This window comes from Solanum dulcamara, chromosome 2 (genome assembly GCF_947179165.1).
Source record: "Solanum dulcamara chromosome 2, daSolDulc1.2, whole genome shotgun sequence".
NCBI classification, from domain to species: domain Eukaryota; kingdom Viridiplantae; phylum Streptophyta; class Magnoliopsida; order Solanales; family Solanaceae; genus Solanum; species Solanum dulcamara.
Window position 1 is genome coordinate 76,411,256 of NC_077238.1, and position 72,089 is coordinate 76,483,344.

A 72,089-nucleotide genomic window follows, 5' to 3' on the forward strand; every position below is an offset into this window, starting at 1 on the left:
CGAGGCTGAGGCTTCCGACCCAGTTATCACAAGTATTGTCCTATTTTGCCATCGACCTGCATCTGTATTATTTGATCCAGGGTCTACATTCTCCTAGGTGTCTGCCTATTTTGCATCTAACTGTTATTTGACATGTGATCGTATGTCCGTGCCTGTTTATGTTTCTATACCCGTGGGTGAACCCTTAGTGGTGGATCGAGTATATCAATCATGTCTTGTTTCCTTGGCCGGGTATGATACTTGGGCAGATATAATTATTTTGGGGATGGTAGATTTTGATGTGATATTAGGTATGAATTGGCTTTCTCCCCATCGTGCTATTCTCGATTGTTATGCTAAAACTGTTACCTTAGAGATACCTGGTGCACCGCTGATTGAGTGGAAGGGTACTAGTAGCTCCTATCCTAGTAAGGTTATCTCATATATTCGTGCTCAGAGGTTGATTGATAGAGGGTGTATGTCTTATTTGGCCTTTATTTGGGATACCAGTATTGAGTCACCTCCTATAGAGACCGTTCTAGTGGTTAAGGAGTTTTCTGATGTATTCCCTACTGATCTTCCTGGTATTCCTCTGGAAAGGGACATTGATTTTGCTATTGACTTAGAGCCTGGCACTAAACCCATTTCTATTCCTACATATCGCATGGCTCCAGTTAAGTTGAAGGAGTTGAAAAATCAGTTGCAAGACTTGTTGAGTAAGGGGTTTATTCGCCCTAGTGTGTCGCCTTGGGTGCACCAGTTCTGTTTGTAAAGAAGAAAGATGGGACTATGAGGATGTGTATCGATTACAGGTAATTAAATAAGGTAACTATTAAAATAAGTATCATCTTCCCCGTATTGATGATTTATTTGATCAGCTACAAGAAGCGACATTGTTTTCCAAAATAGACTTGAGGTCCGGTTATCATCAGTTGAAGATTAGGGCGTTAGATATCCCTACGACAGCTTTTTGGATTCGTTATGGTCACTACGAGTTTTTGGTGATGTCATTTGGGTTGATGAATGCCCCCGCAGCATTCATGGAGTTGATGAATCGAGTGTTTCACCCGTACTTAGATTCTTTTGTGATAGTATTCATTGATTACATCTTGGTGTATTCCAAAACTGAGGTAGATCATGTCTGCCATTTGAGGTTGGTACTTCAAAAGTTGAGAGAATAAAAGTTGTATGCAAAGTTCTCCAAGTGTGAATTTTGTCTTGATTCTGTTACATTTTTAGGACACGTGGTGTCCAAAGAGGGGATTAGAGTGGATCCAACTAAGATTGAGACAGTTAGAGGTTGGAAAAGGCCTACTTCTCCTATTGAGATTTGTAGTTTTGTGGGGTTAGCCAGTTATTACAAACGGTTCGTACGGGGCTTCTCCACTATTGCATCTCCACTGACTAGATTGACTCAGAAGGCCATGGATTTTCATTGGTCCGACGAGTGTGAAGCGAGCTTCCAAAAGCTCAAGACTTTATTGACTTTGGCTTCTATATTGACGCTACCCGAGGAAGGTATGGGATTTACTGTATACTATGATGCTTCGGGTGTTGGTTTAGGCAGTGTGTTGATGCAGAAGGGGAGAGTGGTTACCTATGCCTTGAGAAAGTTGAAGGCCCATGAGAAAAACTATCCTACTCATGATTTGGAGTTAGCGGCTGTGGTTTTCGAGCTTAAGTTATGGCGTCATTACCTATACAGTGTGCATTGCGAGGTCTTCACCGATCATATGAGTCTTCAGTATATATTCAGTCAGAGAGATCTGAACTTGAGGCAACGTAGATGGCTTGAGTTGCTGAAGGACTATGACATGACTATTTTGTATCACCCAGGAAAAGCCAATGTGGTGGCAGATGCCTTGAGTAGGAAGTCCTTTAGTATGGGGAGTCTTGCCACGATCCGTGTTGAGGAGCGACCATACGCTAGAGATGTTCAAAAGTTGGCTAATAACCTTGTCCGGTTGTAGATTTCAGAGGATGGTGGTGTTCTTGCCTTTGTGGAGGCCCGTTCTGCCTTGGTTGAGCAGATTCGGGAGAGACAGTTTGAGGATGAGAAGTTATGTATCATCCAAGACAAGGTATTAAGAGGTGAAACTAAAGAGACGGTACTTGATTCGAAAGGCGTATTGAAGATTGGCGGCAAAATTTGTGTGCCTAAGGTGGGTGACCTAACTAGACTTATTCTGGAAGAGGTTCATTCTTCAAGGTATTCCATCCATCCGGGAGCAAGCCAAGATGTATCATGATCTGGGCCAATACTATTGGTGGTGAGGAATGAAGAAGGACATCGCAGAGTTCGTGTACAAATGTTTGACTTGCCAGCAGGTAAAGTGTGAGCACCAGCAGCCTGGGGTGTGAATCAGAGGATGCCTATTCCCACTTGGAAGTGGGAAATGATCACCATGGACTTTGTTGTGGGTTTACCTCCCACTGTTGGTGGCTACGACTCTATATGGGTAGTGGTTGACAGACAAACCGAGTCTGCCCATTTTATTCCAGTTAAGGTAAGGTACATAGCGGATAAACTAGCCCAATTATATATTAGTCAGATCATTCGGCTTCATGGTGTCCCGGTATCCATCATTTCAGATCGAGGTTCAGTATTCACTTCACACTTTTGGCAGGCATTACAACATGGTTTGGGCACTAGACTTGATATAAGTACTGCTTTTCACCCACAGACCGATGGTCAGTCCGAGCGGACAATCCAAGTGTTGGAGGACATGCTCCGAGCTTGTGCTATTGATTTTGGTGCTAGATGGGATCAGCACTTGCCCCTGGCAGAGTTTGCCTACAACAACAGTTATCACTCTAGTATCCAGATGGCTCCATTTGAGGCTTTGTATGGTAGGCGGTGTCGATTCCCTATTGGATAGTTTGACATAGCTGAGATGGACTCCTTAGACACAGACTTGCTTAGAGATGCTATGGAGCAGTTTCATAGGATTCAGGGTAAACTCTTGACAGCTCAGAGTAGGCAGAAGAGTTATGCAGATCGGAGAGTTCGACCATTGGAGTTCATGGTGGGTGATCACGTTTGGCTTCGAGTGTCACCCATGAAGGGTGTGATGCGGTTTGGGAGGAAGGTCAAGCTCAGCCCTCGATTTATTGGCCCATTTGAGATTTTGGCGTGAGTTGGAGAGGTGGCTTATAGATTGGCCTTATCACCTAGCTTATCGACTGTGCATAACGTGTTCCATGTTTCCATGCTCCAGAAGTATGTTCAGGATGAGTCTCATGTGTTATCACTCGATTCAGTGGAGTTAGGTCCAGACCTGACATTTGAGGAGGAGCCTATAGCCATTCTAGATAGACAAGTTCGTAAGCTTAGAACCAAGGAGATAGCTTCAGTGAAGGTACAATGGAAGTACCATTCAGTCGGAGAAGCGACTTGGGAAACAGAGGCTGATATGCGCGCTAGATATCCCCAGCTTTTCGAAGCTTCAGGTACTTTCTTCTACTTTATGTTCGAGGACGAACATGATTTTTAGTGGTGGATAATGTAACGACCCGTTAGGTAATTCCAAAAATGAGCCCTTCCTTTTCCATAAAAGACCCTTTTCGTATATTTGAATAGAGAATTTTGGACTATTCGGTAACTTCGGTTAATTAGTTGAGGAATAATTTTAGAGAATTAATTTAACTGATGGCCTAAAGTGTTAATTTATTTGTGTTAATTTATTTAATATCATATACCACTTTTCTTATATTTATTAAAATTGGTTTGTAGAATTTATAAATTTTAATACATAATTAGTTTGGAAAAGGGAAAAAAATAGATTATATATATATATATATATATATATATATAGGAAATCTGATGGCATAATGCCATCAGATGTAAACAACGGCGGCAGAAAGCCTAAACAAGAAAATGAACCAGAAACAGGAAAAACAAATATACGGAGGAAGAAAGAAAAGAAAGGGAAAAAAAGAAAAATAAAGGAGAAGAGAAAAATAGAGATTTTCATTCTAAAGCGTCGAGGTAATCATTCTCATCCTTTTCATTAAATTTTCATGTGATTATGAACATATTTTTAGGGTATATCGGTGGAGAAACAATGTTGAAATAAGAAAATATGACCCTAGGGTTCTTCATATAAAATCTTGATTTGAGGGTCGAATAACGATCTGTTTTAGCTGAAATTTGACATGTGAATTTATTTTATCATGAGTGAACATAATCGAAAAGAAAATTTTAGATTTGACTTCAATGACATGGAATGAGTTAGTTCCCGAATTTTGATATATTAAAATAGATAATTAAATATTAGGTATATTAGATTTTATGAATTCCATTAAATTTATGATATTGGGCAAATAAGAACCTAACACTAGGCTTAAAATTTGAAAATATGAGAGTTGACATGTTATTTGACGTCAACATTAAGAACTTGATTATAGATTTGGGTAGGTTTTGGGTCTAGGCTAGACATATAATAATATGGGTATTGTTAGTTTCGAAACCTTATTGTGGTTATTTATTTGAATAGATTACATTGATTTGGAGACCCAACGAAAAGAGAAGACTCAAGTACCGAAGTAATTGCTTGATAGTGCATCTTCTATAACAATCTTTTTCCCCTTAGGCAGAAATATAGTAGCTCTTTCAGAGCCTTCAATAATTTTTGAATTATCAGAAATTGTAGTAACATTTACGTTTCTTCTAAGCAAGTTAGAAAAATATTTCTCGTCTTTAAAAATGACATGATTTATTTCACTATCAATTACACAAATATTTTAATGATTGATCATTGATCCAAATAAAATTTGAGGCATATCCATATTTTTCTTCAAAGAAAAATAAAGTAAATATTATAATTAATACAGGGCTCACAAATTTTATTTATTTACATGAATTAGAAATATCATTTAGTACACACAAATAAAAAAAATATTTAAATATTATTAAGCTTATCAATATTCATATTGTCTTCTGGAAAATTAAAAAAATCAGCTACATACAGATGCATAGGCTTAATATTATCTCCAGAGATAAACTTTATCTCTGGATTATTTTCTGTCTTTTTCAAGGATGCCTGATATAGTTGAACCAAACATTTTGTTAACCGGCAAGTTCGCGACCAGTGCCTCATACCTCCACATCTATGACATATACTGTCTGAATTTTTCTTTGATAAAGTTTCTGGCTTTTCACTCTTTCTTTTTGTACTGCTGATCATTTCTCGGTGCCAGCCAAGTATCATGATTATAATTTTTTCTTCGACCATGACCACGACCACGACTGGTCCATGACCTCTTTCTTGTTGGTTATAATTTGTCTAATTTACTTCAGGGAGTGGCAAAGAACCAACGGGCCAACTATCATAATTTTTCATTAATAGTTCATTGTGACCTTTAGCAATCAGAAGGTGAGAAAATAATTCAGAATATTTCGTAAATCCCTTTTTATGATATTGCTGCTGCAGGAGCATATTTGCGGGTGAGAATGTGGAGTGTGTTTTTTTAAGTTTATCTTGCTCATTGATTTCTTCTCCACATAAATTTAACTGAGCTATAATTCTAAACAAGGCTTATATTTTTAAAATTCATTAATCTCATATTTAGCCAATCATGACGTGCTTGTGGAAGGATGACCAACTTCAGGTGGTCATATCTTTCTTTTGGATTCTTCTACAATTTAAGGGGATCATTTAATGTAAGATACTGTAATTTTAATCTCTCTTCAAGATGGTGGCGAAGAAATATCATGGGTTTGGCACGGTCTTGACTAGATGTCGTATTGTCATCTTTGATGGTGTCTGTCAGACCCATTGATTGTAGATGTATTTCGGCATCTAGTGCCCATGATGAGTAGCATTTTCCTGATATTTCAAGAGCAACAAATTCAAGTTTAGAAATATTAGATATTTTAAGAAAATAAAATTCTTACCCTTTTTGTTACCTTGTTAAAAATATAGCTCAAAGTGATGGAGGCTCATGCTGATAACGCGTTATAAAATAAACTAACTGGATAAAATAAGAAGGAGAAAGTAAGGAAAAAGAACAGAAGAGAGAAAATAGTGTATTTATGTTTTGTATGTCTCTGCGTTTTCGTTGCCAAAGTTGGCATTATATAGGTGAGAAAAGGTAGGCAAATTGCCAAGAAAAGGTGGGCAATTTGCCCAATTGGATATCCACTTGCGTAATATTTTTTTCCTTATCATATCCCACACCCTACCCTCGCCCCCAATCTTACTCCATCCCCAAAAAAATTTAAAAGTGGGTGGGTAGTGAGGTGTGGAGTTGCGTACTTGGGTGGTGGGGTGGGGTAATAAAAAAAATTAATTTAGGAGAAAAAACATTCTTCTTTTCTCTTTAATTATTAAATTCTTATCATTTAATTATTTAAATATTTTTCAAAGTATTTATTTTATTATACATATTTGTGTATGCCACATCAGCAGAAACCTCCACATATATGCTTAGGTGGATGTCATGTGGCATAAGAGGGGTGTTTTTAAATTACTTAATCAAGTAGATGGTTGTTTTTAATACTGTAAATAATTGAAGGATTAAAATAATAATTCACGTCAAATTTAGGGGTGAATTTTAAATACTAGTGGTTAAAAAATATGATTATATGAAGGAGCAATTGGCACATTTTAGATTGATCTTGATCATCAGATTGGACCAAATGTGCGAGATTACCAAAACATATAGGAGTAGGAGTTATTTTTGGAAATAAAAAACTTATTAGGAGCTAAATCGTTCAATTAAGAAATGGAGCCGGAAATCTATTATTCTTTAGAGTCAAAAATCATTTGAGTATTCCTTTTAAATGAAAAATTATTATAAATTAAATAACTTGACATTTTAGATTGATCTTGATCATCAGATTGGACCAAATGTGCGAGATTACCAAAACATATAGGAGTAGGAGTTATTTTTGGAAATAAAAAACTTATTAGGAGCTAAATCGTTCAATTAAGAAATGGAGCCGGAAATCTATTATTCTTTAGAGTTAAAAATCATTTGAGTATTCCTTTTAAATGAAAAATTATTATAAATTAAATAACTTGACATTTTAGATTGATCTTGATCATCAGATTGGACCAAATGTGCGAGATTACCAAAACATATAGGAGTAGGAGTTATTTTTGGAAATAAAAAACTTATTAGGAGCTAAATCGTTCAATTAAGAAATGGAGCCGGAAATCTATTATTCTTTAGAGTCAAAAATCATTTGAGTATTCCTTTTAAATGAAAAATTATTATAAATTAAATAACTTGACAATTTTATAAAGGAAAAAGAACAAGAGAATATGTATATGGAAAGTGTTAATAGAGAGAGTAGTAATATAGAGAGAGTAATAGCAATTCTTTCTTTTATGTGTTTTGTGTGTTTTTACATTGAAGTTTAAGGCTATATTTATAGTCATATTTACAAGTGGAGGAAAATATTAGTGGGCATTTTACCCACTTAAAAAGTAAATGGATTATCCACTATTTTAAGTGGACAACCATTTTACTTGGTTGATAATACTCCACCTTGGATGTCCACGAGAAATGTGCCTCGTTAAAACCTTATTAGGAAAAACCCAGTGGGAAAAAGCCTAATGAAGGAAAAAGAGTACACATATCTGACAATACGCCTTGAGTGCTGCCTCATTAAAAACCTTATCAGGAAAACCCAGTGGGACAAAACCTTGACTAAGGAAAAAAGAGTACAGCGCGTATTTTGCTCCCCCTGATTAAAATATCACTTAATATCTCGAAGACGACGCATTCCAATTTTGTATCTCATTTTCTCAAAGGTTGAAGTTGGCAATGCTTTGGTGAACATATCCGCCAAATTGTCACTTGAACGAATTTGTTGGACATCTATTTCACCCTTCTTTTGAAGATCATGAGTGAAAAAGAATTTTGGTGAAATATGTTTTGTTCTGTCTCCTTTGATGTATCCTCCCTTCAGTTGAGCTATACATGCAGCATTGTCTTCATACAATATTGTTGGAGCGTCTTTTGTCAAAGAAAGACCACATGTTTCTTGAATGTGTTCAGTTATTGATCTTAACCAAACACATTCTCGACTTGCTTCATGAATGACTATTATCTCTGCATGATTTGAGGAAGTGGCAACCATAGTTTGCTTTGTTGAACGCCATAATATAGCTGTATCACCACATGTAAATAAATAGCCTGTTTGCGATCGACCTTTATGGGGATCAGATAAATATCCCGCATCTGCATAACCGATCAATTGTGACATGGAATCATTTGAGTAAAACAATCCCATATCAATGGTACCTCGAAGGTATCTGAATATATGCTTAATTCCATTCCAGTGTCTGCGTGTTGGCGAAGAACTAAATCTTGCTAACAAGTTTACTGAGAAAGCTATATCTGGTCTAGAATTGTTGGCAAGATACATTAATGCACCAATTGCACTAAGGTATGGTATTTCAGCACCAATAAGTTCTTCATCATTTTCATAAGGCCGAAACGGATCTGTATCAATATCAAGAGATCTCACAACAATTGGAGTACTTAATGGGTGTGCTTTATCCATATAAAATCTCTTTAAAATATTTTCAGTATATGTTGACTGATGGACAAATATCCCATTTGTAAAATGTTCAATTTGTAGACCAAGACAAAATTTTGTCTTTCCAAGGTCTTTCATTTCAAACTCCTTTTTCAGGCATTTTACTGCCTTTGAAAGTTCTTCTGGAGTTCCAATAATATTTAAATCATCAATATATACTGCTATTATGACAAATTCAGATCCAGACCTTCTCATAAAGACACAAGGGCAAATTGGATTATTTTTATATCCTTCTTTTAGCAAATATTCGCTAATACGATTGTACCACATTCGCCCTGATTGTTTCAACCCGTACAAGGATTTTTGAAGTTTTATTGAGCAATTTTCTCGAGAATCCTTGTATGCTTCAGGCACTTTGAACCCTTCGGGAATTTTCATAAAAATGTCATGGTCCAATGAGCCATATAAATAGGCAGTGACCACGTTCATTAACTGCATTTCAAGCTTTTCATGAACTGCCAAATTCATTAGATACCTGAAAGTAATTGCATCCACCACAGGGGAATATGTTTCCATATAGTCAATGCCAGGTCTTTGCGAAAAACCTTGGGCTACAAGTCGTGCTTTATATCTTACGACTTCACCCTTTTCATTTCGTTTACGCACAAAAACCCATTTGTGCCCTACTGGCTTGACACCTTCAGGTGTTCGAACTATTGATCCGAAAACTTCACGTTTTTCAAGTGAAGTTAACTCTGCTTGAATTGCATCCTTCCATCTTGGCCAATTATTTCTCTGTCTGCATTCATCGACAGATTTTGGTTCAAGATCCTTATCTTGTTGCATTATTTCAATGGCAACATTATAAGCAAAAATATTATCGACCACAATATTATTTCGGTTCCACCGTTTTCCTGTCGAGACATAACTTATTGAGATTTCTTCATTCTCATTATTTTCAGGTACTTGGACCTCCTCGGTGGTATCACCATTTATTGTGTCTCTGGGCTCTTCTTGAGCACTCGCCTCCAAATTATGATCTTCTTGATCATTTATTCCTTTCCTTTTCCGAGGATTTTTATCTTTGGAACCAAATGGTCTTCCACGTTTTAAGCGTGGTCTAGACTCATTTGCCTTAACAAGTTGTCCTACCGGGACATCAACTCGAACTTGAGCATTAGCAGCTGGGATATGCGATTTAGTAACCCGTGGAAGGTTAGTAAATGCATCCGACAGTTGATTTGCAATATTCTGCAAATAAATCATCTTTTGAACTTCTTGCTCACATTGATTTGTTCGAGGATCTAAATGAGATAGTGACAATAAATTCCAATCTATCTCATTTTTCATCTGCTTATGTTCTCCCCCTAATGTTGGGTATACTGATTCATCAAAATGACAATCAGCGAATCTTGCCGTAAATAAATCTCCAGTCATAGGTTCCAGATACTTTATAATAGAAAGAGATTCATACCCAACATATATTCCCAACCTTCTTTGGGGACCCATCTTTGTGCGATGCGGTGGAGCAATTGGGACATATACCGCACACCCAAATATTCTAAGATGGGATATATTTGGCTCCCTTCCAAACGCCAACTGTAATGGGGAAAATTCATGATAATTTGTTGGCCTTACGCGCACAAGTGCTGCTGCATGCAAAATAGCATGCCCCCATACTGAAATAGGAAGTTTTGTCCTCATTAGCAATGGTCTAGCTATCCATTGGAGGCGTTTAATCAATGATTCCGCTAGATCATTTTGTGTATGTACATGAGCAACCGGATGCTCAACTTTTATTCCAATCGACATACAATAATCATTAAATGATTGAGATGTGAATTCACCAGCATTATCAAGACGAATTGTCTTTATTGCATAATCTGGAAATTGTGCTCTTAACCTTATAATTTGAGCTAACAATCTCGCAAAAGCCATGTTGCGAGTTGATAATAAGCACACATGTGACCATCTTGTAGATGCATCTATCAAGACCATATAATATTTAAATGGTCCACATGAAGGGTGAATTGGCCCACATATATCACCTTGTATACGTTCCAGAAACGCAGGGGATTCAATCCCAACCTTAGTTGCTGATGGTTTGATAATCAGTTTTCCTTGGGAACAAGCAACACAAAAGAATTCCTTAGATTAAAGAATTTTCTGATTCTTCAAAGTGTGTCCATGTGAATTCTCAATAATTCTGCGCATCATATTATAACCGGGATGGCCCAACCGGTCATGCCAAATGACAAAATCATTAGAATCAGTAAACCTTTTGTTTACAATGGCATGTGATTCAACAGTACCAATATTTGTATGGTACAACCCAGAAGAAAGTGCAGGTAATTTTTCGTGCACAATTTTCTTCTCCATATTTATTGTAGTAATATAAAGGTATTCAACATTTCCTTCATTTGCAGTCTCAATATGATAGCCATTTTGGCGAATAACCTTGAAACTTAACAAGTTTCTTTGAGACTTACTACAATATAATGCATTATCAATTACCAATATCGTTCCTTCAGGTAGTAATAAGACTGCTTTTCCAGAGCCTTCAATTAATTTTGTACTATCAGATATTGTATTGACATAGGCCTTTTTCATAATTAAATGACAAAAATATTTCTTTTCTTTTAATATCGTATGAGTTGTGGCACTATCCAAAATGCACATATCTCCATTATTCATCTTGAATCCAATTGAACACTGATAAATTTATTTATCTTCATAAAATAAAAATGCATTGTAAGAAATAAAATAAGTAACAATTTATCTTCATAAAATAAAAATGCTAATTTAGAATTTAAAAAATTATATGATTCAATTATGATGAATGTTACAATAATTTAGTTTATGGAATTATATACTTATTAACCTTAAATAAATATTATACACAAGTATTAAAAACAAATATAAAATATTATAAAACATTAATATAATATTATTCATCATGTATAGATAATTTGTTTATTGACAAAAATAATACAATCATTATACATTATTAATGTCTAAAATATTAACAAGAATAAACAGTTAGTATAATGACATTAAATAAAGCGAATATTATTTTTAGTAACAATATGATATTAAGATTAAATAATAGCACACTAATAGTAATTAATTATAATATTATAAAATAGCACAATATAATAAACAATATACAATTATCATAAAAATGTGACCTTGATTATTATTATTTTTTTTTCTTCAAATACATAAACATAAAAACACAATAATTCGAAATACATGATAACATATTGAAAAACATGAAATTAAACATCAATTAAGATCCTTAAAAAAATCTTCAACCTCCAAATGAGTAATATCATTGAGGTCATTAAAATCATCATCCCTTAAGGCCAGATTTGTTTCAATATTATCATTATTCAAAGGCCTTGCCTCAACATTATTTTCGAACGCCAAGTGTGACTCTATCCGAGCATTAGAAGAAGAGGCACCACCTCTATTTGCCTTTCTTTTAAAAGAATTTTGATAAAGTCTTACAAAATGCTCAGGCGTCCGACATTCATTTTTCCAGTGGCCTTTCATGCCACAACGATGACAATTACTTTTTGAAGGGCCATTTTGAGAACTGATATTGTTCTCCCTTTTATATTGACCACCACCACGACGATTATTATATCGTCCTCTATCATTGCCACGCCCACGCACATTATTGTGACCTTGATATTTATTATGTCTTCTTTCAGACTGGCCATGTGCTTTTACCATATTTGCCTCCGGTAACGGAGCAGTTCCAGTGGGACGGGCTTCATGATTTTTCATTAAAAGGGCATTATGTTGTTCAGCCACCAGAAGGCATGATATCAATTCAGAGTATTTTTTAAAACCCTTTTCACGGTATTGCTGCTGTAATATTACATTAGAGGCATGAAAAGTAGTTAGTGTCTTTTCTAACATGTCCTCATCATTTATATTTTCCCCACATAATTTTAATTGGGAAGTTATTCTAAATACAGCAGAATTATACTCAATTACGGTTTTAAAATCTTGAAACCGTAAGTGCATCCACTCATAACGAGCCCTTGGCAATACCATTGCCCTGAGGTGGTCATACCTCCCTTTTAAGTCTTTCCACAATTCAAGTGGATATTTCACTGTCAAGTATTCCATTTTTAGGCTTTCATCTAGATGATGACGAAGGAAAATCATAGCCTTTGCTTTATCCTGACTTGATGTTATATTTCCTTCAATTATAGCATCACCAAGACCCTTAGCGGTAAGGTGAATTTCAGCATCAAGTACCCATGACAAATAATTTTTACCAGAAATATCAAGTGCCACAAATTCCAATTTTGACAAGTTTGACATGATGAAAATTAATTTGAAAGTAACAAAGATAACTTAAAAATTAAATTTCTTTAGTAGATATACCTGATATAGAAGTTAATTTTCTGAAAAATTAGAGCTTCGTGCTGATAACGTATTATAAATTAACTAACTTGACAATTTTATAAAGGAAGAAGAACAAGAGAATATGTATATGGAAAGTGTTAATAGAGAGAGTAGTAATATAGAGAGAGTAATAGCAATTCTTTCTTTTATGTGTTTTGTGTGTTTTTACATTGAAGTTTAAGGCTATATTTATAGCCATATTTACAAGTGGAGGAAAATATTAGTGGGCATTTTACCCACTTAAAAAGTAAATGGATTATCCACTATTTTAAGTGGACAACCATTTTACTTGATTGATAATAAAAATGCATTTATTATGTAGTGTCACCATCTTTTCAATTAAAAAAATATATCTCGTCTATTACTTAAAATTAAATGAATAGATTTTGATTGGGAGAGAGGAGAAATCGTGAATCATGTTCTCTGGCTGTTGAGTAAAAAAATAATAAAGAAGAATAAGTCTCAATAATAAAACTAAAATTAACTTCTTCAATTTTGGAATTTCTAGGAAATATCAATAACAACAATGTATTTAGTGTAATTTATAAGTGGAATCTGCAGAAGATTAAGGCTAGGCGTAAAATATCGACAATCAAATTATCAAACTGAATTGAAAATTTTGGTAATTTGGTATTCGGTAATTTGATATTCAATAATTTAATATGATATTTGAGAGAAAAATTTTAGAATTATGATATTCGAATTTCAATTTAATACGAGATATTAATACTATTTGATATTAGATATATCCCGAATATCAAATTATTTACTTAATAAAAATTATATATTCACAGACCCATCAGTACACAAGTTGAAAAAGAAAATTAAGGACTAAACATAAAACAACCCAATATGTATCCAAAGGCGTTAAAAAGAAATGGTCATTTGATTTTCCTCTTTTCATAATTGGCTTCTGATCAATGAACAAATTGATAAAATATTGATAATGTTGCAGTAGGTAGTATTTTCTAGTTACTACTAACTACTACATAGCATTACATTTGATCACAAAACATTAGAATCTGAAAAGATTTGACACATATGCTTTAATAACAATTTGTCTTCGTTGTTCATTTGTGTTTAGGGAACATTGATTTCTAACTTTTTTGGGGCATAAATGCTTTCTAGTTGTGTCAATTTGTTTTTCTTGATATTTTCGCTAATGATCTTTTATTATATTGTGCCTTCATATTAAAAGATAGAAATAATTGAAGCAACGTATTAATTTTATAATACAATAGTCTCCAACTTCAATACGGATATCACCAAATACCATATCGATCGAATCGAAATTTGATTTACTGATTATTGAATTATTGAACAGAAATTTAGAACTTCGATATTTGGTATCTAGTATTAACTACCAATTATAGAATTTAAAATTTAAAAATTTCAAACCAAATATCAAACGCCCACCTCTAAAAAAGATAAAATATACGCGGACTTTACCTCTATCTAGAATATACGCAGACTTTATCTCTATCTTTTAACATAGAAAAAATATTTCTAATAGACTTTCAACTAAAAATAAAGTGACTTCCCTGATGGTGCCCTATCTTCACTTGTTTCTTCTAATACCAAAACTCTTTGGGGTCGTTTGGTTTGAATACAAGTTATGATGAGATAAGTTATGAGATTATTTCTTATTGAGTGTTTGGTTTGTTGTATTCAAAATAATATGTATTGCATAAATTTTAAGAATAGATTGTTTGTTTACAAAAATACCCTTCACTTTATTTTTATTTTATATTTTCTTTGCAAGCTTTAGTTATTCAATATTCATTCTTAAAATAAAACATTCATCTTCTTTACCTTAAATATTTTTATGTATGCATTTCCATGATATCCATATGTATTTAAAAATAAAAAAAAAATCTCATTTAATTTAAAAATATAATTTTTCTTTTAAGTTTGTTAAAGTAAAAAATGATTTATGAGAAATTAAAATATAAATAAACATAAGAATTATTCAAATAAATTTATAAATAAAAATTATATTATATAGTGTAATTTTTTAATTAGAAAAAATGTGAAGAATTATCATAAAAATAAGGAGTGAATGTTGTTATATATGGTATTAAAAATAATGTAATTATATATGAATGTGAAAAGTAAAGTATAAAAAATATTTAAAGGGATATATTTGTCATTTACCTATTTTATCCCGGCATAAGTTATAGCGGGATTAGTATACCACCCAAGAGGAGGGATAACTTATCTCGGTACTATTTATTAATTTCGGGATAAATTATCTTAGAGTTGCCAACCAAACAGGAATTTAAGTGCCACTATAATTTAATTCCGATATCCTTCGCATCAAACGACTCCTTTAGATATAATCAGGACAGATTTAGAGATTCACCTACGGATTTATGTGAACTCTTTGATATAAAATTAGGGGTGGTTTTAGAGATCCACTTATGAATTTATGGGAATTTAATGGTTTTTATTTTTGTTTTAAATATATCTTGAGAAATTCACAAAATATTTAATTATAGAATTAGTTATTCGTTATAGTATTAACTTAAGATTACTATAAATAATTTTAAATTTTAAATTCACATTTGATTTTGATATGACAGTACACAATATGATATACAAATAATTGTCCAAGTTGTAGACTTTAATTTTGAATTTTTGTACTACATCCAGGAATATAAATTTTTATAATTTCCTCTTGCACAAAACTTCCATCTGACTTGATTATTTTAATATTGATGATGAAAAGATGGCCTAGTTAATTTATAAATTACTCATCACACATGATTGCAATCCACTATATTAATACCAAGGTTCTCCATACATATACTTCTTCTACTACTACCTATAAGCCCATCAAGAAAAGAAAATAATTTCATTTTGAACTAAGATTTAGAATCAGTCCCAAATGTCCAAAAAAATTACTTATGCAGATCCATTTTACAATCAAATTCTTTCTCAAAAATCCAACCCTTCATATTCAAGAAGATCATATGTTCATTTAAAGAAGATCAATAAGCCTCTCAATTTCCTCAATTACAATGCAAAAATTGGAACATTCATGTAAGTTTTAATTTTCTTCAATCCTTTTTTTTGTTTTACAAATTTTCCAAGAAAACTATTAACTAATTATGTATACATATTATTATTTTTCCTTATAGTGTTAGGTGCAACTCAGCCAACAGTACTGGATCAGAAGCTTCACCTTCTGGAAAATCTCCATTTTTTGGATGGTAATAATATCTTATTTTCATTCTTTTTTATTTTTGCCAAAAATAAGCTAAATAGTCATTTGCCCATCTACTAAAATAAAAAATAACTGGTGGATGTATGATTTATGTATATAATTCATGTATAATATGTGTATCACAGTGCATTATCTATGATACTGATTTAAAAAATAAATAATAAATCTGATCGGTTATTTGCATAAAGATTAAAAAAAAACTACAAAAATTTATGTACTAAGTTAATTAGTTTTCTGAGATATCATGTTTTGAAGTAATTGTTATATACAGGAAAAAATGGTTGTTGGGATTTCTTCTACCTATATTACTACCTGCATTCAAAAACAAAGTCAGCCCATTACAACTACTCAAAAGTAAGTAAAATTAACTCTTCTTTGAAGTATGATGAAATCCTATATACAATTATCATAATGTTTATATGATGAATTAGCTTATATACGTCGCTAGTAAAGAAATTTTACACTATCATGTCACCAAAAAATATTTATAAATAATTTAGTCTTTTTTTTAATATGAAATTTATAATTTTAAAAATAAGACAAGAACCCCCTTTGATGGATAATAACACTGTATATATAAGGTTAAAAATAATTTTATATATATATAATAGATGTTACGTTGAATTCTCTTGACTTCATGTGTATATTTCATAGTTTGAATCCCTTAGTAAAATGCATGACTCAGCCACACCAACTACAACAGATAAAGAGATATGATGGTTCAAAGTTTTATTTTGAATTGGTGATGCGTATGACTTAAACTCACAAAAGATATTTTTATTTTTTGGATTTTATTTCCAAAGGTAATGTGGATAAAGCAGTAGAAACAGTGGAAACTATGACAGAGATAGTGGAAGAGGTGGCTGAGGAAGTAGAAAAGATAGCTGAAGAGGTTGAAAAGAAACTTCCTGGGGATTCAAAGCTAAAAGAAAGTCTTGATTCAATAGAAAATTTAGCTCAAGGGGCTGTTAAATATGCCAACCAAGCTCAAGATCTCATTCACAAGGTTAGTATTGAGGTGTACTTCATATTATGAATTTTTATAATAATTAAATTCACATTTAAATATTTAATGAATTTCTTTATATATATAAATAACTGATTTTCATGAACCCATACATTGTTCTCTAGATCCTCAGTCCTTATCCTTTTTTTTCTCTTTAGAATTTTTGCATTGAGACGGATTTAAATGGATCGATATGCATAATGATAGATCACTTTTTTATAATCAAGAAATTTATTTGAGGCTAATCCTTAGGATCAGTCGCAATCTTTGAAATTTGAGGGTAATGAATTCGCCCCACTATTTTTTTTCCACTCAAATACCAAGCTTAATTCGTATGGTGCAAAGATCGAATTGGTATCCTAAGTCACAAATCCTTAATTCAACTTTTACCACTTGAAATAAACCTTGAGGATAGTGAAAATTCATGTAGCTAAGACTTGTTTGAAATTGAAGCATAATAATTTTGTTATAGTTCTTTTTAATGTTTGTTATCTTTCATCTGTTTTGAATTTCCCATCCAGTGTTCGATACTTGTATTGAGGCTCAACCAAATTTGAATTTGTGCATTGTAAGGCTCATTTTTGAAAGCGGAACTCCCTACCATCCCACCACAACTCATGTGTTGTTGATCTTCAACATTCATTGTCAATATGAAGAGAAACAATTAACATTTGTACTTTAAACTCAAGATCTATAATTAACGTTAATTGATAATCTGGTTAAGCTAATAATTAGATTGTAATCACAAATTAAATAACATTGATATATAAATTAATTTTTATAATGTCAATGTAATTTTTATTTTTTTGGTACTTTTGCAGATTGAGGAGGTAGAAAAAGAGATATTGGAGGACACACAAAAACAAAGTAACACTACAAATCAGGCTGAAAGGGTCAGCCAAGAGTTAAGCTCAAAAAATTAGTCATTATTATATGCCAACAGAATTAGTCATTATTTATATTTCATCTGTGTATTTTTAATATTCTGTCATTTTAATTTGTAGTTTATCTACATCAATTATGTTTATGCAATGTAAACATATATAAATTCAATAAACCAACATATATAGAAAAGCATGTACTATGGCAATGTACAAAACTTTGGAGTTTTTTTCTCTAAATCATTAGATATCCGCAATTCACTGAACTAAGTCAAATTCACGCTAAATAGACTCATTAAGGGGTAAAATGGTCCTTGTAAAAAAAGTTTTTCCTTCTCAAAGCTTCAACCCAAATTAATAATTATTAGAACTTAGAGAATAATCCAAGGTACTTCGTAAATAAAATTCTTCTATCCTTTAATAGGGATCTCAATTTTGAATTCTAAAAAATAGAAAAAATCTTAATAAAAAGCATTTCTTCTTTAGTTCACTTTATGCCGTGGAAATTTAGATTAACGAAGCTCCAAAATAGATAATCATATAACGGGAAAAGAAACAAATGTAAATGTTAATTAATTAGTACTACATGTATATCAAATTAAATATTGAGATAAGTGTCAAAAACACACTTAAACTATCTCATTTTTTTGAGTTTCATACCTAAACTATTGGAAGTGTGAGTTTTATACTTAAACTATCATTTATTAGTTTGAGAAATACACCTCAGTGGTGTGTGCAGTGGTGTATGTAATGCACTCTCTCTACTCTCTCTATTGTTTGCAAAAACCTTGTCACATGTCATTCCACAAGAATAAAATATTTCATCTTGACAAAAATTAAATAAATTATTAATATTAATTAAAAGTTAAAACTGAATTATTTTTATCCCTAAAAAAGAAATTATTTTTTAAAAAAGAAATTATATTTTAAAAATAAAATTTAAAATATATTTCTCACCCACTCCACCACCTCCCTTTTCCCCAGGCAATTTCCGTCCTTTTATTTTTTAAAATTTATTATATAAAATATTTTTAAAAAAATTCATACTTTACCATTCCTTGCTAAAAAATGTTATTATTTTTTTTAAAATAAAATAAAATTATACCCACCCATCTAATCCTCCACTTTTAATTTATTTTTATTTTTTACATTTTTCTCGTTATGAGTAAGATATGTACATATATTTTTAGGAAAATATTTTTTTCTACTTGCGTACCAAATATAACATAAATAAAAATTATATTTTAAGAAAAGTCTTTCGGCAAGTAAAAATTATTTTCCTAAAATCATATGTATATATCTAACAAAAAATGAGAAAAAAAAATTTAGTAAAAATTATTTTCCTAAAAAAGTTGGGAGGGGGGTTATGGTGAGAGAAAGTGGTGGAGAGGGATAAGAAAAATATTTTATATTTTATTTTATAATTTTTTTTGGAGGGGAGAGAGATAATATTTAATGTTTAATTTTAACTTTTAGTAATTTCTTTAATTTTTGTCAAGTTGAAATATTTTGTCCATGTAGAGTGTGATGTGACAAAAAAATTTAAATAAAAAAGAGAGTGTGTAGTACACACACCATGATGAGAGTAGAATAAAAGATAGATGTGTGTTTGTCAAACTCACACTCCCAATACCTAAACTATTGGGAGTGTGAGTTTCATACATAAACTATCACTTCTTAGTTTGAGAAACATACCTCAGTGATGTGTGTAATATACTCTCTCTAATCTCTCTATTTTTTGAATTTGTTTTGCCACATGGCTAAAATATTCTATATTGACAATAAATAAATAAACTATTAATATTAGCCAAAAGTTAAAACTAAAGTATTTCTATCCCCAAAAAAAGAAATTACTTTTTAAAAAACAAAATTATTTTTTAAAAATAGTCATTTTTCTCACTCATGTGTATATATCTAACACAAAATGAGAAAAAAATTGGAAGCGGAAGATTAGGTGTGGCGTGCAAGAAGTCAAAAGGGAACAGTAAAAAGAAGAAGAAAAAAAGCGTATGCAGCAACTTTTGACAAAAATCTTGCCAAAAGTTGGAACCTTTTGACAGAAATAAAAGCTGGCAACACATTTTCTGAAATACAAAGCGCGTAAAAGAAATTTTACGCATTTTGTTTCTCCTATAAATAGAGGGTCTAATGCCCTCATTTAAATCATCCTATCATCCCAGAAAGAGAGACTAAGAATACAAAAAGAGTTATACACCAAGATAAATATTATAGTCTTGAGTGTCCTCTTTAGTAGTTGTTCCTTTTACAAGAGAGAAGTGTTAATTGTTGTTTTCTCCTTATATTTGAGAGTTGTGTACTCCATATTAAAATAGTGAGATCCTTCTACCCCGTGGTTTTTTTTCCTCTATCTTTTAGAGGGGTTTCCACATAAAATTCTCGTGTTCAATTTATTTTCATATTTTTATTATATCAAACTTTAGTTGTGGTGCTTCCTCCCCCCATCAATGGTATCAAAGCCCTCGGTTATTTTGTCTATTTTATACGAAGGTACTATTCGTAAATAGTAAATTTTCATGAATAGTAAAATTCGATGAATAGTACTATTCACGTGAATAATAAATTTCGGTGATGGTACAGTTTATCACGATTGTTCGCAAAAACATTCAGAAACGATCTAGAAGGGTATGAAGCAAATAACAATGTCGAGTACAACAAAGTTTGACGTTGAAAAATTCAATGGGACAAATTTCTCATTGTGGAAAATAAAAATAAAAGCGATATTGAGAAAAGACAATTGCTTAGCTGCAATTGAAGGCAGACCCACAGACTTTGTTGATGACAGCAAGTGGAACGACATAGACAGCAATGCAGTTGTTGATCTACACTTGACACTAGCTGATCAAGTGTTGTCTAGTATGGCAGAAAAGCGGACGGCGAAAGAAATATGGGATACTCTTACAGGATTGTATGAGGCCAAGTCTTTGCATAATAAAATCTTCTTAAAAAGAAAATTGTATACTCTTCGAATGGCAGAGTCCATGTCGGTTACTGAACACATCAATACTTTAAATACTCTGTTTTCACAACTTACAATAATAGGTTGCAAAATAGAGGGGAATGAACGTGTAGAGCTTCTACTTCAAAGTCTGTCTGACTCGTATGATCAACTCATCATCAACCTGATGAACAATACAGACAATCTAGTTTTCAATGAAATTGCAGCCGCTGTCTTGGAAGAAGAAAATCGGCGCAAAAACAAGAAAGACAGACAAGCAAGTTCGCAGCAAGCTGAAGCTTTGATGATGATGATAGGAAGACCAATGGAACATTGCTCCAGTGGGAGTCACAATCATGGCAGATCTCAATCAAGAAGTAAGAAGAATATCAAGTGCTACAACTGTGGCAAGAAAGGACACTTCAAGAAAAATTATCGGTTCAAGAAGAAGAGTGAATACCCTGAGCCATCAAATGCTCAAGGGAATGTTGCATGTACCTCGGATGATGGCGATATTTTATGTAGTGAGGAAATATCAAATAATGAAGGTAGAAAATGTTTCGCTGATGTCTGGATCATAGACACAGGAGCAACATGGCACATGACTTCCAGGAGAGAATGGTTCCATCAATATAATCCTATCTCAGGAGGGTCTGTGTTCATGGGAAACGATCATGCTTTGGATGTTATTGGTATTGAATCCATCAAAATAAAGATGTATAATGGCACGGTACGCACCATCCAGGAGGTACGACATATAAAAAAAATGAAGAAGAATCTATTATCTTTAGGACAATTAGATGGTAATGGATGTTCATATAAGACTCATGGTGGAGTCATGAGAATATCCAAAGGAGCGCTTGTAGTGATGAAAGCGGAAAAACTTGCTGCAAACCTATATGTGCTTAAAGGTGAAACACACCAAGAAGGAGAAGCATCAACCGCGTCAGCAAATTTATTTGAAGAATTAACGATGATATGACATCGCAAACTTAACCATATGTCAAAACGAGGTTTGAAGATTCTTGCTGAGCAAAAGCTTCTTTCCGGGCTCAAAAAGGTCTCACTATCCTTTTGTGAGCATTGTGTTACCAGTAAGCAAAATAGACTAAAGTTTAGCAGTTCCTCTGCTAAAAGCAAGGAAATATTAGATTTTGTCCACTCTGATGTCTGGCAAGCACCGGTGGAATCCCTACGAGGAGCGAAATATTTCGTGTCATTCATCGACAATTACTCCAAGAGAAGTTGGGTGTATCCAATCAAGAGAAAGACAGATGTTTTTCCAGTTTTCAAAGAATTCAAAGCGCGGGTGGAACTTGAATCTGAGAAAAAGATCAAGTATTTGAGGATAGATAATGGAGGAGAATACACTGGTGATGAATTTAATAACTTCTGTAAACAAGAAGGTATTAAACGATAGTTCATGGTGGCATATACTCCACAACAAAATGGAGTAGCAAAGCGGATGAACAGAACCTTGTTAGAACGAACAAGAGCTACGTTGGCAACTGCAGGGCTGGAAAAACTATTCTGGGCAGAAGCAATAAAACCCGCCTGTTATGTGATCAATCGGTCACCATCAACCGCAATTGATCTAAAAACGCCAATAGAGATGTGGACAGGAAAACCAGCTGATTATTCTTGCTTACATATATTCGGAAGTCCTGCTTATGTTATGTACAACACCCAAGAAAAATCAAAGTTGGATCCGAAATCCAGAAAATGCATTTTCTTAGGGTATGCTGATGGAGTCAAGGGGTATCGCTTATGGGATCCCACAGCCCGCAAGGTGGTAATCAACAGGGATCTTGTATTTGTTGAAAACAAGATACAAGCAAAAGAAGGTAGCACTTCAAAAGAAAAACCAGAGACTACTACAGTTGAAGTTGAAGAAATAGAAGAAGTTCCAGTTTTTTCTGAAGCAGCACTAGAGCACGAAGAACAAGAGCAAGCTGAGATCGAAACTCCAGAAATTCGACGGTCAACTAGGGAGAGAAGAGAACCATCTTGGCACTCAGATTATTCTATGGAGAGTAATATTGCATAGTGTCTACTAACAAAAGATGGAAAGCCTTCAACTTTTCACGAGGCTATGAAAGGCCAAGAATCATCTCTATGGGTGGCAGCAATGCAAGAAGAAATTGAAGCTCTTCACAAAAATAAACATGGGATCTTGTTCAATTACCACAAGGAAGGAAGGCCATTGGAAACAAATGGGTCTACAAGATCAAATGCAATGATAATGATCAAGTGGAGAAGTATCGTGCAAGATTAGTGGTGAAAGGATTTGCTCAGAAAGTAAGTATAGACTTCAACAAGATATTTTCTCCGGTGGTTCGAGTCACAACAATTCGAGTGGTCCTGACAATGTGTGCTATATTTGACTTGTACTTGGAGTAGTTAGATGTCAAAACTGCATTTCTTCATGGAGAGCTCGAATAAGAAATTTATATGCTTCAACTAGAAGGTTTTGAAGAACAGGGAAAAGAGAACTTAGTTTGCAGGTTGAACAAATCTCTATATGGTCTCAAACAGGCCCCAAGATGTTGGTATAAGAGATTTGATTCCTTTATTATAAGCCTTGGATACAACAGACATAGTTCAGATCCTTGTGTTTATTACAAGAGATTTGGTGATGACGATTTTGTTATTTTGCTGTTGTATGTTGACGACATGTTAGTAGCAGGCCCCAACAAAGATTGTCTTACAAATTTAAAGGTACATTTGGCTAGGGAGTCTGAAATGAAGGACTTGGGACCAGCAAATAAGATTCTAGGGATGCAAATTCACCGAGACAGAAATGATAGGAAGATTTGGCTTTCTCAAAAGAACTACTTGAAGAAAATCTTGTGACGCTTCAAGATGCAAGACTGTAAGTCAATTTCTACCCCAGTTCTTATTAATTTTAAGTTATCCTCAAGTATGTGTCCTAGCAATGAAGCAGAGAGGATAGAGATGTCTCGAGTACCGTATGCATCAGCAGTGGAAAGTTTAATGTTCGTCATGTTATGTACAAGACCTGACATTGCACAAGCAGTGGAAGTGGTTAGTCGATACATGGCTAATCCTGGTAGAGAGCATAGGAATATTGTTAAGAGGATCCTGAGATACATCAAGGGTACCTCAGATGTTATAATGTGTTATGGAGGATCAGACTTTACTGTTAAAGGTTATGTTGATTCAGATTATGCAGGTGATCTTGATAAAAGCAAGTCCACCACAGGTTATGTGTTTACTCTTGCTGGAGGAGCTGTAAGCTGGGTTTCAAAACTGCAATCTATCGTGGCTACATCTACGACGGAAGCAGAATATGTAGCAGCTACACAAGCTAGAAAAGAGGCAATATGGATGCAGATGTTACTGGAGGAGCTCGGGCACAAACAAGAGAAGGTTGCTCTGTTTTGTGATAGTCAGAGTGTTTTGCATCTTGCAAAGAATCCAGCATTTCATTCAAGAACAAAGCACATACGAGTTCAGTATCACTTGTTCGTGAGAAGGTGGAAGAAGGCAGTGTGGATATTCAGAAAATTCACACTAATGATAACCTAGCAGATATGTTTACAAAGTCGATCAACAGTAACAAGTTGATATGGTGTCGATCTTTTATTGGCCTAGCAGAAACATAACATTACAGTAATTGGGTAGAAAGGATGATGTGAAGACTTAAGTGATTCTCAATTAAATCTTCAAGTGGGAGAATGGAAGAAGTCAAAAGAGAACAGTAAAAAGAAGAAGAAAAAAAACGTATGCAACAACTTTTGACAAAAATCTTGCCAAAAGTTGGCAACTTTTGACAGAAATAAAAGCTGGCAACACGTTTTCTGAAATACAAAGCGCGTAAAAGAAATTTTACGCGTTTTGTTTCTCCTATAAATAGAGGGCCTAATGCCCTCATTTAAATCATCCTATCATCCCAGAAAGAGAGACTAAGAATACAAAGAGAGTTATACACCAAGATAAATATTGTAGTCTTGAGTGTCCTCTTTAGTAGTTGTTCCTTTTACAAGAGAGAAGTGTTAATTATTGTTTTCTCCTTCTATTTGAGAGTTGTGTACTCCATATTAAAATAGTGAGATCCTTCTACCCCGTGGTTTTTTTTTCTCTATCTTTTAGAGGGGTTTTCACATAAAATTCTCGTGTTCAATTTATTTTCATATTTTTATCATACCAAACTTTAGTTGTGGTGCTTCCTCCCCCATCATGGCGGGGTAGAATTTTTTTTAAAAAAAATTATAAAAATAATATCTAAACTATTATTTGAAGGGGTAGAGGGAAGATGAAATAAGAATTTTTTAAAAAAAAAATTGGAGGGGGGGAGGGGGGAGTATAGTGAGAAAAAGTGGTGGAGTGGGGTAATAAAAATATTTTTATATTTTATTTTATACTTTTTTTGAGGGTGAGATAGTAATACTTTAATATTTAATTTTAACTAATTCTAAGAATTTATTTAATTTTTGTCTAGGTGGAATATTTTGTAACCATTTATAAAATTTTGTCACACTCCACATAGACAAAACACACTTTTAAGTAGTTTAGATGTGTAATAAATCGTCATGATAATTTAAGTGTATAATTGACTTTTCAGTACAACTTCCGAGGGAAATTTATGCCTTTTCCCTTTAATTTATAAACATTATGTACACCATATTAAATTAATAGTAATTCTGATATAATATTATGGTGTTATTTGTGTGTACCATTTATAAAATTGTGTGAATTTCAAGATTGAAAGAGTGATATATGATGCAACTATAAATTATGATGAATTAATTAAGACTATTGGTTTTCAATTAGGAGTCGACACAACAAATGAATTTCAATGATTAAAGATTGAAGCAATACCCATTGTTTGATGATTCAATTTTTATTAAAATGTGTTTAAATAGAAATATGAAATTGCAACAGCACACCATATCAATGTTGCAGCTGCACCAATCTCATCTATGGCTTTTTGGTGCTGTATCCTTTAAGCTTTCAGCAATTTATGCTTTTCCTTGTGACGATGATATGGGGAATCAATCTCATCTTCAAAATCGCTATCATGAGGATACTCAACATTAGTAATCACTTTCTCCTTCTTGCCCAATTGGGTGTACCAATAATTGGTCTTCCTTGAAAAGGATAATAAGAGAGACAAAGTGGAATTTTAAATAAAATAATGTATCTAAATATAATTGTGATTGTGATTTCAAAAAAATAAACAAAATAAATTAAGAGTCCCATAAAATCAGCTTACTAACCCAATAAAATAGGTAGAAAAACGTGCAACATGTATTTTTAATAAATTGTCATATTTGTAATTAAAAAGTTAATGTTTTAAATAAAAAGGACTAGATTCATATTATGTAAACTAAAGTCTTACATTAAATATTCTAGTAATTTTTTCAATTACATATCTTATCATATCAATTTCGATTTGATTACAACTTTCCAGTTATTGCCGCCGAGATTCTTTGATATTTGTCTCACATGGTGACATAAATGACAATCCAGATCAACATTTTACAATGTGTGGATCTAAACTTAAACATTTTTCTTTAGTAAGTTTTCTACAATCCAGATCACATATTCAACTTGCTATTTATTTTGTATTTGCATTGAAATTCAATTAAATTTAGATCCACACATTGTAGGATTCATTTTTGGGGGATAGCACTCGTATTACGGATAGAGGAATCTCAAATCATCCCATCACAATCCTACACACTTCCAATTTCCCAAATCTCATTTACCTTCAACCTTAGGCTCTTGGCCCATGTTGTTTATAACATGGGCTTATCTTTCCAAATAGTGATACTATTTGATCCAGTTTTATTTGGATCTATACCATTGTTGGGGCCTGCATTGTGTTGTGGGTTGTGATTTGGATAGTCACTATAGACTATCCTACAAACAAACACTCTTCGGTTCTATGAAATATAGTGGACTTTGAATCCGATGAATCATTTCTTTTCCAATATATGAAATAGGTAATTTTACTAAGTTGATTCTTAGAAAACGTCGAATCAAGCTTGTTAAGTAATTGAAATATATTTACAATTCGCAACCCAGAAACAATTTTCTGATTCTTAGGACCTAAAGATCATTTTTAATAATTTTTGCAAAATGACTATTTTACCCTTCTCGGTAGTTGCTTCGAGTCATGTTTAATTAGTATTCGAAGTTGGTGTTGGAGAAATTCTTGAAAAGATAAGATTTTTGGAAAGTTTTGATTTTTAGAAGCTTTAGTTGCTTGAAAGTGGTATTTGGGGTCATTTAGAGTTTCGAGTTTCGAAATAAAATTTTATCGATTTCATCAGTTCCGAAATATTGAATTTGGTTTGGAAGAGTTGAAGGAACAAGATTTGGGGTTATATCGTGAATTTGAGGTGTTCAAAATCTTTGAGTTTTGGCTTTAGAGTTAACTTTGGTCAGCATTCGGTCAGTGGCGGAGCCAGGAATTTTATGAAGAGGGTTCAAAAAAAATTAAACACGCTAATCATATCCATAAATAAATGGGTCGGATCAAATATACCTGTTTTGCAAGAAGCAGGGGCCCTTCTACAAGTTTTTCAGTTTCTTTTGAATTCTCTTTAGCTCCTGAAAGTGCAAATGGTAAACTTTTATATTTAAAAAGACTTAAAATAAACACCAACTCAAAGTAAAAGCACTCTTCCTCCACAAAAAAAAATTGACATAAAATGGCTTCAAAACAATACAAAAACATCCTGAACAATAGAAATTATTATATCTTGATATGTATTACAAAACATAGTAATAATTACACTACCTTGAAGGGGGATTAAGAAACCAAACACACGAATAAGCATATCAAAACATTGTTTTACCATTGAAATTCAACTACATACACTATTACAATTGTATTCTACGAGGTTTCATATCTTGAAATGTCTTAATAATAGCATCATTAGAAATACTATCAAATACATCTTTTTCTAAATAAGGCACCAAACAACCACTAAAAAAATCATCACTCATTTGGCTCCGCAAGTCATTTTTGATAAACTTCATTGCCGAAAAAGCTCTTTCAACGGAGGCAGTGGCAACTGGTAGAAGTAGAGCAAGTTTCACTAAGCGGAATACCAAAGGATAAGTAGAATGTTTCTTTGTCTGAACTAATCTTTTGGAAAGATCACAAAGCCCATTTAGACCGGAGAACCTTTCATCAATATCACGAACATCAATAACATAACTTGCAAGTTGATTCTCAAGAGCACTCATATTAGATTCATCAAAGTCATCCGAATATAATTTTGCCATTCTCATTACTTTTTTGATGTCAAAACTTGAAAATGAGTTAATTGGATTTAAGCAAGCAATTCCATGGAGCAAATCGGTAGTCACTTCATCAAAACGATCATTAAGTTCTTGAAGTTGCCAATCAATAATATTGCAAAAGACTTCAACACGATAATGATGTAAGATTGTATAGTTAGCAAGCTTTCGTCGTGATCTTAAAGAGCTAACATATGGCTCCTCAAAGTTAAGTATCAAAACATCATGTTTGATACAAAACGTAGATACCTTAGCAATAAGAGAGTCCCATTCATCATCCCTTAAAACTTGCAACCTTCTCTTTGCTACTTCAACAAGTAGCATGGCATTTGCAATATCTTGCTCCTTTTTTTGTAAGCATTTATTAAGCTCATTTGTAATTGCTAAGACATTTCTCATCAAATGCAACATGAACGCAACCTCGTATGTTCGGCAAGCTTCGAGATGTCCCATTGCCTTAGCTCTTTCATCCAAATTTCGTGCATCAAGAGCAAGTGATTCAAGAACATCAAGAATAGAGTCAAACATAATAATAAAATTATTAAAGGATTTGTAATGAGATCCCCAACGAGTGTCACAAGCTCTTGAAAGACCAAGTTGTTGATTCAAGCCCCTACCGGTTGTAAGTTCACCCATATCTAATGCCTCTTTAATTATTTCTTTTTGAGAATCACGTAATTCATCCATACGTTTAAAAGAAGATCCCAATACATTTAAAATATTTGAGACCAATACTACAAGTTTTCCCACTTCAACACACTTTTTAGAGACCCCAACAAGAGTTAGTTGAAGTTGATGAGCAAAACAATGGATGGAATGAGCCGATCTACTTTCTTGCCTAATCAACATTTTAAGGCCATTGATCTCACCTTGCATATTGCTTGCCCCATCATAACATTGTCCACGCACACTTGAAGGACTCAAAGAATGTTGAGCAAGTAAATTAACAATTGCCTCCTTTAGAGATGAAGCACTAGTATCTTGAACATGAACAATGTCAATAAGTCGCTCCATCACAAATCCCTTTTTATCAATATACCGAAATACAATAGCCGTTTGCTCCTTGCGTGACACATCAAAGGATTCATCAACTAGCAAGGCAAAGTAATCACCATTTAATTCCTCAAGAATAGCTTTAACGGCCTCTATTTTACACGCACTCACAATATCTTTTTGAATCATTGGAGAAATCATTTGATCATTTTGAGGAGCACATTCTAGTACATAATCACAGATTTTATCACATTTTTTGGCATACCATGAGAGAATTTCAAGAAAGTTACCCCTGCTAAGTGATAATTTAGATTCATCATGACCTCGAAATGCAAATCCCTGAGTTATGAGAAGTCTTACTACATCAACCGAAGCACTTAAGCGAATCCAATATCCATACTTGAGTTGATTAGATTGCTTCTCAAATGCAAATTGAATAGACTGCCGTTGTCGTAATAAATCTTGACATTTCTTTTTTGATTGATTATGTATGCTATTTGGTAGACCAATATGTTTGTCAAGACTACTCTTTTTATTCCAACTCTTAAACCCAACACTTGAAAATACTTCACCTCCTCCTTGATGAATGTTATGGTCTTTAAATAGATAACAATATAAATAATAGACTACATCTTTACTAACACTATACTCCAACCAATCATGATATACATCATCAAACCATTCACGATTAAAACGACGTATTGATCCAGAAATATTTGTTTGAGGATACTCATGCACTGCTAGACAAGGTTGGCAAGGACCATTCAAAAGGTATGCTCTTCTAATAACATCACGATGATTTGGATGATAGTTCAATATTGAGATTCTTTCACCAGGATCAAACTTTAAAGAACCCAAATCAAATTCTTGAGAAGAATGTAATGATACTTCCGAATGATTAGCATTTTTTTCTTGGTTAGATTGACTATGACTATGAGAGGCTAAACTTGATTTCGAAACTTTGGTGAAATACTTCTTCATTGAAGCTTGAGACTGAATCGTAAAGAGCACATAAATAAGACAATAAATACCATTATACCAAAGCCAAAAAAGGACAAACGCACTAAGGTTACCTTCGTCCGCAAAATAAAACTTAGATATCAGAATTGAGATCAGTACCAATTAGTTCAAAAGGGTAAAATTTTAGATAATCAAATAATTGACTCAATTTTGTTATATAAGAAAACACTGATCTAATATAATCAAATAGTTACCATTGAATGACCAAAAAAAATCATTATAAATGATGAAACGTGGTAATATCAAATCTCTTAAATTAATACATTTCTAAATCAACTCACATTATTGAAAAAATGAACACCACTAATAAGATAGCAATACATATGTTATCTTGTGAGTAGACAACCAAACACTCCTAGTCTCCTATAAAAGCATCATGGAATAAGTCAAAGAATAACATTTGTGAAAATATCTTAAAGGACTACTTACAAATTAAATTTTTTAAAAAATATTTTCAAAGTATGAAAATGAAAGATCTCTCACTCTTATAGGTAAAATATGAAAAGTCATGTAAAAAAGACAAAATAAAAAACAAGTTGCTAATTTGACAATGATACTTGTACAATGAAAAATCGTTTTATAAATCCCAGTTAAATTGATGACTATATTTTTAAACTTTCATTATAATGTACAAAGAAAGCACGATGAAAACAAACAATTAACATAAAACATGGAGAACTTATCAACTGACTTTGAATCTCCAAAATCACTCTATAATGTACACAAAACAAAGACACATACACACACAAAGAGAGAATTTTCTAATTTCTGATGAAGAAATCAAATCGAAAAAATCTGCTTAAAATAAATTAAAAAATGATATTAATGTTACAATAAATGGGTACAATAATGAATTCTGAAAATTTTTAGAACAAAAAAAAGGAAGAAGAACTAAGAACTTACAGACTACAGGCTACAGCAGCAAGCAACGGACAACGGACAGCGGCCAGCGGCAACGGGCAGCGGCCAGCGGCCAGTGGTGGAGCGGCAATGGAAAATGGACAGCAGCCAGCAAAGAGAGCAGCAGAAAGAAGATCGGAGAAGAGAAGAGTTGGAGAGAAAATAAGACAATGAAATCCCTAGAAGTTAGAAAAAGAGGGGGGTTTTTTATTTGGTGATTTTTCAATTAAAGATTTAAAATTAAAAAAAATTAATATATTAAGAAGCTGTTTTTTAATTTACATTAAATTTTAAAAACATCAAAAACTTAGCCTAAAAATGTACCTAAAATCAGAAGAAAAAAAAGTGTGGTTATTCAGATTCGAACCCACAACCTAAGGCAAAATAAGGTAAAATGTTGAACCCCCTTTGCCACTAAGCTAGTCCTTTACCTTATGTTCAGGGGGTTCAATATTAAATATGTACACATAAATTAAAAAAATTATTTTATATATACAGTGTATTTTTTTAACGAAGGGGGTTCGGATGAACCCTCTGGAGACCATGTAGATCCGCCCCTGCATTCGGTAATCAGATGCTCGAAATTGAATTATGACGACTCTATTGGATTCGGAGGATAATTTTAGGCCTAAGAGTGGCCTTGGTAGAATTTTTAGAGGTCCTAAGTGTGATTCGAGTTTTTGAGGCCTAAAGTTAGTTTCATTGTGACTTATCGGATTTTGAATCAAGGAGGCCTCAAATTCGAATTTTGACTAACAATTGAGTCCGAAACTTTGAATTTAGTAGGGTAGCATGTTTGGTTTGTGTACATTGGATTCCGAATAAATCTCGAGGGCCCATTCGGAGTTTTGCATTTTAGACACAGTTGTTTTCATCTGTCACTTGAACTTCCCTTTATTGCGTTCGCAAGGTAGCCATCACGATCGCAAAGGAAGAATCCACTCCTCATCACGATCGCAAGGTACTCGTCGCATTCGCGAAGGGTCCTTTAGATGGTCATTGCGATCGCAGGTTAAGTGAGCCGCGATCGCGAAGGGTTATTTACCCCCGACCAGTAGTTTCTTACTGAAGACGGATAATTGAGACCTTTTCACAATTTTTGGACTGGGAAGCTCGGGATAGGCAATTTAAAAGATTGCTCGGGATAGGCAATTTAAAAGAGGATTTTTGTATGGAAACTAGTAGGCAAGTGTTTTTAATCTGTAATCTTGATTATCCATTGAGTAATTTTGGATTTTAACATGAAATTTGGGGATTTTGAGATGGTGAAATTGGTTATTTTCAAGAACATGGAAAATTTGATTTTCTTTTGATTATGAACTGATTTGAACTCTTGTTTCGAAACGGTTTTCACCAATAGATTTCTAATGACCTGAGGAACATTTTCATACAAAAATTTCTAGATTTAAACCTCGATTCTGAATATCAAATTTTGAGCCATTTTAACCCCTTTTCCCGAATTTCATATTTTTGGTGTCGTTGGACTTGGTTTTTGATTGTGAATAATTATTTGCATAGATTGTGATGATTCGAAGTATATTCAGAAGGGAAAGGCTCACGTTGATTGATTAATCGATTATTGTATAAGGCAAATAGACTTCTAAAACTCCAAAAATCTTATAAATTACTTGAACTTGCTTTCGTTTGTGTGTTGGGAGTAATGAAAACAAGGTTTAGAGTGAAAATCATATGAATTGCTCTTAATAAAAGATCAGGTAATAAAAATGGCTATATGTGTTATAATTTTATTGGAATTGTGAACCTTTTGATTTGGGTTTGATGTGAACTTGGTGAAATGCTATGATAGCCTTAATATGATTGTAAACTTGATGAAATTATCACTTGCTCATTGGTGATCATGGGAATTGACTTAGAACTACTTGCTCACTAATTGATTTTAATGTCATATAAAAGGGGTAATAGAAATGGAAACTTGATGAGTTATATGATGTGGAAGATATAATTGTTGATGTTAATATATTATTGATAGTGTGATGTGAATATCATTGATATGATTTGCGTTGTGACCGTAGACACTACCATTTGCTCATTATTTATGTGAACATACTTATTTGCATTGATTGTGAGACATTATGATGAGATCCGATTGATACTGATGTCAATGAAAAATAATTCGTGCGATTGATATTTGATGATACAGATGTTGATGGGAAATGGTTCCGGCGATTAAGATATGATGCCCATGGGAAATAGTTTCGGCGATTGAGATATGACGCTGATGGAAAATGGTTCCGACAGATACACGGTTCTTGTATGGCCCTTATAGATTCCGATCTGTTATACAAAAGATGTGTATTGTTAGAACAGACATGTATCACTTGACGTGACATCATTATTGCACTTACATTGCATCACATCTTATTTGTCATCGTGAATTGTGTGATTATCCTTGTGTTATCTGTGATTGAGATACTTGAAATTGTATGATTTATTTGGTGATGTTGATGAGCTATCGATGATCTATATGTTGTTTCTGAACTGTGTAGTTAGGTTGGGTTGATTTCTGTGCAGGTTGTAGTTGAGGCGGTTCGATATGGATGAAAGAAGTTTTAGTATATATTAGATTTACCTAATTTTGTTAGTTTGCTTGCGGAATACCGTATTATTTGGTACTCACCCCTTTGCTATCTACACTTGTGTAGGTTCTGAGCTCGAACCGTGATTAAGATTCTCTTTCTTTATTCTCTGTGGCTTACTGAGGAGATTGAAGAGGTAGCTATTCGATGTCGGCGATCTCCGTTTTCTCTTTTACTATGCTTTGTTCTATTCTAGTGACAAAGACATTGAGACTTATATTTATTTCATTTCAAGTTCTGTATTTAGCGGCTTGTACATGTGACAACCAGTCTTTGGGGGTTTTGTAGTTGACTAAGACTTTCATTTTATGATATTTCTATCTTATTTAAGATTGTTTAAGTATTCTGCTTTAATTTTTTATATGTGATTAGTTTAGACTGACTTGTCCTGGTGGGATAAAACAGTTTCCATCACACCTAATTTTGGGTCATGATAAAATGGTAACAGATCCCCAGATTCATAGGTCTCACATGTACAAACCAAGTCTAAATAAAGTCTTGAGGATTGGTACGGAGACGTCTGTACTTATCTTCGAGAGGCTATGAATATTGTTAGAAAACATTATTTATTTCATTCTTTCTTATCATATGGGGTTATTATCGCTAGTGATGAGTGTCGCAAGTTGTTTTGTCAGATGTCGAGGACCGAAGCTTCTATTTCGGATGGTAGAAGGGATGTAGTCCCTGAGGCAGTTGTTGAGGCCCCAGTCAGAGGAAGAGGTAAGGCTCGAGCTACAGGTTGTAGTCGACGTAGGGGTCGTGCCCAAGGAATGGCACTTGCTAGAGGCCGTATCACGATCCAAGTTAGGTCCTAAGCGTAACACAATGATCGAAACTCTGAAAGGCTCCAACCAACCCTCTTAGCATATCATAAGAATATATAAGGTAACAAGATAAACCATTAGCAAGCAGAAGATCAAAGGAGAGGTCTAAAGCATATGTCATAAAAAGGGAGCTAGACACCATAGACTCGATACAAGCTTTGTCTAACATTGCCTCTAACATAGTAAGATAGGCGGGGGCTAAGACATGTCCCTAAATCACCCTCAAAGAAAAGTAAAACAAGAAAATAGTCTCATAATTACTCCAACTAGAAAGAAAAAGTAAAGATATGCTTAGGTTTACCCTCAAAGCATGAGGATTCACCACAAGTCTTCAAATGAACTCCGAACTCTAGCCACAAAAGTGAGGAGGAGGATGATCGCCCGTCCCTACATTTTGATATAATGTAGGTAAGAAGTATGTGTTAGTACGTTTGAATGTACTAAGTACGTAGGCAAGCAATGCAACAATAATCATGTAGTGCAAATGACCATTTCAAATAGCATGATAAAAGAGATAGTAAAATCATAAGTAGACATGAGAAGGATCAATGCATAAGTAGATTGTAAGAGTATCATATAAAAGTAAAGAGTGTGAATAATTAAGTAAACATCATAAGAACCATACATATGTGGAATATAACCAAAACCGACAATAAGGCCATGCGAGGTATAACATGAAATCTCAATGTCTCCTCATACAACGAAAAAGGGGAATCTACTTGACTATATCCCGTAAAAAGAGGTAATCATAAGCTATGTCGATCCACTAGCAAACCATATTGGTACATAAATCCTATGGTAGCACGTACTTATGAGACTAGAGATTTCTACTAAGGACCCCTTAGGTCGAGTTTCCACATCAAAGCCTCATTTGGTGCTAAGTCAAAATCCCACAGAATAATCAATGAATAAATTTATACAGAGTTGGATCTTCTTCTTCTTCTATCATTTGAGATTTACAAAATTGTAAGCAACGAAAATTGATTATCAAATTATCCTTCAATAAGAATATCAGGAATTTAAATTTTATTCATATGAAAATTTATAATTTAAATCATATCGATTTTACCATAAATAGTTTGATTTATCGAGTTTGAGATCTATTATTTATAATAGATTAAATAATATTTTTAAATAAGTATGCATATTTTTAGATCAAAATTATTAGATAATTTTATATATGCAGAATTTGTGGACATCTAAATTGCATTCCGGTTATGAACTCGGATTATGTTAAACAACAAGTGGACAAAGTTGGATGTCCACTTACAATTAACTTTCTTTTTGTGTAGGTCCCACCCACTATATTTTTCTCCTTCTTATGACTATAAATATTGCCAGATTTTGGCAATAAGAACACACGAACATATACACAGCAAGTTAATTTCTTCTCTTCCTCTTCTGTTCTCCTTTCTCCTCTTTAGTTTCTCCGCTTTATTTTGTTGAATTAAGATATTTTATAACACGTTATCAGCACGAAGCTCTAATTTTTCAGAAAATTAACTTCTATATCAGGTATATCTATTAAAGAAATTTAATTTTTAAGTTGTCTTTGTTACTTTCAAATTAATTTTCATCATGTCAAACTTGTCAAAATTGGAATTTGTGGCACTTGATATTTCTGACAAAAATTATTTGTCATGGGTACTTGATGCTGAAATTCACCTTACCGCAAGGGTCTTGGTGATGCAATAATTGAAGGAAATACAGCATCAAATCAGGATAAAGCAAAGGCTATGATTTTCCTTCGTCATCATTTAGATGAAAGCCTGAAAATGGAATACTTGACAGTGAAAGATCCACTTGAATTGTGGAAAGACTTAAAAGGGAGGTATGACCACCTCAGGGCAACGGTATTGCCAAGGGCTCGTTATGAGTGGATGCACTTACGTTTTTAAGACTTTAAAATTGTAATTGAATATAATTCTGCTGTATTTAGAATAACTTCCCAATTAAAATTATGTGGGGAAACTATAAATGATGAGGACATGTTAGAAAAGACACTAACAACTTTTCATGCCTCTAATGTGATATTACAGCAGCAATACCGTGAAAAGGATTTTCATAAATATTCTGAATTGATCTCATGCCTTCTGGTGGTTGAACAATATAATGCCCTTTTAATGAAAAATCATGAAGCCCGGCCCACTAGAACTGCTCCATTACCGGAGGCAAATATGGTAAAAGCACATGGCCAGTCTGAAAGAAGACATAATAAAAATCAAGGCCACAATAATGTGCGTGGGCGTGGCAATGGCAGAGGACGATATAATAATCGTCGTGGTAGTGGTCAACATAAAAGGGAGAACAATATCAGTTCTCAAAATGGCCCTTCAAGAAGTAACTGTCATCGTTGTGGCATGAAAAGCCACTGGAAAAATGAATGTCGGACGCCTGAGCATTTTGTAAGACTTTATCAAAATTCATTCAAAAGAAAGGCAAATAGAGGTGGTGCCTCTTCTTCTAATGCTCGGATAGAGTCACACTTGGCGTTTGAAAATAATATTGAGGCTGGACCTTCGCATAATGATAATATTGAAGCAAATCTGACTTTAAGGGATGATGATTTTAATGACCTCAATGATATTACTCATTTGGAGGTTGAAGATTTTTTTAAGGATCTTAATTAATGTTTAATGTCATGTTTTTCAATATGTTGTCATTTTTATGTACTTTGAATTATCGTGTTTTTACGTTTATGTATTTGAAGAAAAAAAATTAGGGCCATATTTTTATAATAATTATATATTATTTATTACAATGTTGTAATTAATTACTATTGGTGTGCTATTATTTAATCTTAATATCATATTGTTACTAAAAATAATATTCGCTTTATTTAATATCATTATACTAATCGTTTATTCTTGTTAATGTTTTAGACATTAATATTATATAATAATTGTATTATTTTTGCCAATAAACAAATTATCTATACATGATGAATAATATTATATTAATATTTTATAATTTTATTTATTTTATATTTGTTTTTAATACTTATGTATAATATTTATTTAAGGTTAATAAGTATATTTTACCATAAATATTTTTAATTCTAAGTTCATTAAATTAATTCACTAGTAAATTATTAATTTATATAAAATTATGAGTACAAGACTAGTAGTGCATAACTGACGTGACTAAATCACCTAATTCACATTAACATATTGACTCAAGCTTTGCTAAAAGCAACATTGAAACAAATTACCATATACTTCACAATTTTATTATGTTACTACATGTTAATATATCATATCTTTTAAATTAACTTATGTGCATATTGCTTTTATTACTTATTTCTTATAATGTATTTTTATTTTATGAAGATAAATAAATTTTTCAGTCTTCAATTGAATTCAAGATGAATAATGGAGATATGTGCCTTCTGGATAGTGCCACAACTCATACGATATTAAAAGAAAAGAAATATTTTTTTCATTTGGTTATGAAAAAGGCCTGTGTCAATACAATATCTGGTAGTACAAAATTGATTGAGGGCTCTGGAAAAGCGGCCTTATTACTACCTGGAGGAACGATATTGGTAATTGATAATGCATTGTATTGTAGTAAGTCTCAAAGAAACTTGTTAAGTTTCAAAGTTATTCGCCAAAATGGCTATCATATTGAGACTGCAAATGAAGGAAAGGTTGAATACCTTTATATTACTACAATAAATATGGAGAAGAAAATTGTGCACGAAAAATTATCTGCACTTTCTTCTGGGTTGTACCATACAAATATTGGTACTGTTGAATCACATGTCATTGTAAATAAAAGGTTTACTGATTCTAATGATTTTATCATTTGGCATGACCGGTTGGGCCATTTCGGTTATAATATGATGCGCAGAATTATTGAAAATTCACATGGACACACTTTGAAGAATCAAAAAATTCTTCAATCTAAGGAATTCTCTTGTGTTGCTTGTTCCCAAGGAAAACTGATTATCAAGCCATCAGCAACTAAGATTGGGATTGAATCTCCTGCGTTTCTAGAACGTATACAGGGTGATATATGTGGGCCAATTCACCCTTCATGTGGACCGTTTAAATATTATATGGTTTTGATAGATGCATCTACAAGATGGTCACATGTGTGCTTATTATCAACTCGCAACATGGCTTTTGCGAGATTGTTAGCTCAAATTATAAGGTTAAGAACACAATTTCCAGATTATGCAATAAAGACAATTCGTCTTGATAATGCTGGTGAATTTACATCTCAATCATTTAATGATTATTGTATGTCGGTTGGAATAAAGGTTGAGCATCCGGTCGCTCATGTTCATACTCAAAATGGTCTAGCAGAATCATTGATTAAACGTCTCCAATTGATAGCTAGACCATTGCTAATGAGGACACAACTTCCTATTTCAGTATGGGGGCATGCTATTTTGCATGCAGCAGCACTTGTGCGCATAAGGCCAACAAATTATCATGAATTTTCTCCATTACAGTTGGCGTTTGGAAGGGAGCCAAATATATCCCATCTTAGAATATTTGGGTGTGCGGTATATGTCCCAATTGCTCCACCGCACCGCACAAAGATGGGTCCCCAAAGAAGGTTAGGAATATATGTTGGGTATGAATCTCCTTCTATTATAAAATATCTGGAACCTATGACTGGAGATTTATTTACGGCAAAATTCGCTGATTGCCATTTTGATGAATCAGTATACCCAACATTAAGGGGAGAACATAAGCAGCTGAAAAATGAGATAGATTGGAATTTATTGTCACTATCTCATTTAGATCCTCGAACAAATCAATGTGAGCAAGAAGTTCAAAAGATGATTTATTTGCAGAATATTGCAAATCAACTGCCGGATGCATTTACTAACCTTCCACGGGTTACTAAATCGCATATCCCAGCTGTTAATGCTCAAGTTCGAGTTGATGTCCCGGTAGGACAGCTTGTTCAGGCAAATGAGTCTAGGCCACGCTTAAAACGTGGAAGACCATTTGGTTCCAAAGTTAAAAATCCTCGAAAAAGGAAAGGAATAAATGATCAAGATGATCATAATTTGGAGGCGAGTGCTCAAGAAGAGCCTAGAGACACAACAAATGGTGTTACCACCTAGGAGGTCCAAGTACCTGAAAATAATGAGAATGAAGAAATCTTAATAAGTTATGTCTCGACAGGAAAACGGTGGAACCAAAATAATATTGTGGTCGATAATATTTTTGCTTATAATGTTGCCATTGAAATAATGCAACAAGATAGGGATCTTGAACCAAAATCTGTCGATGAATGCAGACAGAGAAATAATTGGCCAAGATGGAAGGATGCAATTCAAGCAGAGTTAACTTTCCTTGAAAAACGTGAAGTTTTCGGATCAATAGTCCGAACACCTGAAGGTGTCAAGCCAGTAGGACACAAATGGGTTTTTGTGCGTAAACAAAATGAAAAAGGTGAAGTCATAAGATATAAAGCACGACTTGTAGCCCAAGGTTTTTCGCAAAGACCTGACATTGACTATATGGAAACATATTCCCCTGTGGTGGATGCAATTACTTTCAGGTATCTAATAAATTTGGCAGTTCATGAAAAGCTTAAAATGCACTTAATGGACGTGGTCACTGCTTATTTATATGGCTCATTGGACCACGATATTTTTATAAAAATTCCCGAATGGTTCAAAGTGCCTGAAGCATACAAGGATTCTCGAGAAAATTGCTCAATAAAGCTTCAGAAATCCTTGTACGGGTTAAAACAATCAGAGCGAATGTGGTACAATCGTCTTAGCGAATATTTGCTAAAAGAAGGATATAAAAATTATCCAATTTGACCTTGTGTCTTTATGAGAAGGTCTGGATCTGAATTTGTCATAATAGCAGTATATGTTGATGATTTGAATATTATTGGAACTCCGAAAGAACTTTCAAAGGCAGTAAAATATCTGAAAAAGGAGTTTAAAATGAAAGACCTTGGAAAGACAAAATTTTATCTTGGTCTACAAATTGAACATTTTACAAATGGGATATTTGTCCATCAGTCAACATATACTGAAAATATTTTAAAGAGGTTTTATATGGATAAAGCACATCCATTGAGTACCCCAATGGTTGTGAGATCTCTTGATATTAATAAAGATCCATTTCGACCTCATGAAAATGATGAAGAGATTGTTGGTGCTGAAATACCATATCTTAGTGCAATTGGTGCATTAATGTATCTTGCCAACAATTCTAGACCAGATATAGCTTTCTCAGTAAACTTGTTAGCAAGATGTAGTTATTCCCCAACGCGAAGACACTGGAATGGAATTAAGCATATATTCAGATATCTCCAAGGGACCATTGATATGGGATTGTTTTACTCGAATGAATCTCAGTCACAATTGATTGGTTACGCAGATGCGGGATATTTGTCTGATCCCCATAAAGGTCGATCGCAGATAGGATATTTATTTACATGTGGCGGTACAGCTATATCATGGCGTTCAACAAAGCAAACTATGGTTGCCACTTCTTCAAATCATGCAGAGATAATAGTCATTCATGAAGCAAGTCGAGAATGTGTTTGGTTAAGATCAATAATTCAACACATTCAAGAAACATGCGGCCTTTCTTTGACAAAAGACGTTCCAACAATATTGTATGAAGACAATGCTGCATGTATAGCCCAATTGAAGGGAGGATACATCAAAGGAGATAGAACAAAACATATTTCACCAAAATTCTTCTTTACCCATGATCTTCAAAAGAAAGGTGAAATAGATGTTCAACAAGTTCGCTCAAGTGATAATTTAGCAGATATATTTACCAAAGCATTGCCAACTTCAACCTTTGAGAAATTGAGATATAAAATTGGAATGCGGCGTCTTCGAGATATTAAATGATGTCTTCATCAGGGGGAGTATAATACGCGCTGCACTCTTTTTTTCTTAGTCTAGGTTTTGTCCCACTGAGTTTTCCTAACAAGGTTTTTAATGAGGCAGCACTCAAGGCGTATTACCAGATATGTATACTATTTTTCTTTCACTAAGATTTTCCCACTGTTTTTTTTTTAGTAAGATTTTAATGAGGCACATTTCACGTGGACATCCAAGGGGGGTGTTAAACAACAAGTGGACAAAGTTGGATGTCCACTGACAATTAACTTTCTTTTTGTGTGGGTCCCACCCACTATATTTTGCTCCTTCTTATGACTATAAATATTGCCAGATTTTGGCAATAAGAACACACGAACATATACACAGCAAGTTAATTTCTTCTCTTCCTCTTCTGTTCTCCTTTCTCCTCTTTAGTTTCTCCGCTTTATTTTGTTGAATTAAGATATTTTATAACAGATTATTAATTATTTCTTAAATAGTTGCTGAAAAGAGAGAAGTGGTAAAGTATATTTTAAAAATGTAATAAGAGCATGACAGTTTTATTAAAAGTATACAGTAACCTATGTATTGAAACTGAATGATGGATAGTTAATATCATGTGTTTTTATCAAGTTATTCTTTTCTATTTATTAATGTAATTGGTTTATAATTTTCAGTTCTTCTGAAAGTGCCAATCAACAAATCTTTCATATGAAAGATATCTGATTAAACTTCTAAGGATTGCACAATCTCTCTGACTATTAACTGTTACAGAGGATTTATCATAATTTGAATACCAATCATTTGAAAAAAGAGCAGGAGTTTCTCGAAAGATATGTATGCAGACATAAAATATAATCTTTCTACCAAGATTGTGTACGTTAAGTGCATTTGTTTGTCCAGTAATGTACTAATACATGCACCAATTCAAACTGATCAACTGCAATTTTGAGATTGATGTTGAAGTAGGCAAATTAGAGAAGAAAATATTACATGTTAATACTTATCTTACGAAATGAGACCATGGTTGTTACTTGTTAGTCTCCCCTACACGTTTACGTTTGCTACATCTTTTGGGGTTAGATAATGAGATTAGTGAAGAAACTGACGCTTATATGGAGAAAGAAAATGAGCTCCTTCTATTAAGTCTTGGGGTGAAGGGAAAATGATTAATTCAATTACTACTTCTATTTTAAAAAAGAATGACCGACTATCCTTTTAAGTTTGTTTTAAAAAGAATTATCATTTTTTTTCTTTTTTGACAACACACTTTAATATAAGTACTATACATGTGCAGATTGTTCCAAATATTTATACAATAACCCAACTTTCCAGCTACATTATGAAATATTATTTGCTATCAAATTTCCTTCAAAATCAAGGTAACTAACAATATTGCTTTCAAATTTTTTTTCTTATTTAGAATATGTCTACAATAATCGCTAAAATTGAGTTGCATCTTCTTATATAGTTATTTGCCCTTTAATATTATAGTAAATAAAGTTGTGTACTAATAATATTAATTTAATGTGCTAAAATAGATAAGTTAATGACTTACTGCAAATATTTTATAAAAATAATAAGTGAATAATAAATGTTAGAAGTTAGTTTTAATTTTAAACATTATTACCTTTTAAAATATCTGCGCTTTGCTCGGGTACATATACTAGTACTACTAATAAGGATAAGAGGCTAGTCTACTACCTCCTCCACATGACGCGCAACAACACTTGACAATCTATTAATATTCTATCCTAATTTTCGACCTTCATATCTTCCTAACTAAGATCATGCCCTTAGTAAGCTAAAGTTGTATCATATCAGGTCTAATCACATCCCTCGATTCTTTTTCAGTCTACTTCTATCTCTCTTATAAACTTTTGCTACAACCAACCTCTCACATCTCCTTATTGGGTGCATCTACACACCTCCTCTTTATATGTCTGAATCATCTCTATCTCATTTCTATCATCTTGTCTGCCAAAAAGGTCACCATCAGCTTGTCCCGTATTACTTTGTTTTGAGTCATATCTCTCCTAGTATGCCCACTATCCCTTTGAGCATACTCATTTCCGCTATACTCATCTTCTGAATATGGACATTTTTAACAGACCAACATTTTTTTTTTGTTACAAAACAAAGAAACATAATTTTCTGAGATAATTACAATTAATTGAATAACTTTTAGAAAAATCAATCTCTATGATATGATACAATATAATTGTACTGCAATTTCAACAACTCATTTACCATGGTCTTTAGGATAGTGAGACATTCATGAATCATAGACTCCAAAGTCTACACTTGTGTTTCACAAGCTGAGAAATGTAGTCTCATTGACTAGCAAGACTTGCTACAATATAAAAAAACCATACAAGTTGATCAAAAATCAAACAAATCAACTGAAAAAGTTAATGAATGATGGTTACCAAAATATGTTCTCTACTACATTTTTTCACCCTCTGTATCTCTTCACAATTACTTTTACTTCCATCGAGGAAGCAACTGCTCTCCTAAAATGGAAATCAATTTTGTAAAATAAGAATGATTCCTTATTGGCTTCATGGACACAAAATTCTAGTGAATGCAAGGACTGGAATGGAGTTAAATGTTCTAATGCTAGAGTAAACAGGTTGGATATTACAAATGCAAGTGTTATTGGCACACTATGATTTTCCATTTTCAACTCTCATTTTTCTTGAATATATTAATCTTAGCATAAATCATTTATCTGGCACCATCCCACCTGAAATTGATAAACTCACTAATCTTGCCTGTCTTGATTTGTCCAACAATTATATTTCAGGCACAATCCCACCACAAATCGACTCAAAAGCTTGGCATCTCTGAGAACCATTTAAATGGTTCGATTCCAGGAGAAATAGGTTACCTAAGGTTTCTTACTTTGCTAGCTTTGAATAATAACTTTCTTGATGGTTCTATTCCAGGTGAGATAGGTTACCTAAGGTCTCTTACTCTGCTATCTTTGAATAATAACTTTCTTGATGGTTCTATTCCCTATTCATTAGGGAATTTGAACAACTTGACCTATTTGTATCTTTATGGGAATCGCCTATCTAGCTCCATTCCTATAGAAATAGGGAAATTCGTCAATCTTACCTTGATTCAAATCAGTTAACAGGTCATATTCCTCCAGAAATAGGCAACTCGATCAATGTAAGAGTGTTCTCTGCTTTCTGCAATGAAATTTCTGGTCTCAACCCTGTAGAAATAGCAAAGATGCAAGTACTTGAGGTATTGGACCTATCAGTCAACTTGCTTGAAGGAGAGATACCAGAACAACTTGTTTCTCTTACAAATCTTGTAATGTTAAGTTCTATATTGATCTTTAGCTTATTGTAACTATAAAAGATTATCAGAAACAACCTCTCTATCTTTACGAGGTAAGGGTAAAATCTGTGTACACTCAATCATCCCCATACTCCACTTGTAGGATTACATATTGGATATGTAGCCGTTGATATCTTAGTTTTCGTACAAGTATAATACATAACCAGGGAAGTGGATAAGTTTATCATCTAACACAACGGAAAGAGAAAATGTGGCTAAGAAAAAGGCTACAATTGTTGTAGACATTCATATTTGTCTGTTCTCTTTTAAATTATTGTAGTAGGATGATAAATGAATTTTTTGGTCCAGTAATAACACAAACTACAGGTGAAACAATGTTTTCACTGTTCTTTTCCTTGTCAGCCACGAAAACAAAGCTAATTCTTTATTTGTCCGGGACCTTAAAGAATGTGTATGATAGGATCAAATTGTTGATGCCATCCATTTTGGGGTCGGTTTCAAACTCGGGATCAATGTAAAAGAAAACCTACAAATGCAAGACGATTAATGTGTCATTGGCACGAAAAGATGCAATAATCTTCAGGCAAAGAAAGTTGATGAGCTACTTACAGGCATGTCAATCTGCTCCCCAGGAAGCAATCGCTGTTCCTCAAAGCAAAAACATTGTATTTTATTGAAATACACAGCAGCCTGATGAGAAAGATTTCGTTTCCCGTTAAAAAGATGAAAATGGCTCGTATGGATACCTAATACTTCCCTACACCTATGTATCAAAAAAATAATACTGCCTTGCACCTTGTAGCACTAAAGAAAACCAAATAATGTATTATGCCAATGTTTAGCCGAGATACATATTGCATCCTATGTGAGAACATTAGAGGGAGATACAAAGAAGTTCTCATAACCGCAGGTTCACATCAAAGGTTCAGCATTAAGCCCGTACTTGTTTACCCTAATTATCAATGAGCTAACTAACTCGATAGGAGATAGAGGTACTATTGTGCTAATTGACGAAAGCAACGAGGGTGTCAACCAAAAGATGGAACAGTGGAGAATCATTCTGAAAGGTAAGGGATATAAGAAAAGCAAAAGACTGAATGCACTACAAGTTTAATAGTCAAAATAAGAAGAGCGAACTGGATGTGAGATTAGACGGGGTTGTGGTGCTTGAATTTTGATAACAGACATCTAGGTGAGATACTCCAGGAAATGGTGTGATTGAAATGAAGAAGTGCTATCAAGGTTTTATATGATAGTATGATGCCTACTAAACGCAAATGTAAGTTTTATGCAACAGTTATAAGACTAGCAATGTTATGTCACTAATGTCCAACACAACCACAAGTTAAATGTCACAGAGGCACTTATGCTATGAGTTAAGATGGATGTGTGGTGATATAAGAATATAAAAGATGAAAAATAACCACATTCGGTAGAGGGTGCAAGTAGCACATATCGAGGATAAAATGAGAGAAAGTCTCTTGAGATAGTTTGTTCATGCCATGCATTGACCTCTAGATGCACCCATTTGTAAGTATGCAACCATGATGAGCGAATGTGTTAATAAGGGGACGAGATAGACCTAAAATTACATGGAAGAAAGTTTTCATAGAAGTACCTATAATTTCTTGGAATCCATGAAGACTAACGAAAATTAGAGCACGATGGAAGAAAAAGATCAATGTTAAGTGATACCAATTAGTTGGGGATATGTTTTTAGTAATGTCAATACATTTACTTTAGGTGGTATACCTCCTAGGAGTCTTTTAGTCACGTAAGAGAAGATAGAGAGAACTTCCAGTACTTCTAATTATTATTTTGACTAATAATGGCAAATTCATTGTTGTATTTCACTCAATGAGTAGATGGTTAAAACAAAAAATACAGACAAGTCAGTGACACAACATTCCTCCTTAGGCGTGCAACCACTACCAATAGAATTTCAATACCATCCACTGACCAAAAAAGGTGATATCATGAAACAAAAACCTAGACTAAAGATTAGGTTAAGAGAAGGGAAAAGGCATAAGGTGGTACTTTGGGGGAATTAAACTACCCCTGAACTACTTCAAAGTGAAATAAGTACTAAGCGCTGACATGACATAAATAAGCAGGTAATGGTTCACACGCGCTTCTCATACCATGAGAGCGCTTGAGGTGGTAATAGGTGGTAATTATTCCACTTCATAAAGGTCTAGAGGGATAATGGCATCCCCACAAAGGTGAGACAAGTTCAGAGGGATACTTGTGCCTTTCCAAAAAAAAATGCAGGCACTTTAATGATCAAGGTCTTTTATCATATAATAAATCTACAAAAGGTTCAAGAATACAAATATGAGAAACTTTCCAGCGAAAGTAGAAAATAAAGTTGTTCTCACATTAATCATTTCTGCTTTTGGGGCCACTAGGAGGAGATGAAAATGTCGCTTGAAGGAGCAAATCCCTTTCAGATCGACAATCCATGCTCGTCTCTAGTAACTTTAAGAAATATGAGTTGAACCAATGTTCCTAGGTGCTATAAGAACTGCATACTCAATGAAACGAGTTTCCAGGCTGTAATGGGCTTAAAAGCATGATTATGAATAAAATCTAATGTTTTATAACTTACTAGAGCCTTGTTTGTTTAATACATATGACTGTTTTTAAAATGTGTGAACTTTACAACCAAGTATGGGTCTACTAGGGTGACTATGCTATGAAATTGAAGGCACATCACCATTATGGTTGTCAATTTATGCTAATCTATACAGAACGATATATTTTGAGCAAACGACTGGACTACAAAATATATAATTGTCAGTAGTAGATAGATGATCTATGCAGAGTCGGAAAGAGCATAGTGACACGGGGTCTCATGCTTCACTTCTTTTAAAGAGAGCGGTTAAGTTACATATGACATAGTTGAAACCTTCATGTTGGCGACGCTATTGAACAGATGGCGTGGCACCATATTGGTGCCAACATCAATGAAAGTTGACTCTCAAACATCACATTTTAGCTCAATAATTTTAAAAGAAAAGATTCCTTTGTTTATGACCTATAATATGTTTGGAATAGACTCGGAAATAGAAGACTTGTCTAATAGAAATAATATAACAATGATGAGCATCTACAGTTTTGAGGTGTTCCATAGAGCAAAACATTGAAAATATGACAATAGGTAGAAGGACTAGGGAGTTTCATCTTCAAGTCATATAAGCTGCCTAAAGGTTGTATTGGATGATTGAGAACTACGAGGGGAGGTGGACAAACTACAATACACCTGATATAAGCATATACCTTCATGGGGGTTACATTGTATGTTGATACACCTGTAATAGGAGTCGAGCTTCGATTTTCAGCAGTGTAAAAGGCAAGAGCGCTCTCTCCTGGTTTTACTCTTACCTGAATCACAAGATAATGAGAATACATCAAGTGAAACATAGGAAGCATGCTAAACCATAAGTACGTTGACTAACTGTTTATGAACATAACACATGCCTATAAAAGAAAAGGCACCTCACGCTGTGTTGGAATAAACTTCCAAGGCATCCCGTCTGCTACATCAGCATTGAATTGTACTGCAATCTCCCTAATGCAATATACAAGAGTTACAAAAATAAATTGTGAAAAAAAATTCACTTAAAAACATACCATATTAGAAATTTCTTCTAGCATCAGTTTTTTTCTTTCGATAATAATTGAGAAAACTCAAAGGGCCGGTAACGGTTATAAATTAGGTGGATTTGCAAGTTACCTGACTGTTTTTACAAGTCATCTGTAGTATTTGCTACAAGAAACACCAATGTTATTCTTTATTCACCATCTTTTAGGCAAGTAGACTGGAGAGAAATAATGTTTCTTATAAGCGAAAAGTCCGAAAAAGCGACAAGGTCCATGAAATTTGAAACAAAAAATCACATATGCATTTAGTACTAAAACAATCAAATTGCAATAAAAATAGCTTATTTCAGCATCTAATAAGCCATAATTCCAATATTAATCGAACTCCTTAAAATTGAGATTTAAAGAATAGACCAGTTCTTATTTGTATCAGCATGGTTTCATTAATTGGGAGAGTACACTTCTCTAGAGCACATGTCTCCACTCATGAAAAGATGGCCCTTCGCTTTGCATCAGTTAATCTTTTCATGCGACAAAGCAATGCTTTTTAATAACACGAGTGAACAAAAAGCTTTCAAATGTTCCCAACTTTCCATAAACAAAAGACAGTTACCAATTATAATAAAAAGATCTTCAAGCAAGAAACATATGAAAGTACCTGGAAGTAACTCTTCCATCTTTCTCATGTCGGGCAATCTTTTCTTCAACACTCTGTAAGGTGGTAAATTTCATTGATTTCATAGGACTCTGAAAGCCAATTTATAACCAGATCAATGACGAATAACTTACCTCCCGACGTTGAATTGTACCTCCATATCCCGTGGCTTGGCAGAATCTCCTGTACAGAGGAACTGCAGCATAGCTAGCCCCTACCATAGCAAAAACTAAACCCACCAAATAAAAGAGCATCTTCCTTGATTTATTATCTGTTGCAGTAGCCTGAGTTACATAATGATGACGAAGATTCAACACTGGCCAAGACCTAACTGTACTCTGCCCTCTCAAAAGGGAGGGCCATTTACAGTTGTGAAGTGTAGATTTGTTAAGCTCACATCTTGATGTGAAACCTCGATATCCAAAATCAAAGATTTGTCCATATTTATTGTTGATTGCCCCAATATTTATATCTTTTGACACTACAATTTCAAGATATTCCCTGAATCAAGGAAGAATAGGTTGAGCAATATGCGACACACTCAACTACCATTAACTCATTGCAATGAAGATATGTCAGAAGGGAAAAAGAATTAAGAGAAAAACAAAATAGCTAATTAATCACCTGGATGTGGAAAGCGGATAATGATGAGTCCTGTTTAAAGAAAGTAAAGGATTGACTCTTCTAGAGAGCCTGAAAAGTGACATCTTCTGCAAAACTGGAAGCTACCCTGTAATCAATACATCCAAGATAATCAACTTTTGTGGAATAACACATCCTCTATTATCTTTAAGAAGAAAATATTTCACTCCAATCAATAGTCCAGCATTATTTTGTTGCTTTACTGCTGAAGACTTCAGATGAAATAAAGGTCTTTGAAAAGCAAAGCATAGTATTGAAACACATATTGCTCGTAAAATGATGTATGTACCGGAAGCACCCGTGGCATTGGAGGCTTTCAACTTGACATCGAATTAATGCAGTGTTGTAAGAGGATGTGGAAACCAAAAAATCAAATCAAGTAAACGGGACAAAAAAATTAATTTTGGATATTTTTTGCATTTTCGGACCATTCCATTTTTAAGCCCTTAGCTGACGGAAATTTTGGGTATTGTAACCTTCATTAGAACCTGAAAATAGTCTCTTCCTTTTCCTTTTTAGGGGGTTAGCTTTTGGATGATAAGAGGATTATACTCCTTCTGGTGAGTATTTAGGGATTATCCTTTGTATCTCCTTATTGAACCTCTTTTGGATTCTTCCTTGTATGAGTTCATTTTCTTCTTCCTAGAATAAATTCTAATGATATAACTGTTAGATTTATCCATTTTTTCTTCTAAGTTTTGTTCTCCCCAATCTAATTTCTACTTCTATCCTTGTGTTCTATCTGTTTCTTATTTATTTGTTTGATTTCCTTGTTATTGCATTTTAATCTACATCATTTGATATCCGAGGTTAGCTAAGATTTTTTTTCATACAGTTCCTAGTACGGCTGCGTATCGGTCGGTTTGGTTTGGTTATGAAAGTTATCGTTTTTACTCATTGATTATCGGTTTGTAGACATGCTAAACCGTTAAAGAACCATTAAGATATCAGTTAATTGGTTATCGATCATTATCGGTTCGGTTATCGGGTTAAGCGCTAACGATTCGCACAATTCTGTTTCAAGGTAAATCACATAAAAGACTGTAACTAATGGACCTATTATAGTAGGTGCAGGTACTTCTGGTTTAGCAGTTTCAGCTTATCTTAAAGAAAATGGAGTCCCTTCAGTTATTCTTGAGAGAAGTGATTGTATTGCTTCTTTATGGCAACACAAAACTTATGATCGCTTAAAACTTCATCTCCCTAAACAATTCTGTCAACTCCCATTGTTTGATTTCCCTGAAAATTTCCCAAAATACCCCACTAAACACCAGTTCATTTCTTACTTGGAAGAATATGATATTTTCAGCCATGATACTTTCACCAACGACTTAAGACTGAGAAACGATATAAAAACATCATTGATTGAACTGTTTCATACAAGAGGTGGATGAACTTCTAAAGGAACAAAACAAAGCCCAAACAATAGTTAAAAACAAAGGCAGAACAGAAATAACGGCTAAACAATAACTACAAACAGTCGGCTAAGCAACGAATAAAAAATATAGTTGAACAAGAACTAAACAAAGGCTGAAAAGTGAGCATTGAACAAGAACTAAACATTCATGAAATTGGGTTGAAATTTAGGCGACTATTTCAAGTTGAAATTCAGGATTTTAAAACCACAAAAATGACTGAACCCAGAAACAAAAGAGGGAAATCCAGAACATGGGTTGAAATTTAGGATAGTTTTCTCATAAATCGAACCCATACGTCATAGTGAAATCATGGGATTGGGTATTTGAAACTAACCAGGCGGCAGCAAGCGCAGACAATGAGAAATCGTGAGCTTCAGTTCTGAGTTCAGAGCTTCAACCATGAAATCGTCACTGAGCAGTGAGGCGTGAGGCACTGAGCAGTCTCGAACTCTCCAGCAGTGAAGTCGAAGTCGTCGTCGGATGAGCGCGCAAGTCGCGACTGAGGTCTTAAGGCTCTGAGCCCTAACTGTCAATTGGGTTTAAAATATATTAACGGTTTCATATCGAGTTATCGAGTGGCCCGAAATTCAGCTTAGCCAAATCGACACCCGAACTGATTACCCGACTTGTTAGCCCAATATCCCAACCCATTAGCCCAATAAATTTATTATCAATTTGGATTATTGATTTGATTCGAATTTTGCACAACTCTAATTCCTAGTTTATTGCTCCTTTATATTTTTTTTAAAAATGATGATAAAGATCAATCAAGGTTAGTTTTTTAATCTCGGGTTCTTTTTCAGCAGCTTTGGTGAGCCTCACATGGTGATGGCTAATTTACTCTCATTAATTCTTTTGCTCAGGGATATGTCCTAATGAGATACCTTTAGTATCCGTTTGAAAAGTCACCTGATAATTGAAATTAATATAATTATTAGGATAGTAATTATCAGTTTAGTAATTACGATAACATGTTTGTTTGTCACAGTGTAATTACAAGTGTATTGTTTAGTTTTACAAGTATAATTATAAGGTTATATTAAATTTTAAAAATAAAAATTAATTATCTAAACTTAAAATTTATATTAGAAAAATAAGGGCCTTTATAAATGATGTTAAATTAAATATTTAAGATATATATTTTCTTTTGAAAATATATCAATTAATAAACATACGTTCTTACTAGTATTTTAAAAAATTAATTGATTTATAATTTTTTAAATTAGTTTATTTTAATTATTAATCGTAAAAATTAAAAATAAAAAATTTCTTTGAACATCATGAAATGCATGTTTGACAAAAATATTAATATTATAAATATCATGTCATAAAATTATTAAAACATTTGACAAAAAGATGATCTATCAAGTTTAACTAAAACATAAATGGCTTGCAATGTGAAATATCAAATCAATACTACTAAAATAAATGAAACTGAAAATATAACATTAGTTCTAAATTCAAAATAAAATTTTAAATACAATTCAACTCTTATGTCAAATTTCAATATGACTTACATAAATATGATTTAAAAGAAAATAAAAATGTATATCTACAACTTTATTCAACAATGATTTCTACTTTAATTTAAAAATTCGAATACTAAAAAAATTATGCTAATAAAAAAAATAAACATAGAATAAAAAAAAAGTAATACGAAAAATTGTATGGAATCACATTAAGTAAAGGTTGAGAATGAGAAGAAAATGAAATTTAAATAATAAAAAATATATATTTTTAGAAAAATTAGAATAATAAAAATAAGAAGAATTTAAAAAATAAATTAAAATAAAAAAATAAAAATAGAAATAAAAGAAAGAAATTAAAAAGTAATCAGCTTATAATTACACCAATTCATAGCCCCCCCTGAGAATTGTAGAGTGTAATTATCTGCTGCCAATTATACCCAATTACATGCTAATCAAGTACTTATATGTTCAACCAAACATGCCAGACAATGTAATTACACCAAATTCAATTATCAGGGTGGCTTTCCAATAGGCCCTTGGTATTCTTTTGATTCTAGAGGCTCATGACAAGACACAATGGGATTATTTCTTTTGGGTTCCATATACATTGAAGTTCCGTAGATGTGGAACTTCATGTTTTATGATGATAGTATTATAAAATAAACTAACTTAGCAAATTAATAAGGAGAGAGTAAGAGAAAATGAGAGTATATTGAGAGAATTCGTATGTTATGTGTATGTATGTTTTCATTGCCAGAAAATGGCAATTTATAGTGAGAGGTAGAAGAAAATTGTGGGCAACTTGCCTACTTTAAGTGGGCCTCACACAAAATTAAAGTAACAACTAAAGTGGACAGCCACTTGCTCTTCCATTTGTCTCTAACACTCCCCGTTGGATGTCCACGTAAAATGTGTCTCATTAAAAACTTTACAAGAAATAATATACATGGTTATCGTAAACATCCATAAATATTGTGCCTCGTTAAAACCTTACTAGGAAAAAACCAGTGGAAAAAAGTCTAGTGAAGGAAAAAGAGTACACACATCTGGTAATACGCCTTGAGTGCTGACTCATTAAAAATCTTACTAGAAAAACCCAGTGGGACAAAACCTTGGTTAAGAAAAAAAGAGTGTAGCGCGTATTTTACTCCCTATGATAAAAACTTTATTTGATATTTTGGAGACGACGCATCCCAATCTTATATCTTAGCTTCTCAAAAATTGATGTTGGTAATGCCTTTATGAATAAATCTGCAAGATTATCACTTGAACGAACTTGTTGTATATCAATATCACCATTCTTCTGGAGATCATGCGTGAAGAATAATTTTGATGAAATATGTGTCGTTCTATCTACTTTTATGAAGTCACCTTTCAATTGAGCTATGCACGCGGCATTGTCTTCGAATATAACTGTGGATACTTTGACATTATTTTCCAGGCTGTATCTTTCTTTGATGAACTGTATCATCGATCTCAACCATACACATTCTCTACTTGCTTCATGAATTGTTATTATTTCAGCTTGATTTGAAGAAGTAGCAACAATAGACTGTTTTGTAGATCGTCATGATATCCTATCTGAGATCGAGCTTTATGTGGGTCTAATAAATAACATGCATCTGCATAACTAATAAGGTCTGCACAACCTTTGTTAGTATAAAACAGACATATATCAATGGTACCCTTTAGGTATCGCAAAATATGTTTGATACCGTTCCAATGTCTCCGCGTTGGGAATGAACTATACCTTGCCAATAAATTAACAGAAAATGGTATATCAGGCCTGGTTGCGTTAGCAAGATACATAAGTGCACCAATAATACTGAGATATGGTATTTCAGGACCAAGAAGTTCTTTATTCTCTTCTGGAGGTCGAAATGAATCTTTATCCACTTCTAATGATCGAACAATCATTGGAGTACTTAATGGATGTGCTTTGTCCATGTAAAATTGTTTTAAGATTTTCTCAGTGTAAGCAGATTGGTGGACAAAGACCCCGTCTGCTAAATGTTCAATTTGCAGACCTAGACAAAGTTTTGTCTTTCCAAGGTTTTTTATCTCAAATTCTTTGTTTAGATATTCAATCGCCTTTTGGACCTCTTCAGGTGTTCCAATGAGATTTATGTCATCATCATAAACGGCGAGTATAACAAAATCTGATTTCGTTTTCTTAATAAAAATGCATGGAAAAATAACATCATCTATATAACCTTCATTTATCAAGTACTCACTAAGGCGATTATACCACATATGCCCTGATTGTTTCAGATTATATAATGATCTTTGCAATTTCATTGAGTGCATCTCCGGAGACTTAGTACATGCTTCAGGAAATTTTAATCCTTCTAGGATTTTCATATAAATTTCATTATCAAGTGAACCATAAAGGTACGTTGTAACTACATCTATTAGATGTATTTCAAGATTTTTATGTACAACTAGACTGATGAGATATCGAAAAGTTATTCCATCCATAACAGGTGAATATGTTTTTTCATAATTAACCTTGGGTTTTTGAGAGAATCATGTGCAACAAGGCGTGCCTTGTATCTTACAATTTCATTTCTCTCATTTTGTTTTCGCAGAAAAACCTATTTATAGCCAATTGTTTTACACCTTCATGGGTTTGGACTACAGGTGCAAAAACCTCACATTTAGCAAGTGAGTCTAATTCTGATTGAATTGTCTTTTGCCATTTTGGTCAATCACATCTACGTCGACATTCTTCGATGAATTTAGGCACAAGACTTTCACTATCTTGCATGAGGTTAAGTGCAACATTATATGCAAAAATATTATCTATCATAATTTTTGATCGATCTAAATTTATCTCACCACCATTAGAACTTATTGAAAGTTCTTCATTCACTTGAGTCTCGGGTTCACTGATTTCTTCAGGAATATCAGGATTACTCAAATCTTAACCTTCTTCGGAGGTTCTTTTCTAGTATCAATTTTGTTATTCCTCAAGCTTCTCTTTCTAAGATTTTTATCCTTTGAACCCAATGGTCTACCAAGCTTCAGGTGTGTTTGGAATTCAGAAGCTATAATACTAGTAGATGGTCCTTTTGGGACATTAATCCAGATAGACACATTCACTGCAGGGATATGTGACTTAGTTATCTGTTCCAAATCAGTAAATGCATCTGACATTTAATTTGCTATTTTTTATAAGTGGATGATCTTTTGTACCTCCTGCTCACATGTGCGGGTATGTGGATCAAAATGAGATAGTGATAAAACTTTTCACGTAATTTCTCTTCCGGTTCCTTTTTCTCCTCCTTATTATTGATGCATGCTAGACAATACACCGGATACTTATATTTGTTGATTTAATAAATCGTGTTATAATGTTGGTTCCCTCGATGGGTTTTAATAGTAAGTACTGACCACGGGTTTCCTTAAATTTGGGGTGTGAAACAAACTTACTTCTAAGGCTAGTCAGCATGTAAACCCTATCTAAACAAAGATATTTTTTTAAAAATAAATGAGGCTTCATAAAATGTATTATCCTAGTTTAGACCAAGTTAATCTACAGGAATAGGACTAAGGGAAACAACAACATATTGTAATCTCACAAGTGGAATTTGGAGAGGAAGATTAGTTGGAATAAGACAGTAGTTGGAATGACTATTTCATCTCTATAGCAACTTCACCTTAGCTATCGCCTCTTAGGTTTGAGACTGAAATTAAAGAGAGAGGAAGAAAAAGGAAGAATAATAGAGAAGCTAGAAGAAGAAAAGAATTGACTGTCAAGCTCCGGGAGGGTACCCTAGGCGTGACTGGAACTCAGAGATTATTGCTACTCCCCAAGCAAACCACTTAGCATGTTCACACATTCATTCAATCAACACTCAATCAGTGAAAGACTTAACTCATTAAGAAAATAACTCAACACGATATTCAAATAGATAACTTATAGAATAAGGCTAAAGGCCAACAATCTATCTAATCCAATCGAAAAGACTAGTATGAATGAAATTAGCCAAAAGACAATATACAACTAACACATCAACAATCTAGTCTATGAAGCCTCTACCACTACTGTCTAAATAGTGTTAATGACAGGTTCATGGCTACCTCAAATCAAAATGAAAAGACTAAACTCAAAGCAGGAATAACATTAGTGGTATCCTCCGAATGTAGGGGAGGACTCACCAATCAGCTGAATGTCAACAGATCCTCAATGGTGTGCCTGTTGATGATCTCTAGAACTTGTCTCTGCATCATGAAATGATGCCTGTCCAAATAGACATCAGTACATGAAATTTATGAATATGTAATATGGCAGAGTGAAATATGCGTAAGGTAGAATAATATCAACTCAAGTAACTCAATCAAGAGTAAGGAACTTAATTAGGATGTCATAACTCTAAAGAAAAAGTAAGGTTTAGACAAAGATCAATCATATCGAATCCAATCCAATCAGAGTACTATCAAGACTTATATGTGACTTTCTCTTATCCGAAAACAATCACTTATGAGCTAGTGATCGTACTACAAGCTCATTGGTTTTCCCACAACCATCCAATACTTTTCCAGGATAAAGTACGAAACAACCAATCATGGATCCAACAATCAATCAAGTCATATCATGTCAGGACAATAAAATAGGAAAATATTTGACTTAACGGTTCAATCATCTCCTATGTTTGGCTATGTAATTAGTGAGTTTGAGTTATTACTTACTCTTACCCAATTCGGTGCTCGATACTCCTTCCAAGTCTCAATGCTCATAAGGCAATCAATCCCAAACAAATAAATCAATAAGTCTCAAATGGACTCTTATCAGTTCTATCCAATCAATCATTTCAACCAATCAATAATCCAATCATTCTCAATCATTTATTTAAGAGTAGTTGAGACAATCATTTATGAAAATATTTAGTTGAAATCATTCAGTTGGGTTCAATTATAAAGATATAAAAGACTGTCAAGTTCCATCAAGACTATCATCATGCTTACATCTTAATCACAATCATGAATTCACAAGTTCAAGCTTCTAGACTCAATCCTTAGGCATCTACATCCAATATTAGTCAAAATACTATTAAGGTTTATGAAATAAGTAGTTTAAATCATTTGTTCAATAAACAAGTTCATGGAAACATCAATTACGCAATATTATGTAAAATATGTTAAATTTAGGGAAATTCTCAAGAAACAAAATCACGGGGACTCAATTCATTCACAAATCAACCTATCACAATCATGGAGCACATGAAAGAACAAGATCTATGCTTTATTTTAGTCTTACATACCTAGAATGAAGACAAACAATCAAACTGGCAAGATTCTGGCTTGAAATCCTTGAACCCTAGCTCTTTCTCCTCTTTTTAGCCCTAGTTTCTTTTGTTAGTTTAGATGATATAAGAAATACGCTTAGGACTAGTTATGGGGTCAAAAATGACCTCAATACATGGGTTAAGTATAGAGGGTTGAAAAAAATAGCAGAATGCCCTCACTGAAACTGAAAAACGTACGAAAAATTACACATAAATCGCATTCTACGAATGTTTTTTATGAAGAAAAAAGGAAAATGCATTCAACGAATGCGTTTTAGGACGAAAGGATAAAATGAACTATGTTGGGGCAGGTCCGCGATGCAGAACTATCTCACACTCTTCTAGAATTGCAAATTTTGCCGTGAGAAATTATCTTTTATTTCGGTTGGCCTATAATTCAATGGAGACCACTTTCCACATGAGTTTTCCCCCTGATTGATATTCCAACCTTTTGGATTGGCCAAATTTTTTTTGGAACAATACACTATGCAAGCGCGCTATCCTCTAGGGTCATTTTGATAATTTTTGGGGTAATAACATTGACGCAAAAGACGAAAATGTCCTTATTTTTGTTTTAAATAACTAAAGTAGAAATTTGTCCAATCTTTGCTGCGCAATGTACAATAAAATCAAGCTATGGCCTTCATAACTCGTCATGCTTCTATATAGTAGAAAAAAATAGAAACTAGATAAGGTTTGATCGTGCTTAGCACATACCAAACAATATGAATTCTCTTTATTACTTTGTATTTGATTAACTTGATCAAATCTTACGTTGTAACTGTTGACACCCAATTTTGATCTTTCACAATCTAAATTAGTTATTGAGCTTCTTCAAATTTGAAATAATTACTTTTTAAAATTCAAAAATATTTTCAAGTTATTTTTAAGTATATTTGCCAATTTTATAATTTTTAAATAATTTATATAGTTTTATATAATTATTCATATATTTATAATTATTTATATAATTATTAGATTTTATAAATATTTAAAAATAATCAAAAGATTGCAATTTTGGTAATTATTTCGTAAATTAGTAACTTATATTCTCGAATTAATTAGTTTATAATTGGGTTAGTTATTTTATTTTGTTAGAATTAAGAAGCTCATTAATTTATTGATACTAATTCGTCCTATTTAAATTTTAGCCATTTCCCACACTAATTTCCAATCTACAATTGCAATACATATAATATACTCCTACGTTACAATCTCCTAACATATATACAACTATATACTTACAGGAAACACATGTAATACTCCTATATTCCATCAATAATTGACACCACACTAACCAACCTATACACTAATCTACACTCATTTCATATAACTAACGTGGTAATAGATTCATACTACATTTCAGCACTAACTACCCACCAACCCATTCCTAATTGCCTCACTAATATACTAATCTATACTACAATCCCATTATCATTAGCCCACCACTTCACCCCCATATTCCTTATTCTTAATTCCCAAAAAGAAACCCACAACAACAATACAATACACTACCAAACAAATTAACCACTCTCTCCATTCTCTTCTCTTTTTCTCCCTCACAAACACACTATCACCACCACCCTAAGAGAATCCATTTCTCCATCAGAGAACAACCCCACGAGCTACTAGATCTACATCATAATCTCTCACAAAGTTTCCAAAGAATCTTCTTTTTTCATCTAGAACAAAGTAACCCCTTACTTGTGGTAAGTAAACCAAATTCAGTTTTAAAACTGTGTAACTGTTAGTAATTTTGGCATATCTCGTTGTATAGAGCTTTGTTTTTAGTAAATAAATATGTTTTGAAAAGCTAACACACGTACCTTGTAATGACCTATCTTTGTCATTAGGAATAAGCCAATAGGGAAGGATTTTAGGCTGGAAAACTTCGAATAGTAACTTCGAAAAATTTGATCCTAGACCAGACTTGGACGAATTTTGAGTCAAGTAAAGTCTAGGGCGATCATGTGAATGATGGAAGGTAAAATCTATAATTTGATTGGACATGCTGATAGTTAAGACGCTGAGCATTTATGGCTTCGCGGAATCGCATTCAGATGAGTAAAACTCTCAGAATCGAATTTGGCGTGAAGGGTATAATTTTAATACATTTTTGGAAAGGTTGTGTTGTGAAATGGGGGTTTATAGTACAAACTTCGAGCTCACTATTTCTGCATATCCCATCAGAGTGGGATGGATTCCGCCATAGCGGGACGGTCGCGACTTAAGTCGTAAAAAAGTCCAGAAATGGTCTTTTTGTGCAAAATCAGTTTCTAAAACTTTAAGAGGCGACCTAGGGTGAATTCTACCAATTTTCCATGAATTTTCACGCTTAAGGTAAGTTTTTTTACTCCCTAGATTCATACTTTGATTCTTAAAAACTAGAAAGTATGGGTGGTAATTATTGAGGGAGGGTTTGAACTGAAAATCTATGGTGGGAATTAGCCCTAGGGTAAGGTTAAGATCAAAGGCTGGCCTAGGGTGTGAAATTATGTTATATTTCCTAATATTTGGGTCATTGTGTTGATCCTTTATATGTATTTACTATTTTCTAGACCAAGAACGTGAAGAACAAACCTAGAAAGGAAAGGCTCATGCATTGTAAGGTTGTTTAAGCTTGAATTTGAGGTAAGTGATGGTCTAGTTTCTCGTATGTATTTCATATACTTGTTAAATTGCTTCATGATATGCATGTATGTATATGAATAGGGAAACATGCTAGATTATGTGTGAAATGATCACTTGTTGGCCTGTTTGTATGATGAACTTGTTCTTGGTGATATAAATGCTGTAAATACTGAATGTATTTGTGATTGTGGTACCTTTGGATTGGGTGTCATGTTTCTACACATAATTTAGATTGGGTGTCACATTCTGGCACATATTTGGATGGGGTGTCATATTTCGACACAAAGTTGATTGTTTGTAGGTCCCTTGAGAGAACTCTAGTGTGAAGTTATAGCATATGGAAGCTATTGAGTTGTGATGTTACTGCATAATAGTTGAACTTCAGATTGGTTGACTTATTCTTTATGTTTATGCGTTGAATTTACTTGTCTATGATCTGCTTACTGGCTAACCACGTGATCCTACCAGTACACCATTGTCTTTGTGTACTGATACTACTCTTGTTCTGCCTTTTTGTTGAGTACAGAGCAAATTCAACCGGTTGTGGAGAGACCTCGGTTGGAAAATTAGAAGTTTGTTCAAAGTTCAAGGGTAAGTTATTCTGTCATGCTGCCATGGATCTTTCCATTAATCTCAGTCCCTCTTTCGGAACTCAGATGTTTAGACACTATTTTAGTATTTTGACTTTTGTTTAGGGAGTGTTTCCCCTTTTCTTACAGTGACACTTGTTAGAGTTTTGGTACAGACGACTTTCAGTTCCTAGGATATGTTGACTTCCGCATTTTCATTATTAAAATTGTTGGTTGAGTTTATTGGAACTCAATATTATTTTCTGGTTATATTCCTCCTTCTGCAAAGGTTTTAATATTTATTTCTTAAGTTGATAAGCTAAGATGTAGAAATAGTTCTCCTACTGGAATAAGTACTGTGGGTGCCAGTCATGGCGGGTCAGAGTCGTGACATACCTACAACTCGTATGTTTATATTGGAGCCTAGATATGTTGTTATTGAGTCCAAAAATAGGACGCAACATAGGACAAGTTATGTCCAGATTCTTGATTTAAAACTCCCACATGTACAACTGTTAGTATTTTGATTATATCTTTTTGTACAAAATTTATTTTCCGGTGATTCTTGATTATTTGCAAACTTAAGACATATATCTACAACTTTAATGAAGGACATAAAGTCCAATTTTGCAGTTTGAATTTTTAAAATTTAGGTACAACATGAGGTATTTGGTTGGCAAGATTTACTATTTTGATAGCCTTAAATGGTAATATGAAATCTTACTTTAAGTTTATATATTATATAGTACAAGATTAAATTGGCTAATGAAAAAATTTCTCCGTCGATTTTCGAGGTCTCCCCATTTTTTTTTAAAAAGATGAAAATTTTAATTTACGTTTATATTATATTATATTTTGCAAGTTAAAAGTCCATTCATAGTTTCGTCCCATTTCAGATTTGGTCGGTCTTACCATTATCTTTATATTTCTGCTTAAGTTTTGTCATTTAACTATGTATTGATCTTCTTCTTATTGTTAATTTTTTAATTTTTGGACTGATATGATTTCTTTTGGATATTTTTCAGATATTTTTGAAGTTGTTTTTAAGCCCTGTTATAACTCTCGTATGAACTGCTCTTTCTTCTTCCTTATTTAATTATTACTGTTCTCAATAATTGTAGTTGCAGCATAGGTCTAGCCAAATTATTGTTATTATCTTATTGCTCTTTTTTTCATTCCTTTATATATATTTATTGTTAGTTGATAAACATGTTTTACTAATTTTCTTCTTTCCTTTGTTTTCCATCATTAAAGTTGTTTTTTTTCTATTATTCTTTTTTTATTATGCTCGGATATTTAAATTTATTTCTTACTATTTTGACAATCATTATTGAAAAGTTATAAATTTTGGTGGAAACTATCTGTAAAGACTAGTTATTTTCTTTTGCTGTTTTTGTACTGCTTTTCATGATTTAAATAATTTGATAGTCATTTTTATTTTTTTTAGCAACATTGTCATTATGATTTGTTATAGTTTTGCCGGTATTCAGGGCTTTGGAATGTTATTTGATTATTTTTATTCTTCTATTATGTTATTAAACTTATTTGGATATAAAATTGGCTGATGAAGAAATTACTGTCGATTTTCAAGGTCTTCCATGTCTATAAGACCGATTTTATTTTAGTTATTATTATTATTATTATTATTATTATTATTAATATTATTTATCCTTATTAACACTTTTATTTAGTGTATTAACAGGTACATAGAGTTTCTTCCGAGAAAGCTATTCGAATTTAGTTCGAATAATATTTGTAAATTATTAGTGTATATTATTGACGTTAGGAAAATATTAGGTCGTTCCTTATATTATTGCTTTAATTTACTCTTTATGTATATTCTATTATATATTTGTGCAATATTTTCATCTTCTCAATTTAAAAATGAGTTCAGCTGGATCCGCAGTTATGAATTCTGAAGGATGCTATATCTTCCCTTCGGAATATTGAACCCTTTACTTAGAATCTATTGATTTTGTAGACATTTTTTAAAAATAATTAATTGGTTTCTAATTATTCTAAAATTATGGTGACTCCTTAAATTAAACTATTTTTAAAAAAATCTATTTTAAACAATTGAATTATTTTTTTATGACGAATCACCACAACGTTGCTCTTTATTTGCAAAAAATAGGGATTTAACACTTATTATAGTTACACATCTGAGTCCACTATATAATAGAATTCTATTTTTTGTAGTATATATACAGATGCATATATTTTAAATTATTGTGATAAATATTTATTTATTATTAATATTTTACCAAGTGTTTGTACAGGTATTCGGAGATATCTTTCGAAAATGTTATTCAATATTATTTTTCTTTTCATATGGTAAAAAAGTTCTTTTTTCATATTAATAAAGAGCAATCCTTATAATATTGCATAAAAGCTATTTTCTTTATATATTCTTTCTCATATTTTCATACACATAGTTGACAATAATATACATTATTCACTTGGTACATACTCTTTTATACATATATTTTTATACGGTTTTAGTACATATTTCTTAATATATATGTGTTATACTTGTAAATAATAATTTTATCGCCTCCCTCTTTGATAAATTAAGTCTAGCCGGGTATCAAATTTTGTGGATTTTGAAGAGTGCCTAACACCTTCCCTTTGGAATAATGTAAACCCTTATCTAGAATCTAAACTGGTTTTTCACAGATTAAAATGTGAGTTATACATGTCATGCATTAAATAGATTTCCTTATTTTCCTTAATAAATTAAGTAAAAACTCTATACAGTAATTAATTTTTTTAGAATCTCTAAGTTTTACTTTATTTAACCTCAATAAAAACAGAGCATAATAGTAATATTATGAAATATATGAAAAATAACTATCATTGAAAACAAACAAAACCACATATTGTTCCTTAGCAAATAGTAAGGAAATATTTAAAGTTATACATTAAGACGACGCAAGCAACAAATAGAAAATGTGTGAATTTATAAACCTTGATCATTTCTGATGATATTCTTCGCATATTTTTTCAGTTGAAATACTTTAGTGTGGGACTAAGTGATTTTCTGGATAAAGGACTCCATCAGAAAATAAACGCATAAATGTCATATTAACAAATGAGTTTATCATCTTTTGATATATTCAGCAGTCCACCAACGCATAAATCTCTGACTCTTAGCCCATAATTCTAATAGTTGCACATCATTGTTGAAGTCATCAGCCACCATCCTTGAAACATCCATTGTTGAATGAAAAATTCAGCCACCAACCACATTTTTAAGGCTATAAATAGAGCTTTATATTTCACTTGTAAATCAACACACAAAATACAATTCAAGAAGAGATTGTTAGATGAAGAGAGTATTTGGTGAGGTTTTTTTGTAGAGAGAAATTCTTGGTGTAAATTCTCTGTTATTCTATTCTTGTGAAATATAGTTGTTTTTCCTCCTAGATATTATTCATAGTGATCCGAAAATCACAATAAGTGGTATCAGAGTTTTTGGGTTCCGTCTTACTATTTTCTTTTCATTTTAAATTTTCTATTATTATATCAATGTTCACTAATAGGGAAATTAGTTATAATTAAAACCGAAGAAAAATCAAATTATATTTGTCGAAGTTAAGATGTTATAAACAGATCAAAAGTCATCAACCTTCATTGTATAGATTTTATTAGATATCACCTGATGTGATTCAATAGTCATTTTAAAATCAGATGTTTTGATCGGGTTTGAACTTTAAGAATGAAGAACTTGGTAGAAAATTTTTACCCCATAATAGACCTACCCTGTGCGAATCCAGCATAGTCGGATATGTGAATTGTAAATACCAATGGTTAAAAATATGATTAGATGAAGGATCAATTGGCACATTCTAGATTGATCAGATTGGACCAAATGTGCGAGATTACCAAAACCTACAGGAGTTATTTTTGGAAATAAAAACTTATTAGGAGCTAAATAGTTCAATTAAGAAATGGAGGCGGAAATCTATTATTCTTTAAAGTCGAAAATCATTTGAATATTCCTTATTAAATGAATAGATTTTGATTGGGAGAGAGAAGAGGAATCGTGAATCATGTTCTCTAGCTGTTGAGTCAAAAAAAGAAATAAAAATAAGTCTCAACAATAAAACTAAAATTAGCTTCTTCAATTTTATAATTTCTAGAAAATATCAATAACAATAAAATATTCAGTGAAGTTTTACAAGTGAAATTTGAAAAAGATTAGGACTAGGTATAAAATATCAAAAATCAATTTATCAAATCGAATTAAGAATTTTGGTAATTTGATATTCGGTATAGTATTTGAGAGAATTCTTTAGAGTTACGATATTCGGATTTGAATTTGGTGCAAGACATTAGTATTATTTGGTATTCGTATATTTCGAATATCGAATTACTTACTCAATAAAGGTCATATATCCACAGACTCATTAGTACAAGTGTAAAGAGAAAATTAAGAACTAAACATAAACAACTCAAATATATATGTATCTAGCGGCATTAAAAAAGAATTGGTCATTTGCTTTTCCTGTTTCCATGGTTGGCTTCACATCAACTGTACAAAGTGATAAAATATTGATAATGTTGCAGTAGATATTCTATCTTCTCTTGGGGTGGACATTTGATATTCGGTGCAAAATTTTCAAATTTTGAATTCGATAATTTGATAATTGGTAATTAAAAGTAGATATCAAATGCTGAAGTTTTAAATTTCAGTTCAGTAATTCGGTAATCAATAAATTAAACTTTGATTCGGTGTGGTATTCGATAATACTGTGATGAAGTTGGAGACTGTTGTATCATAAAGTTAATACGTTACTCCAATTATTTCTGTTTTTTAATATGGAGGAATGATATAATAAAGATCAACAACTTAAAAAACATAAAATAATTTTTAAAAAAAAGCAAATTAACGCAAACAAAAGATATTTGTGCCAAAAAAATTAGAAAGCAATGCACCCCAAACACAAATGAACAACCAAGATGAATTGTTATTGAAGCATATGTGGCAGATCATTTTAGATTCTAATGTTTATTTTATCAAATGTGTTTCTTCTAATACCAAAACTCTTTGAGATAAAATCAGGGGCAGATATAGAGATCCACCTACGGATTTATGTGAACTCTTTGATATAAGATTAGAGGTGGATTTAGAGATCCACTTATGAACTTATGTGAATTCAATAATTTTTATTTTAAAAAAATATATATTAAGAAATTATTAAATAATTAATTATGAAATCAGTTATTTGTGATAATATTAATTAAAGATTACTAAAAATAATCATAAATTTTAAATTCGCTGCATTTTGATTTTGATATGACAGTACACAATATGATATGCAAAAAATTGTCCAAGTTGTACAGACTTTAATTTTGAATTTTTGTAGTACATCCAGGAATATGATTTTTTATAATTTCCTATTGCACAATACTTTCATTTGACATGATTATTTTAATATTGATGATGAAAAGATGGCCTATTAATTTATAAATTCCTCATCACACATGATTGCAATCCACTATTTTAAAACCAAGGTTCTCCATGAATACTCACAACAAGAAGAGGACTGCTACACAATGGATAAGGAACCTCCGGATCCGAAAAGGCAAAATGAGAGTCCTCAGGCGTTTAACAACAAGTCTACATTAGCACTTAGTAAGAAGAAAAGGGATGCGTTGAAGAAGAAAATTATTAAAGAAATGCAATCAGGACAACAGAGCTTACATGATGTACTGGTGGTGGAACATGCAGGCATCCATGTGACAGCTTTGCAAATTCAGAAACCGAATACTGGAAAATGTGCCCTTAACAAGGAAATTACTCCACAAGAACTAACAGATGAATACAGAGTCACACATTCTGAGGATGAGGAAGATCCTGACCAATATGATGAGATTCAAAAAGAAGAGGAGGAAAGGAGGGCTCTTTCTACCAGGGGTCAGCAAAAAAATAGGAAAAAGAAGCAACAAGATAACACAACAAGTTCTGATAATGCTATTTGCAAAAGTGGCATCAAAACAAGGTCCAAATCAAATAAGTCTCAATGATTAATACCCTATGTTGGAATGCAAGGAGTATTGATACTCAGGGTTCACTAGATAGACTTCAAAAACTCAAAGACTATCACAAAATATCTATGATGGCAATTCTTGAACCATTCTCAAACCAATCACACCTCAATTCACATAAAATTCAGCTTAATATGGACAGTGCTATTCATAATTCCAACAACAAAATTTGGCTCTTCTGGAATAAAGATGTAGCATGCTCCATTATAGATCAGGATGAGCAGCAGAATACCTGTGAGATCAAACATGTTACATGACATATTACCTATCTCACAACCTTTGTTTATGCTAAATGTAAAGATCATTTGAGAAGAGATCTTTGGGATAAATTACTGCTATATTCCAGTGTAGGCAAACCATGGTGTACAATAGGGGATTTTAATGTAATCACTGGCATTGAAGAGAAGCTGGGGGGCATACCCTACAACATGAACAAAAGTTTTGAATTCATAAGTACTATTGAAGCTTGTGGACTCATAGACTTGGGTTTTCATGGTGCAAAGTATACATGGTGTAACAACAGAGATAATGATGCCAGGATTTGGAAGAGACTAGATAGAGCTATGGTAAATGATAAGTGGTTAGACATGATGCCCATGACTACTATTACTCATTTAGCTTCCACTGGATCAGACAATTGCCCTTTATTCATGGAGTGTGCAGAGAGACAGAACAATGCCCCTAAGTATTTTAAGTTTCTACACTGCTGGGTTGATAATGATAGCTTCCTTGATGTAGTGAAAACGTGCTGGGGAAAACCTGCCGCAGGAAATCCTATGAGAAGATTTCAGGAAAAAATGAAAAGAGTGCGAAGCACTCTGAGTAAGTGGTCAAGACAAGAATATGGTGATATTTTCTCTTCCATCACTGATTTTGAGACAAAAGTTAGAGAGGCTGAGGATGCAATAATCAGTGATAACTCCGAAGATAATAGAACCAAGTTGAACTTGATCAATGCCAAATACATCAGGTATCTAAAGATAGAGCAATCCATCCTCAAATAAAAAACTCAACTCCAATGGTTTAAGGAAGGGGATGCCAACTCCAATTACTTCCATGCTATCATTAGAGGGGGAAGGAGAAGACTGTATATTCACAAAATTGAGGATGATCAGGGTAATAGTATTCAGGGAAATGAGGAAATTGCCAAGGCTGCATGTCATTACTTTGAAAAGATATTTACTACAGACAACAAGAAAATCAATGAAGATTTCCTTAAGTACATACCTAGAAAGGTCAGTGACAATCAAAACCACATGTTGCAAAGGGTACCTACTAAAGAGGAGTTACAGAAAGTGATTTTCTCTATGAATGGTACTTCTGCTGCAGGTCCTGATGGGATGAGTGGCAAGTTTTTCCAGGTATGCTGGGACATTATCAGTGAGGACCTTTTGGAGCTGATTCTATTTTTCTTTAATGGCCATGACATCCCAAAATACGTCTCCCATGCATGTCTGGTTCTACTCCCAAAAGTTGAACATCCTAATAGACTATCTGAATTCAGACCTATATCTCTCAGCAATTTTAGTAGCAAAATAATCTCCAAACTCCTTAGTAGCAGACTGGCTCCCATCCTTCCACATCTTATTTCTGATAATCAGTCTGGATTTGTCCAAGGAAGGAGCATATCTGAGAACATTATGCTGGCTCAAGAAATTATGCATAACATAAACAAACCCAAAATTGGAGATAATGTGGTTATTAAACTTGACATGGCCAAGGCTTATGATAGAGTCTCATGGTCCTTTATCTGTCTTGTCATGAGAAAGATGGGATTTGGGGAAACCTTCATAGACATGGTATGGAGAATAATGTCTAACAATTGGTACTCTGTCATCATAAATGGCAGCAGGCATGTTTTTTTCCACTCAACAAGAGGTCTCAAAAAGGGAGACCCACTCTCTCCTGCTCTCTTTGTTCTTAGTGCAGAAGTACTGACCAGAATGTTAAACAACCTTCATCAGCACTATCTATACACTGGTTTTCAAATGGAGAAAAGGGGTCCTCAAATTAACCACTTGAGTTTTGCAGATGACATTATTATTTTCACCTCAACTTCCAAGTATTCCCTTCAACTCATCATGAAGACTCTTCAGATGTATGAAGGCATTTCTGGGCAGCTTATTAATAAGGACAAAGCCAAATCTTAATCCCTACCAATACCCCTGATGATATATGGATAGAGTAGTGACCATCACTGGTTATAAATGCACTCATGGGCCTATGACATACTTGGGATGTCCATTGTATATAGGAAGACAAAGGGTCATATATTTCACTGGTATAGTTTCAAAAGTGATTGCTAAAATTCAAGGGTGGCAGACAAAGATGCTAAGCTATGGGGGGAGAGCCACTTTGATCAAATCAGTGCTTCAATCACTTCCTATACATCTGTTATCTGCCATAACCCCTACCAGAACCACTTTGAAACAAATAAAATGCCTTATTGCTGACTTCTTCTGGGGTTGGGATAAGGAGAAAAGGAAGTACCATTGGGCCTCTTGGGAAACCCTTAGCTTACCATATGAGGAGGGAGGTATTGGTGTAAAAAACTTGGAAGATATATGTCTGGCAATGCAATACAAACATTGGTGGTTGTTCAGAACTAAGAGATCTTTATGGGGGGATTTATTGAGAGCTAAATACTGCCAAAGAGCTCACCCTGTCACAAAAAAGTGGCACACAGGTCAATCTCTCATGTGGAAGAACATGATGAAGAACAAAGGTGACATAGAACCTCACATTAAGTGGACCTTATGTTCAGGGAACTGCAGTTTCTGGTGGGATGATTGGCTGGGTATTGGCCCTCTAGCCAATCACTATGAATATATTCCAAGATTCAACAACTCCACTGTCTCCATGTTCTTGACAAATGGAAAATGGAATGAAGAGAAAATCAGGCAACAGGCCCCTCAACACATGATACACACAATTCTCAGTACTAAAATCATGTACCAACAAAACACATTAGATCAAGCTCAATGGAAGCTGCAATCACATGGAAATTTCACTTGTAAATCAGCTTGGGAAAATGTGAGAAAGAAAAAAAACAAGACATTGATAGATAGGATGACATGGCATACTAACATCCCTTTCAAGGCTTCATTCTTGCTTTGGAGAGCATTGAGACACAAACTGCCAACCAATGATAAACTGATTTCTTTTGGGAGAGAAACTGCAGAGTGCTCATGCTGCTACAGGCCTGGTTTGGACAACATAGATCACATATTTGTCTCTGGAAGCTTTGCTAAACACATCTGGACATATTTCTCCAACTGGGGGGGAATCAGGCAGGACCACAACTCTATTAGAGACATCTTGATGAGATGGTGGACCTACAAACCAAACAATACTGTACATAAACTCATGTTGCAAGCCCTCCCTATATTTATTTGCTGGAATGTCTGGAAGAACAGGTGTGCAAGTAAATATGGAGGAAAGAAATCTAGTACTACTAGGGTGAAGTTCAATATAATCAAAGAAATATACATGCTTATTACCACAGTTTTTCCATATATCCAATGGCCACCAGCTTGGAAAGATCTAATTATTTGGATAGAAAACTGTAAGCATGACATAAAAGTAACCCAGGTTAAATAGCTCAAACCCCCCCTAACATAGTTAAACTTAACACTGATGGGAGTGCCATAGGCAACCCAGGAAAGATAGGAGCAGGAGGCATAGTAAGGGATCATAAGGGTAATTTGATATATGCTTTTGCCTCTCCTTTGGGAGTTGGAATAAATAATCAAGCGGAAGTGCAGGCAACCAGTTTTGGCATTAATTGGTGCATTCAACATGGTTATAATAGAGTAATATTAGAAGTAGATTCGGAACTTGTGATCAAGTGGCTGAATCTGGACATCAAACCACCCTGGAACATTCAAAACTACGTTAATGAACTCCAACAACTGGTCCAACTGCTAGAATACTTCCAATGCAAACATGTTTTTCGGGAAGCAAATTTTCCAGCTGATACATTATCTAAGTACAGCCATACACTTGATAATACACAACACTTCTACAACCTTCAACAACTTCCACAAGAAACCAAGGGCTACATAAAGCTAGACAAGATAGGAATGGCAAGCTTCAGGAGAAGAAGATTAAAAAGGATAAAACAACCTTCTTGAACATGTTTATCTCTAATTTTCCCAACTTGGCTACGATTAGTGTTGCTGCAACTTTCCTTGGACCTACTTGGTACGACATGTCTAAAAAGAGCAAAGATGAAAAGAATTTCCCCAACCCATGCGAGATAGAAGGTTCGTATACTTGTTCTTGAATAGGACTAGTGTAGGCTACTTTCTTGTATTCTCATGGAAGGGGAGAGTCTCCCTCATTTATGCTTTCTTAGTTGATTTGTACCGAGAGGAGTCCTCTCACAGGTTTAATGCTTTCTAGTTATAGTTAGTCTCTTTTTGTATCGGGGATGAGTTAGCCGACCTTAATAGGTTAGCCGACTTATGAACCACCATAGGATCGGAGGTAAGGTTTATGTCCCCCTCCTTGTATTTTATTTTGATTATTTATGTTAAGGCTTGGGGGTGCTGCTCAACCCCTGACTGTGCACGAGAGGTGGGAGCCTCGTGTAGGGTCTGTTCCCCCCCCCCAAAAAAAAGAAAAGGTTCTCCATGCAATACTTTTATAAGTCCATCAAGAAAAGAAAATAATTTCATTTTGAACTAAGATTTAGAATCAGTTCAAAATGTCCACTAAAATTACTTATGCAGATCCATTTTACAATCTTTCTTATAATCAAATTCTTTCTCAAAAATCCAACCCTTCATATTCAAGAAGATCATATGTTCATTTAAAGAAGATCAACAAGCCTCTCAATTTCCTCAATTCCTATGCAAAAATTGGAATATTCATGTAAGTTTTAATTTTCTTCACTCTTTTTTATTCTTCCAAATTTTCTAAAATTTATTGACTAATTATGTATATATATTATTTTTTCCCTTATAGTGTTAGGTGCAACTCAGCCAACAGTACTGGATCAGAAGCTTCACCTTCTGGCAAATCTCCATTTTTTGGATGGTAATAATATCTTATTTTCATTCT

General features: G+C 33.3%; 3 protein-coding genes and 1 long non-coding RNA gene across 4 annotated transcripts; 2 read left to right on the forward strand and 2 right to left on the reverse strand.

The window, feature by feature from the left end:
- The first annotated feature begins 15,612 nt into the window (after positions 1 to 15,612).
- On the forward strand, positions 15,613 to 18,206 carry LOC129877372 (uncharacterized). The gene is made up of 5 exons (XM_055952871.1): positions 15,613 to 15,934; positions 16,033 to 16,104; positions 16,390 to 16,472; positions 16,922 to 17,124; positions 17,946 to 18,206. The coding sequence occupies exons 1-5, from the start codon at positions 15,780 to 15,782 to the stop codon at positions 18,045 to 18,047; spliced, it is 615 nt and encodes a 204-aa protein (XP_055808846.1). The 5' UTR covers positions 15,613 to 15,779; the 3' UTR covers positions 18,048 to 18,206.
- A 9,607-nt stretch (positions 18,207 to 27,813) lies between these two features.
- LOC129873238 (uncharacterized) lies at positions 27,814 to 30,210 on the reverse strand. Its single transcript, XM_055948291.1, has one exon. The coding sequence runs from the start codon at positions 30,208 to 30,210 to the stop codon at positions 27,814 to 27,816; it is 2,397 nt and encodes a 798-aa protein (XP_055804266.1).
- Positions 30,211 to 43,795: 13,585 nt separating this feature from the next.
- Positions 43,796 to 44,737, forward strand: LOC129880793 (uncharacterized). Its single transcript, XR_008765495.1, has 2 exons — positions 43,796 to 44,019; positions 44,194 to 44,737. It is a non-coding gene; the product is annotated as an uncharacterized LOC129880793 (long non-coding RNA).
- A 217-nt stretch (positions 44,738 to 44,954) lies between these two features.
- Positions 44,955 to 51,546, reverse strand: LOC129880792 (cytochrome c oxidase assembly protein COX11, mitochondrial-like). Its single transcript, XM_055954988.1, has 8 exons — positions 51,352 to 51,546; positions 49,582 to 49,687; positions 49,092 to 49,458; positions 48,961 to 49,013; positions 48,198 to 48,270; positions 47,979 to 48,083; positions 45,309 to 45,389; positions 44,955 to 45,225 (listed from the first exon to the last, which is right to left on the reverse strand). The coding sequence occupies exons 2-8, from the start codon at positions 49,662 to 49,664 to the stop codon at positions 45,124 to 45,126; spliced, it is 864 nt and encodes a 287-aa protein (XP_055810963.1). The 5' UTR covers positions 49,665 to 49,687; positions 51,352 to 51,546; the 3' UTR covers positions 44,955 to 45,123.
- Positions 51,547 to 72,089: the final 20,543 nt, after the last annotated feature.

Bases quoted from the DNA above. Each gene is read 5' to 3' on its own strand.
- LOC129877372 (XM_055952871.1), top strand. From the start codon at position 15,780: ATGTCCAAAAAAATTACTTATGCAGATCCATTTTACAATCAAATTCTT. The intron at 16,473-16,921 runs GTAAGTAAAATT...TTATTTCCAAAG, and splicing joins CCCATTACAACTACTCAAAA to GTAATGTGGATAAAGCAGTA. The intron at 17,125-17,945 runs GTTAGTATTGAG...GTACTTTTGCAG, and splicing joins CTCAAGATCTCATTCACAAG to ATTGAGGAGGTAGAAAAAGA.
- LOC129873238 (XM_055948291.1), bottom strand. From the start codon at position 30,210: ATGAAGAAGTATTTCACCAAAGTTTCGAAATCAAGTTTAGCCTCTCAT.
- LOC129880792 (XM_055954988.1), bottom strand. From the start codon at position 49,664: ATGTCACTTTTCAGGCTCTCTAGAAGAGTCAATCCTTTACTTTCTTTA. The intron at 48,084-48,197 runs GTGCCTTTTCTT...CTTGTGATTCAG, and splicing joins TTATTCCAACACAGCGTGAG to GTAAGAGTAAAACCAGGAGA. The intron at 45,390-47,978 runs GTATATGCTTAT...CTTTCTCATCAG, and splicing joins ACAATGTAACCCCCATGAAG to GCTGCTGTGTATTTCAATAA.